This window comes from Lagopus muta, chromosome 7, assembly GCF_023343835.1.
Source record: "Lagopus muta isolate bLagMut1 chromosome 7, bLagMut1 primary, whole genome shotgun sequence".
Taxonomy (NCBI): Eukaryota; Metazoa; Chordata; class Aves; order Galliformes; family Phasianidae; genus Lagopus; species Lagopus muta.
Genome location: NC_064439.1, coordinates 2,717,639 through 2,789,727, shown reverse-complemented (window position 1 = coordinate 2,789,727; position 72,089 = coordinate 2,717,639). Strand labels below are relative to the sequence as shown.

The following is a 72,089-nucleotide window of genomic DNA, read 5'->3' as shown; positions in this document are numbered from 1 at the left end:
AGTTTTGCTAGTAGATTGTCAGCATAAATGCTATGGGAAAACAGATTTTGATGAGAAAGCACAACAGACCTGAATGACATCCAGTACCACGTGCACTCAATGCACTCAGTCCTCAGCAAGTTTGCAGGCTAAGCTGAGTGGTGCAGTTGATACAACGGAAGGAAGGGATGTCATCCAGAAGGACCCTGACAAAGACAGAAGGTTGGCCCATATGTTGAACCCTAATGAGGCCAAGTGCAAGGTGCTGGCAATCCTAAGTATGCATACAGACTGGGAGAAGAACTCCTTGAGAGCAGCCCTGGAGACAAGGAGTTGGGGGTCCTGGTGGACAAATCTGAACATGAGCAGTGTGCACTTGCAGCCCTTAAGGCCAACTGTACCCTGGGCTGCATTAACAGAGGGGTGGCAGTGGGGAGAGGGAGAGATTGTCCTCCTCTGCTCAGCTCTTATGAGGCCCCATATGGAGTACTGCATCCAGGCCTGGTCCCCCAGCACAGGAGGGATGTTGAGCTGTTGGAGTAGGTTCAGAGGAGGGCCACGAAGATGATTAGAGAGCTGGAGAACCTCTGCCGTGAAAGCAGGTTGAGGTTGCTGGACTTGTTCAGTATGGAAGACAGAAGGCTCCAAAGAGAGCTCAATGTGTCCTTCCATCCTCCCTCCAACAGATGATGCCTGTGGAGCTCTACTTCATTTTGGGTATGGGAGGGATGTGCTCAGGTTTCTGTATGTCCTCAGCCTGTCTTGAAGTCATCTGTTCTTGTGCAGTTATGTCATGGACCTTCATTTCACTGTTACTTCATGGCAAATTCTCAGAGGAGGCTCAGGTTTGTCTTCATGCAGAGTAAGAATAAACATGCAAGCTCAAAAAACAGCAGCATACTTATGGCACTTGAAAGAAAACCAGTTTCCTGATCGTGCTATTTATATTTGCACCCTGTTTCCACTTAAGGCAGAGGCTCACACAGCCACGCAGGCCAAGTCTTGGTGGCACAGAGCTGGAAGAAAGGTTGTGATTGTGGGCCCCAGTTCTGCTGAGCATTCTGGGCACAGATCAGAGCTCAGTCTGTATCACAGTAGTTTGTTTCTTAATTTGTTTGTTTGTTTTAATGTCAAGAATGGGTCAGAAGACAAATACACACATTCTCTTTTCAAGTCTTTAAATTCAAGAGAAGATGGGACTATGTTTCCACAAAACTAAAAGAGAAGATTTTGCACTCTGGCAACAACTATTTACCTATGGTTGAATCTTCAGTAAAAGATGATTTCCCCCATCAGAAAATATTTTGTTTGGGTCAAAAAGTTCATTTGTATTCAAAACAAATAGCAGCATTTAAACACAACAAGTCCTGAACACAGTGAATAGGTGCAGAAGAGGGGGCCATACAGCAACACTACATCACTATGTCCCAAGGCCTGGTTTCCATACTGAATCCAGTCCTGACACCTCCATGCAGCAGTGTGGGGGGCTTTGCAATGACACCCAGCAAAGCCCCCATACTGCTGCACCTCGACTGTGGCAGGGGGTGATGAATTAAAGGGGGAAAGTGGAAAGTATAAATCAATAAATGAATTTACATGAAACTCACAAAAAACCCTCCCCTGAAACACACTCTGGTCCCAGGCATCTGGCTGAGACTTCTTCCTCACTAAAGTCATCCTGATTCTCTGCCCTTCATTTCCATCTGTCTTTGGGAATGGAAGAGACCAAGCTCATCCCACCTTGAAATGAGCACAGGAAAGCATCCAACTCCTCTGTTTTCAAGAGAAATTTCAGGTCCCTGAGCTCCAATAATGTTTCAAATGATTGGACACCTTCTGGGACTCTGTACTGATGGGTAGAATACTTGTAGGCTGAGGACTTCCATGTACAACAGCACAAAACCTTGTGAGCTGGTACTAAAGCCACACGTGGACATGAGGCTCTTTGGAGATGAAGCATAACTTGCAGTGTCCATTGACTAACCTGGGAAAGAGGTCTCCTTCCCTGAGGATTTTCCCAGAAAGGCTACAACTGCTCTAAAGGCCCTGTGTGTTACCCTGGCACTAAACCACCCACAAACTGAGCCCCAGAGGATATGGAATTAACTGCTCGTTTCCCAGAACCCTCAGGCAGTTTGTCACAGGTTAATAAAAAGACTAACTGATCATGGGGGGAAAACCATAATTAGGCTTACAAAATGTACCTTAGCCTTCTTGTTTTGTTTCAAATATCAGTCCCACCAAAGAAGGAGTATTTTGTGTTTCTATGATTTCCTGAGTGAAATTGAGAGGAAATGATAAAATGTGAAAGAAAGAAAGAAAGAGAGAAAGAAAGAGGAGAAAGAGAGAAAGACAGAGAGAGAGAGAGAGAGAGAGAGAAGAGAGAAAGAGAGAAAAGAGAGAGAGAGAGAGAAAGAGAGAAAGAGAGGGAAGAAAGAAAGGAAGAAAGAAAGGAAAGAAAGGAAAGGAAAGAAAGGAAGAAAGGAAGAAAGGAAGAAAGGAAGGAAGAAAGGAAGAAAGGAAGAAAGGAAGAAAGGAAGAAAGGAAGAAAGAAGAAAGGAAGAAGAAGAAAGAAAGAAAGAAAGAAAGAAAGAAAGAAAGAAAGAAAGAAAGAAAGAAAGAAAGAAAGAAAGAAAGAAAGAAAGAGGAAGAAAGAAAGGAAAGGAGGAAAGAAAGAAAGGAGGAAAGAAAGAAAGGAGGAAGAAAGAAAGGAGGGAAGGAAAGGAAGGCAGGAAGGAAGGAAGGAAGGAAGGAAGGAAGGAAGGAAGGAAGGAAGGAAGGAAGGAAGGAAGGAAGGAAGGAAGGGAAGGAATGGAAGGAAGGAAGAGGAAGGAGGAAGGAAGGAAGGAAGGAAGGAAGGAAGAGAGAAAGAAAGAAAGAAAGAAAGAAAGAAAGAAAGAAAGAAAGAAAGAAAGAAAGAAAGAAAGAAAGAAAGAAAGAAGAAAGAGAGAACTTTACAAATGAGAAGTCCTTATCTCAACATGAAAATATTATTCTGAATCTCTGTGGATTGTTTTGCTAATTTCCAAAATGGATGATCAAATACAGACTGATCCTTCTTTGACTGCCAATATTTTTAATAGGCATCTTAGTCAATGTTAGTACAGCTGTCCCTTCAAATCAACTCTTCTGATGACTCACACTTGGATTCAGAGATTTCCCGAGGTTTTATCTGCTCTCTTAATGCTCTTGGTGGACCCGTCCTTGAATCCCGTCACATGAGAGCAGGAGGTGCCTCCACATCCAAAACATACAACCCACTGGGCAATGAAAAGGACGCATACAATTAAAAGAGTCAGGAAAGGAAGTTAAAAAAAAAGAAGAAAAAAAAAAAAAGAGGAGGAAGAAAAATATAGTGCAACAGGGTCATTTCATGTTCCAACAGATCCACATTTATACATAAAGCACTTGGAATGCCATCTTTCTGCAGCCACCCTTCAGCCTTACTCATGGCGAGTTCACATCACCTGTTTCCCCTTTGAGTCGACGTTTCCAAGAACTTTGGCTTCTTGACATGCAGTTGGAAAATTAAAAGGCAAGAAAGTCTTCACATACTGAAAATACTTGACTGCTGCCTGCAAAGCCCCAGGGAAATGTCAACTACCAATGGAAATGAAGAAGAGGAAGCCGAGACACTATCCCTACTGCAGAAAACAACAAACAAATTAACGACCATTTGAGAAATTCAGTTCCTCCCCAATTAAACTTGTTTTATTAATGTAGGTTCTGCTGAAGATTGGAGGTGATTCGATAGCGAGCTTGCAGAAGGGAAAAAACCACCATCTTACAAATGCTCAGTCACCTGGTGGAAAAGTGCTTTCTGCTCAAAAGTCAACGTGTAACGTGAGAAAGGTTTTGTGTAGATAAGTGCAGGTTTGTTACTGCTTGGATTGGTCTTGGTCCCCAGGAAAATAAATAAATAAATAAATAGAAATAAATACAGAAGTCTCCGGGCTGAATAGTTTGATTTTGAAGCCTCCAGTAGCTTGAAATATCTCCAAACCTATTAAACCCTGAAACCAAAATAAACATTTTGTCCTCCCTTCATGGAAGCATAAAGAATGTCTTAAGTCAACTCGTCCACTTGCCTGCCAATACCAAATTGCCCTCAAGAACATATTCTCCAGGGCTTTGTCAAATCAGCTTCAGCATTCCTCAAGCAACGGGGGGTTCTACTGTGTTCCTGGAAAGTCTATTCCATACTCTGCTCCCCTGTCCTTTTTAAAAGGCACCACAGAGTGTCTGTTACCTGCTAGCACCGTAGCTGGAGAAGACTTGGATTTTCCATTCTGTGGCAAATCCCTTGTTCTCAAATACCTTTCCCATCTGAATGCAAAGGAAAGCAAAACATTTTCATTATTTCCTGCTAAACACAATTTTGAGAAAAGAATTTTCTCACATTTTGAGAAAAGAAGGACACGTGCAGCTGATGAAAATGTTCATCTCAAGGAAGAAAATTTTCATACCAACTGCAGTTTTCCTTGCTTGTATGCAGCTGAGTCACTACAGCACCTAAAATAAAAAAATAAAATGAAGAAAATAGGGTCTGAAATTCCAACTTTTTTAAATGGAAGACTATCAGAAATAACATTTGCAAACCATTTCATTTTATCAAATTGGCTTTTTCCAACAGGACATCATTCCTTCAGAACATTTCCCATCAGCTCTCCGACAGGTCTGTGCAACACCAAGATCAGGAACGGTGCTTTTGGTTTGTGCTCTCCAAGAATTTGAACCGCTCAACTATTCCTTTCTTGGGAGATGAATTTCATAGAAGGTGATCATAATGTATCTGAAGGATTCTTTTTAAACTGAAGGAATTTCAGTTATTTCCATCAGTGTAACAGGAGGCAGTTCAGGACCTAAGGCAAAATTTAGAAAGTTGGTTCTTTTTCTTTTCTCAGAACTTTAATTCTTGTATCTTTGGATTCTCCAAACTTTTTTATACACTTAAGAATCTAAATGTTCCTTAAATTTAAGGAAGTTTCAATGCACAGCTCAAGTTACTCTTGAACTTAAATGCTTGCGGTGAATTCACAAACACAGGGAAAAAAAAAATCAAAAGAAATATTTCAGGTTGGATATTAGGAACAATTTCTTCTATGAAAGAGTGGTCAGGTGCTGGAATGGGCTGCCCAGGGAGGTGGTGGAGTTACCGACCCTGGAGGTGTTGAAGAAACATTTAGATGTTGTACTGAGGGACGTGGTTTAGTGGGGAAATGGTGGTGGTAGGTGGATGGTTGGACTGGATGATCTTGGAGGTCTTTTCCAACCTTGGTGATTCTGTGATTCTATGATTTCCCATGGAGCACTGACAGAAATGGAATCAGATCCTGGATCCCATCCCTCTACTCTTGAGGTCACATGGGCATATACCATATACCCTATAGATATATATATACACTTCTCAACTAGACCCCAATCCACACCACTCCCAAATTAAAGGCTTACTGCACACCCCTCTCCACCAAAGCCACCAGCATTGATTAATAACTGTTTGCAGAGGGAAGCTGTCTGTACCATCAGCTGCTTGTAATTGATTCAGATGGACTCTAACAGGTAAGGTGAGGTGTCTCTAGCTCTGGAAAATGCCACTGAAAGTAAGGCAACATGAGCAGTCTTCAGTGTCTTTGCTGGGGCCAAGAAAAAGGCAGTGAGAGACTGCTCACCAGGATGTCAATCGCTGCCTGTTACCTAACAACAATAATAAGCAGTGGATAAATAGGTGGGATACTCATGAGGGCAACCAAGAGAGGGAAATAAAAATGAGTGAAAGAAGAGGGAGGGGGAGGTAGGAGTTAGACTTTCCAGTGTTCTGAGAGAACAAGGTATTATCCTCAGCTGGGGGAAAAACAGATTTACTAAACACGGTGACCTCACTTGTTTGCATAGCATTCGGTAACGTGTGTTTTATAACCTATGCTACCTCCATGCTAGCTTGCAAAGCTTGCAAAGCCTTTCCAGCAGCAACGTGAAGGATGCCGACTGTATGGAAAAGAAATAAACCAGGCTGAGGAAGGAATGGCGCAGCTGGGTGAAACAAAAAATTGGGGTGAGTCCATTGCACCATTCTGAACACGTGAGGCAGAGGTCTTGCTGCCAGCTCACATAAAATCACGCTGGTTATTTTTGGTGAAGGCAGCACCACCTTCTGTGCAACCAGAGGAGACAGTCCCCCCAAAAAAAGTTTAGTTGGAATCAAAGGTGAGCTCTTTTATTATGGCAAAATTGGTATCCTTGATTGTGGTCATGAGATAAGACCATGACGCATGAAACAGGAAAACTGTTTGCAGCCCAGAGACAAAGCCCTCAGAGCCCCCAAAACCATTCCTTAGTGCCCATCTCTGTCCCAGAGGTTCCTTTTTCCAGCTCTTAGCACTGTGACCTGGAAGGAAGCAAATGAGCCTGTGAACTGAGCACAAAAGTTCAACAGGACTCAAAAACATCAGAAAAAGGAAAGTAAATCCTGCTGGAATAAAAATCACAATTGAAGACGGAGGGAAACATTCTCTCTAGGGTGAAGGCAAGAGTACTTACAATCAGTCCAGTTTAAAAAATAAAAATAAAAATGAGCCACCAAGTCACTCTGTCTCGTCCCACGTGTTACAAAAGCAGAGTCTGCCTGCTGGGGGAGCAGACATCACACAGGAACCAGCTCAGCCAAGAAATCACCTACACTGTTATCCCATACTGTGCCCAAAGTAAACAACAGAGAAGCAAATGCATAGCAGGTGGGCTGCTGGACCCTGCTGGAAGACACAGATGGTGTTTGGCCAGAGTGAGGTAACCCCTGCCTGAAAACAGGCCACTGCATGACCCAGGACCTGCATAGCTCGCACCCAAGCAATTGATTGTGCGTCATTTCTCCATCAGCTGATGAACACACAGCTTTACCCAGATGGGATTGGAGGTCTGGCTGAGCAGAATGTGGATACCAAGAGTGGATCCACGTACATTCTCCAATATCTGACCTTGCGTCAGCAATGCTTGCTTTGTTCCCCTTTTTCAACCCCAACTAATATATTTCCTGGCCTCTGCTCCATACCAGGACCACACTTTTTCTTTGTTTTTCCATTTGCTATCTCTTTCCCCTCGTTTATTGAATTTTAGTTTAAAAAGACAGACATCTTCCTGCCCTGAACTCTTGTTAGGTTTCAGCCTAAGCTTTTCCAACTCCTGGCCATGAAGAACCTTGACCTAAGGTTGATGGTTCTTCTATCATGTTCCTGAATGCAAACAGTACTCCAGCCTTGTCTTCACCCACCCAGTGAACCCCGAAAGGGACACACAAAGCAGTGGACACACTCTGACCTGCTTCAGGCAAATCAGATCCTTTCTCAGCTGCAAACTGCCATGCTACAGCAGAAATGACTCATCTGATGAGCCTTGTTCAGGGCAGTAGATACTCACTTAGATTCATTTCTGTGTTCACCCAGCCACGGAGCTTTGAGCTCACAGCCTGTTACCATTTGATCTCCCCTGTGTGTTGCTGGGGCAGACAGATGTGAGCTGGCTTCATCCAGAGACCTGGCAAACCTGGTGAAGCAGATCTCCTCTGCTGATAATTAACACAAGACTCATTAAGGTTCCTCAACACCAGGGCACAAGGCACAAAGCAGCAGTTTAATACAGTGAATGAGGGAATGAGGTACTGAGGATATCCACAGCTGCAAATTGGGTCTGTGTTTGACCACCACTCTGAACTCAGATCCAAGCACTGTGGCAGGGAGAGGAGAGACTGAAGAAGAGAGAGGCACAGCAGGGAGCTTTGAGTGGCTCCTGTAAGCTGGTAAGTGGGAGAAACCGTCTCAGTGTCTACTGCACTTAAGAGCCTCTTGTAGATGGGAGAAATGCGTCAGCAGAGCGCTTCCATGCATTGCAGCTCAGGGCAGAAATAACAGAACCAGCCAGCATCGCTGCAGCCATCACCCGAGTAGCTACAAGTGAAGCAGGTAGACACTTCATAAGGCCAACCTGGACCCAGCCTTGCTCCCAGCAAATCTGACCGAGCCATCTTAACCAGCAAGGTGACCACGAGGAGAAGCACAGAGCTGAATTAGCGGTTGTGCTCAATATAAACAGCAAGAACTGCATTGCATCAACCATTCCTTCCAGCCGATGGTCAGCCATCACGAGGTCTGGCCAGATTTCCCATCGCAGCGGGAGCTCATTTTTTGAAAATGAAATGCCAGCCCATCCCTCCTTTTTTTTTGATTTTCAGGAGGAAATTTCAAGAGACATGAATTTCCGGGGCTGGGAGTAGAATAACATGCAAACAACCAAACAAAAAAATCCACTTTTTTGGTTAGCCACAAGGATTGAGCAATCATCGTAGGGTGTTGTCAGCTGGCTGTTCCAAGGAGCTCTCTCCCAGCTCCACCTGGTGGCAAAAAAACACTTGGGCTGTGGGCACCTGGCTGGATTTATGGGACTCTGTGGGGCTGACAGTTTGCATGAGTGCCCCCCGTTTTGCACGGCATTGGCTTGCCTCCTCTTGCCAAGTCAGAAGCATCTGGTAGATACCTTCTTATAGAAAGACGAGATACTGATAGAGGCATCCTCAGGTAGCATGAATAGTTTAAGATCCTTCAAAGCCATTAAATGAGTCAAATGCCAATCTCAATCAAGATTGCTCCAGGATTTGGTCACCTTATGGTCCAAAATACAGTTCATGTCCACAGATTTCATAGAAAAATAGGATGGCTTGGGTTGGAAAGGACCACAAGGATCAACACCCGTGCCATGGGCAGGGTTGCCAACCACTAGATCGGGTACCAGATCATTCTGCCCAGAGCCCCATCCAACCCAGCCTTGAACACTTCCAGGGATGGGGAGTTTTTCTGGGCAGTCTGTGCCAATACCTCAGCATGCTCTCAGTGCATCTAATCTAAATCTCTCCTTTTTTGACTGTAAAAGTCAGTTTCCCTCCTGCTTATAAGCTCCCTTTAAGTCTACAATGAGATCTCTTTTGAGCCTTCTCTTTTTCAGCTACAACAGTCATAACAGCAATTGCCATATCACTGGGTTGATATTTAGCTATGTTATCTTCTGAGAGAAGGATAGAAAAAGAAATGAGAAAGAGAAGGAGTGGGAGAAGAAAGAAGAGAAAATCTCAGTAGCACAAGATCAAGTGCACAGCATTAGTCATCTTGGTGCAGGAATTAATTACAGCTCTTCTTCAAATGCTGGAATCTTCATCTTTTAAGATGTCCAAAAAAAAAAAAAAAAAAAAGGCATTTGATTTTTCAAAATGTTAAATATTTGATTTCTAAACATCAAAAAATTGTCAACTGGCAAGAAGCTCAGAGACTGGCTGACAGATAATTAAGAGGCAGAAGTCCCAGGCAGGTAATATGATTTTTAACATAAAGCTGATTACAAATATTGTTGGATATACTTTCTGAAAACACTCTGTGGAAGGCTCCTTGTGTCCTTCAGGGATCTTTCTCTAGCTTACAAGTACCAGGCCTGGCTTAGACATGCCAGGAGCTGAGATCACTGGTATGAGAAACATGAGGGTGTGAGAAGCTAAGTCTTCATAGGAAATTATAGAAGCTATAGAGTGCTAACGCTGACTTCAGAAACACTTTCATGAAAGCATTGAGAGAAAACACAGTGCAAAGAAGGGAGAAAAAATGGAGGAGGCAAAGTCATGCTGCTGATCCTTCTGAAAAAGGCAGTGTCCAACTGGTATCCCACTTATTCTATAAACTGCCAAAATATATATTAAGCTAAAGGTGGATGAAGGCCAGCAAAGCAGATGTCCTAATCTAACCTCCACCCAACAGGATCCCCAGGCATTTCACTGTGGCTTGGTGTCCTCCACCCACTTGATCACTTTGGGAAGGGAGAGGAGCAATATGAGCAGCAAAAAGGTCCCAAAGATGCAACACAAAATGCACTTCTCACCCTCTCGGAGGGCAGAGGACAGCATAGATGGCATTTCCAACCAAAAGCATCAGAGCAAGAGCCACGCTCTTTCCCTTAACTCAGGAATCAGTCAGTATGTTTGGAAATGAGTGAAGATGCATTGGCACAGGGAGGAGGTGGGGTCATTGTCCCTGAAGGTGTTCAAGAAGAGAACTCTGTTGAACACGGAAAGCCTCATAGAAGACCAGCCTAAGGCTGGGTTACTTTGCCAGTCAGCCAAGATACCCCACCACGTAAAGACCTCCCACCAGTGTTTCAGATGTCTTCTTTATGCATTTTTTTCCCATATGTTTCCCTGTTAGAAGTAACTAAGTTCATTTTTTTCATCTTTAATCCTTAAAAAAGAGAAAGAAATATCAGAGGAGTAAAGTCTTCTGGCCTTCCAAGTCAATCAAGTAGGGTTAGTGGCCAGATTTTCCTAACAGATGCTGGAGGATTCCCCAGGGTTAGAGCTCCCTCATATTTACAACTTAGTGCCCAAGCACCTCTGTTTTCTTTTTATTCCCCCTCCCAGCAGGCTGCCCAGTCATGCTGGGGCATTGCTCGCATAGAATTTGGTCCCGCTTTAATGAGCATAATCCCTTGAGGGATACTTCCATACAAGTGAGGGGGAGAAATGGGCGATAATTTATGATGAGTGCCCTTGCAATTAGCACCTTGTATCCAGTGTGCCTGGGGAAGATGAGAAGGCCATAAATAAGAGCATTGCTGGGGCAGGCTCTTCATTCAGGAGCCGCTCCGCATAGAGGCTTCCATCTGAGATTCTCTATCAGTGGTTCATTATCAAAGAAAAGACTGAAAATGATCCAAACTACAGATTCCAGACTGCAGTTCTGATATTGCCTACCCCACCAAGATGTCAGTTATGTGGGTGAGGGATTTCAAACTCTGATCAGAGCTCATTGCAGTTTTCCTATTAACTCAGGAAAGTTTTATATCAGTCCCTGGGTTTGGCATTTTTATAGTCACTGCTGACAGCCACGAAATGTAGAGGGTATATGAATATGCACACATATACAGATAACACAAGATGTGAACAGTCAGTGGAGAAAGGGAACGGTAAAAAACATTCCTGGGTGCTGGAACTTGGTTGGGTATATTGTTAAAATATGAGACATTCCCCAGCCTGCTTTTAGTTAAGTTAAAAGCACACACCCAAGCAATTTATGGGCATGGATCAAATGTTAGTGTAGTCCAAGGACTGTTCCCAAGAGGCATTTTGAACAGAGCCACCTTGTTCTGGAAGGCCAGATCATTTAATAGGTTAGATGGGGACTGTTTTATGCCAGGTGGCATCAGCTTCAGGGCTAAGTTGAATTAACTCATGAAGGAGCAGCAGCATAGATGACCTGGGAGAGCACATAGAAAGTGAAATGGCTCCTCTGCTTTTCTGAGTGCCTTTATAAACCAGGTCATAAGGGAAATGCATTATTTTGCATCTGACAGCTACCCCTCTATTACCCTGGCTGCAGCACATCAGTACTATAGCCAGCAGCACACGAGGGAGTCATATGTTTAACATCATCTCCAGCAAGCCTTGATTTCTCCTGCAAGACTGGCAATTAGAAGGAGTGGAGGATACGGCTTCAGTACAAGCCAGGCTTGAAGTGAATCAATGAAGAAACACAAAATGATGGAATCATTTGAGTTGGAAGGGACCATTAAAGTCATCTAGTCCAACTACCCTGCAATGAACAGGGACATCTACAGCTTGATGAAACATGCTGTTGTCCCCTGCCTGCTTCCCATTACTTAAAGGCTACCCAGGGAGGTGGTGGAGTCACACCATCTGTGGAGATGTTCCAGAACTATGGAGATGTGGCGTTGAGGGATGCAGTTGTTGGGCATGGTGGCGGTGGGCTGATGCTGGGCTTGATGATTTTAGTTGTCTTTTCCAGCCTTAATGATTCTGTCATTCCATTATTCTAAATAACTCTATTAGGACTGCTAGGATTCAAAAGTCCCTGTGGACCTTGAATTACATCACTGATAGTGGTGAGTCAACACATAAGACCTGACTATGCCATCTCTTCTCTTGGTGATTAGATTCATTTCCTTATTGTCCATGTAAGATAGATTTTTATCATACATGCCTGTTTTATGGGAAGCTCTGTATAAAATTTGACTCCTCATTTTTATTTTTTTCTCTTTCTCCCCATGCTGGGTTGTTTTTTTTTTTGTTTTTTTTTTTTTTTTTTTCTCATAAATACAAATGCTCTCCTCTATTCATCTCTGTTCAGCACATCAGTTTCCTAACTTGGCAGCACATAGAATTCCATAGAAAGCACATCCCTCTGTGCACATCCCTCACATGTGCACCTAGAATTGCAGAATCATCATAGAATCACATAATACTTTGAGTTGGAAGGGACACCTTCCACCAGAGCAGCTTGCCCAATCCCCATCCAACTTGGCCTTGAGCACTACCAGCACTTCCAGCTTCCCTGGGCAGTCTGCACCCTTGCCTCACCACCCTCATCGAGAAGAATTTCAGTCTAAGCTGAAGACATTTTTGCTCTATGCAGGATTTTCCTTAGTTCTCATGCTTCCTTGCTTCTCAGTGCATCCACAAATGCTGAAACCACCTTCTTGTGAAGACCTAGCAATGGCCTTAAGGAAAGTAATGGGAGAGAAGAGGAAAGGAAACCCATTTTATTTTTCTGGAGGTGTAGTTTCTCATTTGATACTTTTTTTTTTATTATTATTTTTAATCCCATATTCTTACAATATGCATTCTAGCTTCACCCACTTCCTCTGTGGGAACAGCTGTCAAAACGCTGCTACATCCTAGGCTACTGCGGCTTTACGACTCACATTAGCAGCTCTTTAAGGGTCTGGCGGAGGCTGGCTGTGAGGTTTCAAGCCTGAGATTTCTCACTACCCAACTGGCAGGAAGTGTAATGCAAGATCAAACAGGAAGACCAAGGAGCCAGGGAGGTCTACTGCAGGGTTTGATGGGCAGTAGACCATGTAGTAGTTTCATGGATCCAGTAGTTTCATGGATCTCCCATCTCCAGTCCTATTACTTCCAATCACCCACTCTTCTTGCTTACAATGGCCAAACATCAGGCCAAATATCTGCCAGGTTGCTCAGGCCTTGGTGGTGGTCATTCTCATCCTGATTTGGTCTGGGGCCAGCACCCACAACGCCACATTTTGTAACACCAGCAAAAAGCGAGCCCTAGCACCTACTCTTCCTTTTGTTTCTGTCTGTGACCAAATGATTTCATTCATGCAAGCATACCCAGAGTAAATTCACCCCTCCTTCCCTTATGTCACGTAGCCTATCCTTTGCCTACATCAGCTGATTCTTCATGGATATCGCCCCGTTCAGTTCTGCCACCATACAATAGAACTCACCTGTACCAGATTAGCTCAGATGATCTCAGGTATCTGTGAGCTCCTGAGAATGGAATTCCTTGTGATGGATGGAAGTGCTGTAGAGGCATTCCTCCTGAGAGTGTGTGAGAGTTGATGTTTGAGCTCTCTATCGATGAGATAGAGTTGGATCAATGTAAGGTGGCCAGTGGTGTCTGAGAAAAGAGGAATTGTGCTCCCAGCTCCACTGGCTGCAAAGGTACACTGTTCACTGAGTAAAAGAGACACAAAGGTGACCAGCCCATATTCCTCCAGATATACTGTAAATATCTGCATTTAGGCAGATCAATCTTCTTATTAGGCGTCAAGTTTAAAGCAGAAAGCATTGTTCAGGTCTCTGCAGTCCATCCTATGGGATGTCAGCTGCTCTAGGATGGTGGTGCATGCAAAAACACTCAGATTTCACAGTGCCTTTTTCAACAAGGGGAACATCACATTTCATAGAATCATAGAATGATTGGCTTGGAAGCAACCTAAAAGCCCACCCAGTTCCAACACCCTGCCATGGGCTGGTTACCTCCACCAAATCAGGATGCCCAAGGCCTCATCCAACCTGTCCTTGAGCACCTGCAGGGATGGGACACCCACAGCTCTCTGGGCAACCTGCAGGATTTGGTTATTACAAATGCTGCTGCATTGAAAGCTTTCAGCTGAAGCTTTAAACAGGCAAAGCAATGCAGAACAAAAAAATGGAAGGCCCATTGGTTACAGAGGGTTATCTCACTGATTTAATTAACCTCTCCTTCAGTGGATGCTGTAGCTAGTAAGCTGTGAGAAAGAGCGCAATAAAGTGCATTGTATGCCAACACAAGTGAAGTACTAGATTGAAGAAATCATCATCTCTGAGGACAGACAACACTGAGTGTAAAAGTATTGAGGAGCCATTTTGTAGGGTTAAAGGCCTGTATGTGAGTGCTGCACCACCGTGGAAAATGAGATTGGTATAAGGTAGGTAAAATAAATGCAAGAATTTGTGTGCACATAGGACGAACAACAGAACCGGGTAACTCAGACTTTGTCAAGCACTTTGGAGACACAATCTAGAGTTTTCAAGGTCTTCCAGTGCACCTTCAGTAGCACCATAGCCCTTTTATAGGCCATTTTAGCACATGAGTTTGATTGGAGGCTTTGATTGGAGGTCAAGATCAAAGACCCAAGATGGACAGACCTCAGAGCTCGCTTGACAAGGTTGATCATCCCCAAGGCTGGGCTTGGAAATGACCTGTTTTCCTTACAGAAAAGGAGAACACTTCCTCCTATAAAGACTATCAGCACTCCTTCCCCTGAAAGCCCTAAGGCTTTTGAGGAGGGGCAGACCACAATGAGCTCACATCAATGAGGATGTTCACTATTCAACCAATTAACAGAGACCATTTAATTTTTTTCCAGAGCATACTTGGACCTCATGCTGGAAGTACACCATCCTACTCTCTAGGGCATCACTCTTGACTCTCTGCTAGGCTTTCCAGAATTTCAGGGCTTGCATTAGCCACATATATGGGTTGGTTCCAAGACAAGAGGTTAGGTGTAATGCTGAAAGAGGCACAAGTGCTCTAACAACCACAGAAATTAGACTGTTTTCAACAAGTGTGAAGAAAGAGGAGCACGCTTCAAGTATAATTTAAAATACATTTATTGTTTCATTTGTTCTGGCTTTTTTGTTATACAAAGATGTTAAATAACTTAAATACATTCTTAACAGTCACTCAGAATCAGATTTATACCTACAAGCTGTACATATGAGGTAGAGAAAAATAACTTAGGCTCCCATAAGACAATGGAAAAAAAAAAAAAGAAAAAAGAAAAATACTAATCCTTCATGTTAGTATTCCCACCTCCCTTTAAAAGGAAATTCCATCCCAAGCGTGCAAAACAAATCCTAGACTTTACATTCAAGTCTCAATGGCCTGGAGACTGGGGAAGGGTGGAACAAGGCAAAATTCCCATCTGATTTGGCAATTGCTCCTTCAATGGGTTCATGCCTAAGGGGAGCTTAGCAGGGTTTTCCAAGCATGACCTTGCTTAGTCCTGAGTTCACCTCCACATCTCTACATTTTATCCCTGTTTATCCTGTTGTCAGCTGGGAGAAACTGGCACCTTCACATTGGCCAAAACACCTTCTTGAGTTGCCTTCACTGACTGCAGACAGAGCCAGGGCAAGATTTCAACAACTTCCTTCAGTAAAGGGGGATGATTGTTGCAAACATCCTACTACACCAAGCATGTCAGCACCTCTCCTGACTGTCCTGAGCAAGCCCAAGATGAATGGGAAAATTTGGTGAGGATGTTCCATCAGGTCCCCTTGTCACATGCTGATGAGCGTGTGATGAGGGGTTTGTCCATTTCTGAAAACACCCAACAGCAAATGACAAGATGTCTTGTTCAGATATATCCCCTGCTAGCCTGCTGAATTTTCATGTGTCTGAATCGTTTATGGTCTTCACTTTCACTCTCTTCACTCACTGACTGTAAAGAAACAGTTACAGGAAACCCACCATGATGCCAGAGCTAAAAGATGTTTGCAATATCCATTTTCTTTTCCTTCCCTCCCACAAACTTTAGAGACTCACTGCTTTTTGTTTAGACACATTCTCTTTCCTGGAATCTGTAAAAAGCTTGGTCAAATCCAGCCTTCCTTAGTAGCAATGCAATTGAAAAGGTTATCATTAATATTTACAGAACTAAGCTAGACTGCTTTAGCAATGACCAGACTTTTACAGCCCTGATCCTGTGCCCTATTGAGCCTCCTCTGAGTTACACAGACAGCAATGGTCATAAAATGCATTATTCATTTTGCAGGAAAATACTGCTCTCCAAAAGTCATCACCTAGTTAGCATGCTTAAAAACAATGGCTGGAACAAGCTGACCCTGGAAGCCAGACTCTGCCTACCAGATGTGCATGCAGCAGCAAGAAGATGGGAACGCAGAGCTTCACTGCACCTGTTTTAGCAAGTACAGTATAGATCTAATTTTACTGCAACAGCAACCAAGGAATTTTTCACAGGCACTATAATCTGCCAGAAAATTACCTTAAGAAGCATCTACACCATGAAAGTACCCTTGAGAAATCTGTCCCTTCATCTGGATTCTCACCCAACTCTACTATGGCCAAACCGACCTAATTTCTTCTCATACATTGGCTAAAGTAGGGCAGCTGAAAAATGATTAACAAAGAAATTCAAGACCTGGGATGAAGGAAGGCAGAAGTGGATGAGCTGGACAACCATGAATAATCCTCAGAAATTGTTTCTCCACTCCCTGGATCTCCAAACCATCTCTGGAAAACAGATGCTCCATAGCTCAGAACAACGGGCTTCCTGAACTGCTCCAGCTCCCTAGTTTTACATTCAAATTGATGCAAATCACTTCTGTTAGATCAAGCCTTGAATTTGGTCCTCTCCTTTTGAACTTCCCACTCACTCAGGTGCTTTCTCTCCAGCTACCCTTGCAGAATGCATTCTTCCCAGACCAACTGAGATCAATGGCAAATATTTAGTTACTGCAAATAGGATTTCCTCCCTCCAAAGCTATGCCAAGACCAATAAGCACAACTAAAAATCAAAAGCTTGAGGTTTCAGGGTAGGGTTTTTTGTTGTTTTTTTTTTTCATTTTAATTGCAAGCATCAATTCTGTTCATCTCCATTATTCATTTTCAGTGTCCATAAAAAAATCCCCTTTAAACATGTCTCATTTCACCAAATGGAGTCTTTTGGGAGCTGGAAGACAATGAGAATGTAACGTTGAGGATTCGTTTTGCACATCTCCACATCCAATATATATGAGTCAGTCAAAAGAACAAAAGCTTGTTAAAAAACAGATGACGGGTGCAACAATTATTTGTGTGGGGTTTTTTTTTTTTATTTCTTTTAATAGAAAATTCTAATATAAAACAGCAAACATTTTCAGTTTGCCTTGTTTACAAAAATATTATATATATATATATTTATATTTCTGACATAACTAAATGCACTATTCAATAAAAATATTCTTCCATCAGCTAACTTCTCTTTAAAAAAAAAAAAATAATAAAAAAGTTATATAAATAATGGTTGCACCCCCCCCTCCCCTCCCCCACCCCAAAACTGATCTTGCAAGTCTTGCTGGATCAGCTCAGGAGAACCAACACTTTGACACTTTTGGGGGATAGGAGGTGAAAGGAGATCAGAAGCCACAGACCTCCCCTACACCCATCTATCCTTCTCCAGTTACATTTACTGCAAAAATCTGTTTCTCGGGGGCAGAGAGGGGGGAAGAAGAGAAAAAGTTGCTTTGCACTCGTTTGTGGTTTTGTTTCGTTTTTATGAAGTGATATCATGAAAGATTCCCAAATCGACTCCTATAGTAGTTTTGCAAATATGAGCAATTTCATTGAATTGCACTGGAGATCCAATGGTGTGGGGGGTAGAATTAGCCTCTCTGGAAAAATCCAATTTGAAACAGCTGTAGCCCAAAGGAAGCAGTCAGTGTCTGACAGAGGCCTTCAGGGTTTCCTGCAGAAAACCCAGACTAAGATCTCAAAAGAGTTTTGAGCAGGTTTACCAATATTCCTTCTACCTGCTCATGCCTCAATGCCACTCGAGCTCCATGGGATTCTTCCAAAACAAGCTTTTTTCCCCAAATTCTTTCTTCAAAGATAAGGCAAACATAGGAAAATGCTGGAGTTAAACATCCCCCCGTGCCACCCAAGGAACACACACAACAAGGTGAGGGGAGAAGAGGAATAACCCACGTATGTTTTACCACCCTAGGTCAAAAGGCCAAGAAGACAAGTTCTCCTGATTTCAGAGTGTTAGTACATTTTATACACTGCCTATACATTTAACACATGTGCCTCGCTACTATTTAGTCATTTATAATTATTTCTTTTTAACCACAGGAGAATAAACCTTGCTATTTACAATATACAACAGGCAAGTAATATATCCACATTAACATAAATACAATTTGTTTGTTTTTGTGTGTTTGTTTTTTTTTTTTTTATGCTTTTTTTTTTTTCATTTGTTTGTTTGTTTTTAGGATGTTTTTGTTTTTTTTTGTTTTTGTTTTTAAATACTTACAGAAAGCATCCAGGCTTCAGTGCGTGAATTATAATACACAGAAGAGCTCTTTCACTCAGTAGTTCATTCACTCTATGCCTCGTTCTTCTAGTCTAGCTTTGGCAGCCTGCTCATTGCCCACCCATCTCTCTCCCCCCTAACACACCATGCTACCCTACCCCACAGACACAGGTATTTTCTCTACAATGATATCCATGCCAGCTCTGCCCTCTCTTCTGCATCTAGGGACTCATTCTCCTCTCACACCAGTGCAATGTGGAGTTACTCCAGCGAGGTCAACGGAGACAGAGACACCAGTGAAAAGAAGGAAAATGAGGCCCACGGTTTAAATACAACAATAATAATAATAATAATTAATAATAATAATAATGCACATAAGTTGTGGCCCAATATTTAACAAAGAACAAATATCTAAAAAAAAGAACTGGGCCAGAAATAGTAATTCAGATCCACAAACCCTCATGTTTTGGGCAGGTTTGGATCCAGCCTTACTTTGGAGGGGAAGAGCTATCCTAGCACACACATACACACACACACAAAAACGAAACGAAACGAAGAGTTTGCACATATGCACATGTGTGTGTGTGCGTGCGAGAGAGAGGGAGAAAGAATTTAACATAATACCACATTGAAACCATAAGAAGGTCCTTCTGAAGGGCTTTAAAATAAATAAATGTTCGTTCAATCTTTATATATTTATTTATGTGTCTGCATGAGCGTAGATACATACTCGCATGCAGACACTGAGTAATAGATTTCTAGTCAGTTTGTTTTTTAAACCATTAGATAAACTGCTTGCGAGTGACTTTCAAAGAGGTGCATCTCCCAGAAGCCGTGAGACCTTCCTCGGATGCTCCACCAGGCATCTGTCGTGGTGGAAGGGACAAATACTGTGTGTGCACCACTCCTCGTGTGGATTACTCCTTCTACAGCACTACCACAATCTCCAGATTTGTACAGCAAATAAACAAATATCAAAAAAAGAGCCAGTATGCTTTACTTTGCAGGACCACAGCACTACTAAAAGTAACCTCCTGTCCCTCCCGAGTTCCCTACCTCTAGATTTGATGCCAATAAGTCAGGTTGGGCTGCAGTTATCTGTTACCAAGAAAAAAAAATAACCTTTTTTCCTCCCAGTAGATGCACATAAACAGCTTAAATATTAGTGGCTATTGTTTGGGGAAAGAAAAAAAAAAAAAAAAAGAAAAAAGAAAGTTTTTTTTTTTAAAAAAAAAAGAAAACAACACAATGCCTTGAAAATTAATGGTCCATCTTGAAAAACTGCTCTCTTTTTGCTTGGCCAACCTCTACTACTACTTGAAAAACTCCACCAGCTTTCCTCTTTTGAGAACCAGATCAATGGTCAGCATAAAATGGGTGGAAATTGCTACTACTGGACAATCAAAAGCTGATATAAAAATACAATACAATGCCCTCCGCTCTCCAGTGTTTCCTCAGAAAGCTTTGTTGAGGCATTCATCAGCCACTTCCAATCCCAGAAGCACTTTTATATGACTAACAGATATTATTGCATCAAGACCTGGATTGAAAATATCCTCTTCCAAGGGAAAAAGAACTGCTGAAGATTGTCATCTATTTCACAGCATCAGAGCAATCTACCTCTGCAGTTGACTTCTGGCTTCTCTGGCCACTTGCTGGGTTGTCTTTGCGTTGATAAGATGTTCCAAATCCAACAGTTGGTTACCATTTAGCAACTGTATTTTTAAAATACAGTTCTTAATCTAGTGGTTAAAACAAATCTTAAGGTCATAGGGTTATACAGCTTGTGTCATGTACCACTTGCTGTAGTTAAGAGTAAATGGAATGATGACCTAGTAAAAGAAAAGTCAAATCCTCCAAAGGTCCGATCCAGTCCAAAACAGCTGCTATACAATGCAAGACATTGCTGCGTTCCAAGATGCACTGGAATTTCTCTTGTCCTCCTCAAAAATATATGTCCAAATTCAGCTGACATAAGACTAAAAAGTTCCAGTTTAGATGTCTGAAGCAATTTCCACAGGGTGAATTCAATCATTAAGAGGTGGGAAGAGGAGAGAAAAATGCCATGCACAAAGGGAAAATAAAATTATCTAGTGGTTTGTTTGTTTGTTTTTTAAATAAAAATTAAGACAGTGATAGTGCTGAAGGAACTGCATTTGAAGAAACTGTATGAAAAAAAAAAATAAGACGACTGAAGGACTGAAGGGGACAGGCACATCTGGTATCATAATGTCTTCCCAACCTCTTTCTTGGATATATTGCCAACTGCAACATGGTGGACCCGATTGTATTTAGTGATTAAAGCACGTGGATATGGAGCTGTCATTAAAAAGCTTACCATCCAAGTGGGCCTCTTTGTCAGAGCCTTGTTTGCTGGATGTGCAGAAGTGTCATTAGAGGAACAACCTCTACAAGGGCTGTTTTTGCTTACTGCACCCTTCCTTCTCCTCAGCTTCAGAAGAGGGAAAAAATGACCACTTCTCATGTCTTCATATCTTTGCATTCAAAGCAGAAAGATCTTTTTTTTTTTTTTTTTTTTTAATCTGTCCAGCTCTCTAAGCCGCTGGGTAAGCTTCAGGAATAAAGCAATATAGGTTAATTATTCCAGAAAGAATTAATCAGCTCAGAAGTTTATGGAGGACTGATGAAACAATCATGATGTTCCAAGGAGAAATGATCCATCCAACTGCATGGACGACGAAGGTAAAGGTCAACTGGTGTCTAGCCCCAGTGTGACAGGCACTTATTTCCACATGGTTGGACCTCATTAGAATTCAGTCTACAGGAAAAAAAAAAAACAAAACAAAAGAAAAACAAAACAGCAACACAGCTGGGTCACCTGTACCCTACAAAGTGCTTATGTCTCAACATAGCTTTCAGATCCCAGAAGGTCAATCAAACCCTGTTTGTCTCCATATGTAGTTCTCATAGATCGTGATCGCCCGCCTCCGAGGGTCGCCATCGGGCAGAAGATGTGTCAGTCTTTACAGGTGTAAACCTCCTCTCTCTGGGTGCATTGCTTGCATTCCACGTAGCAGCACCAACGGACCTGGCACTGGCACGGCCGAGTGACCACCCGGCTCTGCGTATTGTGCCCTCGCCCACAGCAGATGCTGTCACAGTTCTTGTCTTTGTAACATTTCCTTCCCGAAGTCCCGGGCGAGTATCTGCTCATCAGACAAAAGCTTGGGGAATCGTCAATGTACACAAGATCCGTAGTCCTTGGGATTTGATCACTGTGACCGGGGATGGATTTCTTGGGTGGGGAAATGTCTCCTTCCCCCGTGGCCTCGTTGGTAGTGCTGCCCACTTTGAGCGACGTCTCATACTTCTGCTTCAGCTGCTTCCCTATTTCGTGGAATGGAGAGAGCTGCCTCCAGCACGTTCGGACAGTGCAGGACCCAGACACACCGTGGCACTTACAGGTTGTCTCCACACCAGCTTTGATGACCTGCAGACACACACATCCCCAAAAGAAAATCAGTTAAGGGGGAGAGAAATCAAAGCATAGAGCAAAAAAAACAAACAGAGAAAAAAAACACGTTTGTTAGAAGAAGACTTCTGGAACATAGGAAGGATGACAACACAAAAACCATCTGCTGGAAGGAGACAGAAAACACTCTACACTCTTGAGAAGGGTCTCAGTTTCCAGTAATGACGCCTGCCAGAATACTGCTTTACATGGCTAGTTAATGATAGTTAATACTAAAGCATTCAAAGACTGTTCAGTACTGACATTTATCTTACACAGTCAGGGATTAATACGTATTTTAATGCCTATTTAGACATTTTAATAGGAACAAGGAGTTAAGACCAGGAGTTAAACTGTAGCAAAGGTGAGTTGCTTTCACCAAGAAAATGATGAGAGTGCTGCTGGAATCCCCACAGAGAGGCAATGGCACTCCAGAATGTGTGTGTGTTGTGTGCACAACACACATCACCACCTTAAACCCATGTAGCTCTGAATTAGCTATCACAGGCTCAGTGGAAATGCACTTAAGCTGTTACGAGCAACAGCAAGGCATAGCATCCCACCCAGTTCACTTCATCAGCAAGGAAAATCTTCACATAGCTGCTAGGAAGAGGAATTTGGCTTCTCACACAGCCAGTTTCAAGGGCAACACATAAGACCTAGGTTGCAGTGAGGCGTCCCCATCATATAGTCCCAGCAGGGATTATGACAGGGCTGGTGGCCTCAGGGAGGGCTGGGGGAGCAGAGCCTCCAATTCTGCACAATTTCTGCAAAGAGTATGGGGCACACCCAGTAGAGAGGTAAGGGGATGTTAAAACTTTCAGTCCTGGCTATGAGAACAGACCTCATGCACTAAAGGTTGTACTACCTACCTGATCCTGTATACACAGAAGCTGCCCCACAGCAAGCATTAAAAAAAAAAAAAAAAAAAAAAAAAAAAAAAAGTAATAATAAAATAAAATAAAATAATTAAAGCACTTAGTGCTGAGGTCTTCAAACTCACAGTGGAGAAAAGAAAAGGAAAGCATTAAATCTCTGGAAAATGAAGTGGACCCTCCACATCAGTACTGCTACGTTGAATTCTGTCTGCTCATACCTCTTGTCTGCAACTATTAAAGGCATGGTTTAGTTTCAAATTCTTTCTTAATATATTTGTACGTTTTTTTTAAAAAAAAAAAACAAAAACTTATATATATATACAAATAAGAATTATCTCACAGATCTCTATAGGAGGAAAATAATTTGTTCAAGATATCACAAACTAAACTTCCTTGCTTCCAAAACATAAGTCATTCTACATATAGGAAGATGCCCAGACCTTGCATGGGGACATCTTGCACAGAGCTAGCACAAAGCATAAATACAAAAGGAAGTACCTGTGGAACTATGGTATGTGGAGGGGAGAGGAGGGAAATAGGTCATTTTCAACAGAAGCAGCAGCATGGGAAGTAAGCGCAGTATCAGGAAGGGAAGAGATGAATGCAGGGAGTTATTCATTCGTTACTCAGCTCAAAAAGAGATGGTACCAGCTTCCTAGATGCCACAGAAGACCATATGTCCATATGCCAAATGATGCTAAAGAAGTACCCTTTTCAAATTAGGCTGCAATAAAGATACTTGTTGGCAATAAACAGCATATCCATCTTCTTCTAAATGGCATCTGGATGGTGTTGGACTCAACAATTCTTATGGGTCCCTTCCAATTTGGGTTATTCCATGAATGCTTTCCCTGACCTTCCCCAGAGAAGGGTTTACTCCTAGGACTAGCCCATGGGCAACATGAGAGCAGGTATGTTAGGACTGTCACAGATAACCTGTATTTTGCCCACAGATTATAAACAGATATTTATAGATCTCCCTCCCACCAAAATCATTCACATTTTGACTTTAAATGGCTGAAGGATAACCACCCCTTAAAATAGCCATCTAGAACAGAGTCTGTTTAATAGAGCTGCCTCCTGTCGAGGTACTGCTGAGAAATGCCCTACACTGGGGCATCTATGGTTTCTAAAGAAGAAAAAAATCTCCCCCTCAGCCCATTATGGCATCTGCCTACATTAAGGCCTCATGACAGAAGAGGACTGGCTCCAATCCATTTCCTGACCATGCGATTCTTAATTATTTGGCTACATGAGTCCTGCTGAGCACCATGTACAAATGTGCAATAGGTCATGGACTCAGAGCTGGGGTCTGGCCCAATCCTGATATTACAGAGACATTTTTAGAAAGACACTATGCATAATACGTCCTTCAGCAAAGCCTGGCCAATGGTCACACTTCATTCCTGTGACAGCCAAGACCTTTTCAAATGCAATCCAATAATACACAGTAGCATTCAAACAAGTGATGGGTTACAGAGAGAGATGTGTTACTGCTTATAGTACTCAGCTGGGCCAGCTTGGTTAGGGGCTTGTCACGCTTTGCGTGCCAAAGCGTCTAGCCAACTCTGCAAGAAATCCCACAATGTTAGACAAGACCGTACAGAACACATTTCAACACCAAGAAAAGAAAGAAAGAAAAAAAACACCACAACAAAACAGCACTCCTCACCCATGTTTTCCCTCACATAAAGTCACATTGCACTGGTTGTCCAGAAGTGAGAGCTGAGCTCATGTGAAACAAAGCTCCTATACCTGATTTCACGCCCAAGCCATCAGCAAAATGGGCAACATTGCTGAGATACTTGCAGAAGGGCTACACACTGCACTCATTCTTCTGTTCAGGCTGTTCTCAACCCTCTCGCCACCCCCAGCACCCATGTTGCATCTGCTCCACCTGGAAAAAGAGATGAATGCCATTGTGTAGAGATGGGAAAGCAAGCAACCAAGAAGACTTGGCTCAGTGGGTACCCGCAGCCCTTGGCTGGATTTAGAGCTGGGTGAACAAGGCGCAGACATGAAATGAAGGGTGGGAACTCAAACATGGGGTTATTCTTGTCAAGAGACACCTCTCAAAGCTTAGTGAGAGAGCTGGCGCTCAAGGCACGAATACCAACAGGTACCCAAGGCAGCACATGGGGCTGGCAAGTGTGGCACGATACGTGCTGGAAATCCACATTCCAATGGAGCAGCAGCTAGCAGGTGGCCTGAGACCTTCAAGTAGCAATAGGCATGTCGGTTTAGGCACGTTGGTTTAGACATCTAAATCACAACATCCAACCAGGGTTGACCACACCAAGGCAGATATCCGGCCTACATTTGAGAAACATCTCTCAACTCCCAGCCGATCCACTGGAGCCAAGGCAGGCAGGGCAGCCTAAAGGGCAGCAGACGCCTTCACGGGCTCAGCTGAACATCTCTTCAGGTTCCCACGGCTGTGCTGATCACATTTCTGCTCTGGAACTCTGCTCTCAGGGAAGCACATAAACTTAGATATGAGAACGTGTGAGCAGAATCTCATCCTCAGAGTACAATTCAGGTGTCTAAAAATTTGTATCTAATGTTACTTTAGGCACTGTAAAACATTGTACTTTGCCACCAGCTGCCTCTCCAGACATATCTGCCAGGGCATCTCAAATTTTACTAGGTGCATATATTTAGGAAAGTCTTTGGACTTAAATAGCAATGAACAAATCCCCTAATGAATAAGTCCATTCTTTTATTTTTCCTGGCCCACTCCTAGCTCTTCATCGACTTGTGGCTGGAAGAACGTGGGTGTCATGCACTGATGGACCCAAGTATAAAAAGTTTTCATTGTCTCTATTCTCATGAATGCACTAGCTCACAAAATCCAGCATGTGGATTTTCACATGGCCACTGTGCAAGTGTGGTGCATCTCAACCATCCCATAAAGCTTCTCTGTGAAGGGCAGGGAAGGGCTCAAGAATGTTACGAGGCAGTTATAGTGAAAATCCTAGAAAAATATCTTCCCCAGACTGCCTCCTCTGGTGCTGTCAGTCACAATCCAGCTCCTCAAGGCGACGTGTGATGGAGAACTGCTGCCTACAAGCACCTTGCCACCCACCAGCCAAAATGAATCTTGGCAAAGCCTTTCTATTTCCTATCTCATTCCCCAGCTTCCAAAGACTCTCCACCTCTTGTTGAATGGTCCTATAAGAAACACTTAAATCCAGCTCCTACTTACAGGACACTTTGACCTTGTGAAATGCCATCACTTTGCTCACAGCAACATTGGAGCACCAGGACAGGTGGGTGAATGTCTACACCATGCTTTCAAACCTGGAGGGATTTCCAGGCTAGAATAATTTCACAGAATCATAGAATGGCCTGAGTTGCAAAAGACCACAATGCTCATCTAGGTTCAACCCCCTCCTATGTGCAGGGTCACCGACCAGCAGACCAGGCTCATCCAGCCTGGCCTTGAATGCCTCCATGGATGGAGCATCCACAGCCTCCTTGGGCAATCTGTTCCAGTGCCTCACCACTCTCTGTGTGAAAAAACTTCCTCCTAATATCCAGCCTAAACCTCACCTGTCTCAGTTAATTCACCCTTGCCACCAAAAAAGTCTAGGATGCAGAAGGCAGAAAAAGACTAACACAAGCTTAGTGACATGGCTGAGTGGGCATGGTGGTGATGGGTTGACGGTTGGATGAGATGATCACAGTTGTCTTTTCCAACCATAATGATGCTATGAATCAAGGTAGCTCCTCTTCTCTGTTTGAGGCAGCCACACAGTTCAGAGCCCATCTGCCTCCATCCTACAGAGACATGAGCCTCTCCTACAACACACACGACATCACCACTTATTGAACAACCATGTTTCATCTATACAATGCTGAGCAGCCGTGTGCATGCTTGTCACATGTATGTATCAACTTAAATCCAAAGTGCCAAATATGTCATGCCATGTCTTAAACACCACGGCAACCGCACATCAGCAGAGTCACAGCAGCTCAGAAAGGAGGAACAACACCCTGGGACATTTAAATCCTTATCGTTTTATATGCTCTAGAAATACTCCACTATGAAAATGAACTTGAATAAATGCAACCAGTGGGACAGGACAGCATCACACATTGAAATTATGTCCTCCCACTCTGAGCAAGCACCTGCTCTGGTAGTCTCACAAATAGGATGGCAGTTTGGGAGGAAAATAAAGCTCTGTAAGCAAATCAGTTTGTTTGACTTGGGAACAAAAACCCCCATTGATCTCGTCGTGAGAATAGCAAATACCGACAAAAGCACAATGAGGAAAACAATTATGATACAGCAAGACTGGACTGTCTTTATTGGTGCTTGTTGCTCTGAGGAAATTAGATAGCACCGCAGGACCGCCTGCCCAAATGCCTTTATAAGAGCCATAGGGAAAAGGGATCACAGCAGAGCATTGCTATGCAACATGTAATCCTTCCTCACAACAATGGTTTGCTACGAAGGTCAGACTAAGTGCCCCTGTAATGATCAGTCTCAGACATGCTGCAACACACAATTTCTCAGTGTTTTAGCTGAAACGCCGAGGACAGATTGCCATTCATTCCCAGCTGGGTCACGGGGCTCAGGCAGTGGTTTTCAGACAACTCTCGTCTGGGCAGCAGCAGTGCGAAGCCGGGACGCGGCCGTGGGAATTCCTGGGTTAGAGCCGCGTCATGGCTGGGCTGCGGCTGCGGGGCTCCAACCCATTCGCCATGGTTTGGGGGAGAGGAGGGAGCTGATGAACCTCCGCAGGGTTACAGTGTGCCCAGGGAAAAAGCCTGCCCTCCGACAGCGCTTTGAGGTGCCTCCATCCTCGACATACGTATCCTCCTTCAATTTAAATAGGATTAGTTATTGTCTCGGCTCAAATATTGGTGTTTGTTTTGGACCACAGCCACCATCCCCATTTCTTCTCAGTGCCCTTGTCGCTTTCCAATGATCTTACCATTGGGTGAAGTACAAGAGTTTCACAGATTGCTAGCATACTTTTTTTTTTTTCTTTTCCTTTCCTTTTTTTCCTTCCTTCCTCTTCTTTCACCTTTTATCTTGTTTCAAAAAAAGCCCTTTTTCTGAGCCTGTCCTCAAACTGCTTTTTCAGAATTTGTGTCCCTTGCCACCATTCTTCTCACTCCAGTGTTAGTGAAATACCAGTTAAAACACAAACGTATAAGAAACATACAATAACATAACTCTTCTTCAACTTGAGCACGTTAATTCTTTCCCCAGCTGCATTCTTATTTTACCTGCTGAGAAAATTCTGCATAAACAACCAACTGCCATTGCTTATGGAACACAGCAAATGCTTTCCTCCAGAGTGTTGATCCCAAAGCCTTAGAATGACTTTGGCTGAGCCAATCTCTACCTGAAAGAATCACAGAATCATAGAAAGGTCTGGGTTGAAAAGGACCACAATGCTCATCCAGTTTCAACACCCCTGCTGTGTTAGTAAGTTCAGATGGATTTGCCTCATCAAAAGGAACAATTATAACACTATTTCTGAGGGTACTGGAAAACTGTGAGATTACAATTGAAAGTACCTGTTCAACAAACTCCAGAGGTTGACTGGAATCATGCTTTCCAGTGGGAACCATACAAGATAGGGTTGGAGGTGCTTGCAAACACTGTCTCTGCAACAGGAGACCAGGGTGCCAAGCTACACTTGTGTGTGACCTTTAGTGAGTCACTTAATCTTTCTGGGTCTCAGTTTCCCCTCTGTAAAATGGAGATACAGCAATGAAGAGGGTGGTGCTCTCTGATAACACGTTATGTGATACTTCATGAAGTTCCTCAGACAGATGATAGCAGGGCAAACATCCACCTGATATAGAGAGTCTATCTCCAGAGCAGGAGGCACGCTCAACCCTTGAGATCTCTGCCAACACTGTCTTAGGAGAAAAGCCATTCCTTGCATGGACTTCCAAACAAGCAAGCCAAAAGCAAAACAAAGTCCATGCACTCCCCACCAGCCTCTGCAAAACATCCCACATGGTTTCAGAGATGCAGGTGTAACAAGCCTCAGGACAGGTCTGGAGCCCTGCAGCAAAAAGGGCGACAAAGATGCTTCCAAAACAGTTTCCAAGACTGAAACATGCAGGTCAGTATTGTGTGAAAACAATAAAGGAAGCTTCATGAAGGGAAACAATTTTAAAGGGAGATATTGCCCAAAGTGAGACTTTTAAGGGAAGAATTTTCTCGTTCCCCTTTTCCATCCTCACATAGTTTTGCACTGAACACCCGCAGATCCCAAGAAGCCTTTGGTTAAACCCCTGACTTTAGGGTCCTGAGGGCAAAGGCTTGCTTGTGTCCCTCCTTCTGAAAGTATAAAGGAAAAAGGGAATGAGAACATGACATTTTTTTTTTTTCCCTTGGATAATAGCAGCCGTCTTTAATAGTGCCCCTTGGATCTGCAAGACATGCTTGACCAGACATACCTCTGGAAGAGGTCAGCACTCCTGGGATTAAGAAACTTAGCAACGCTCCAGAGAGGGAGTTGGAAAGTCATGTTTAATGATACTTTGCTGAGAAACTGGGCAAATTTAATTAAAACATCACTTACTCGAACCCAGTGGAACTAATTGAGTGCTCTAATATTCCAACTTTTCATTAATGGGTTACAAAAGAGGGCTGCACTTGTGTGTACAAGGGGGGAGGGGGGGGAGGATATAGAGAAGAAGAGAGCCTCAGCAAGGCTTCCTGTGCTTCGTTTAATATAACCAAGAAACTTCACTGCTGGCAGCGGAGCTTTAATGCAGTTGACTTCTCTCCCCTCCATCACCCCCATCCCCTTGACACACACACTCCACTCCCGCCCAGCACACATCCTCTCCACCCAAGACCTCTCGGAAAGAATAGCTGAATGAGCGAGAGTAGATTTTGCAAAGGAAGGGAAATTGCTTTTTTAATAAGTAGTCTATTCAGAGCTCCTACTTTTCAATAAAGAGAAGGCTGGAGAAGTCTTGGTCTAATTACCTCATCCTTGCGCTAGACAAGCTCGCCCTTTCATTAGCACTTGAGGTCATATCATATAACTTTGTAAGCCATCATGGGCACAACATGTTCAGTGATTATTTCATTGGTGGTGGCAAAATTACGGCTGGCCCATCAAGGTTGTTAAAAACAGAAGTAAAATAATAATTAAATGAGAACTTCTACCAAGAGACACTAAAACTAGGCGGGATAGGATAATGTCACCCTTCCAGAAAGATGCAAATTGTTTGCTAGTGTGACACCATGGAGAAACTGCCGTCTCGACCAGGAGGGAATAGTGTTTGTTGCCAAATAAGTCTATTAAGCACAAGTCTCTTTTTTTTTTGCTGGGTCTCAAGGGACTATTTATACAATTTGTCATGGTTGGGAGTAATTAGATGGGAAGGGTTATATGTTGCTACGAATCACTGAGAGACCACCAAGCTTGTGCTATATCTTTGATAGATATTCCTCTACCACCATCAAACACACATACCCCCATGTATACACTGTACCTACACCAGCGTGGGCAGGCACAGCTGCAAGCCCTGTAGAAAAGTACTGGAAAAGAAAGTCTCCTTGTCCAATGCCCAGCACAAGCCCAAACAGTTTGTAGCACAGCCAAGGTTTCAGTTCACGCCTGTATGGTTTCACGAGACATGAAATCTGAGGTTTGGTTTGAGGAAAAACAGTGGGTGCTGAGCAGAAACTCACGAGTGCTTGTCTCTACCTCCTGCTCCATCATCAGCTTCCTAAATAACCTGGGAAAAGGCACTCTGTGCCTCAGGCTCCTGCCTGAAATCATCCTTCCATTTCTCGTGGGGACAGTGAAGACATTAGAGGCTGGAAGGCTATCTTTCTCATTTAATTGGCACTCTGTTCCAAAACAGCACAAAGCAAAGATATTTACCCTTCTTCTGTGTGGCTTTGGATTCACATCAAATCAAAAGAATATGATCTATTACCCAAATAAACAAACTAGATTGCTTCAAAGTAGTTTAGATCCTCGTAGTCACTAGGTTAGTATCTCCAGATATGCAAGAGTTGGAAAGTCTGTAAGAATGCAGTCAGCTGATGGGCAGCTTCATCGGAGAAAAAAAGAGTTAAGGACAGATGTTGAGTTTCATATTTAACTCAGTGTCTTTATCAAGGAAAATGACAGTAATTCAGCCTAGTACTGCATGCTGGGCAACTCTCAACTCCCATCCCAACTCCAAACATCTCTGATTGTCATCTCAATGACACCACGTTGTGCCAATGCTTTAGATCCACGTATCTTGACTACACAGACATATGTTCTCCTGATCATTAACCAACACCCTGATAAAAGCTTCTTCTTCCTGAAAGCAAAATTCCCTTGTTTTCTGCCTGGCTTCTCAGTGCAGCTGTGAGCCTGGTGAGCTGCTTGGCTTGCCTCTCAACCACACTAAGGTACAACTACCCTAGAAACGTAAGCAGAAATCATTTCAACTGCCACTGCAAATAGGCAAGGCAAAGCCGTCAGGCAGCAATACCAGCTTGACAGCACGGCGTGGGTGGACAAAAATAGGAATGCTGGATCACTGACCTGCAGCAAAGGTCTTTGACTTGGATCGCCATGAGGGCTCTCAGTGTCTGGACAACCGTCACAACTGTTACTCAGCTGTTTAGCTGCAGATATTACATTAGTGCTTAGAAACCACTGCCAAAGAGCAGGGCCTGACTGTGCCAAGTAAAGTGGAGGCAGAGGATGCAAGAGACTCCCTGACATCTCCCATTGCCCTGGGATCTAAATCCCAGTGGGATCAGGAAGAAACTCAGGCATCATGAAGAGATTCCCCCTCTTCAGTTCATGCTTGGAGTTCCTTTAGCTTAAAACCACATGGAGAGTGGAGAGCGGAGCTGACAACCAGGTATGCCTAACCAAAATCCAAGACTGGGTCTCGGCTCCATGTGGGCATCCTCCCTGCAGTAGTGGGATGGAGAACACTGGGAGTTAGATCAAATCCCTTGGGAAAGTTCATCAGTCCCAGCAGTGCTGGAGGGGAGATGTATATGGATTTACAAAAGCATTCCCATGGCACCTAAACTTTCATTCGTGTGGTTTCTGATGAGACTCTATTATGTGAATCTGGAAAAGGAGTAGAGCAGAGACATCTCATAGCTCTCTACAGCGTGAAATCACAGCCCTCACGGACCACCTTCCCCATATTCTGTTCCAGTTGCTGCACAGCCAAGCCCAAAGAGTCTTTCCTACAGGATATGCCCTCAGAAACAATCAAACACAAGGATTAAAACAGATTTCATCACTCCGCAGAGCCTGTTTCACACGCCAAAGAGCTGCAACAGGAGTTCAGAGGCACTGAGCCTCTTAATCCAGAGGCAGAAAAGCTGTCAGCCAAAGCCAGACACCAAGTAAATCCAGGATATTTCTAACCCTGATCTCAGCGCTGTCTGGGAGCATCTGGTGGTGGGGACAGGGGGAGACTTTTTGCTGGCCAGCACGCACTAGTGGCATTCTTGGGGCATTCAGTGCCCCAACTCCATTGCAATGAATGGCATTTAATGCATATGCACAGGAACAACTGAGCTGGGGTGGTGATTCCTAGAATGCACAACTGGCTGGGCAGCGTTTGCCTGGGAAACTGGAGACCCAGGTCCCCATCTCAGCCTCAACCCTCCATCCAATCACACGGACAATAACAAGGCTTGAAGGCTATTTATAGCCTTACAGTATGTTCCTCTATGAGGTCGGTGCAATGGAACACTGATCCTAAGCACCTGTGCTGGCCAATCTGAGCGATTTTCATGTGCAAGCAGCTCTAGGTTAGGTACCTCCAAGTAATTGATGGGAGAAGGTGGAAAGCCCCTTTCTTTCCCATCTCTTGTTGGGATGAGCCAGCACACATTTTCTCCTTTACAACACTCAGGGCAAAGCCTCATGGGGATGAGCATGGGTTAAAAGAGCAGGAAACCCTCCAGCATAAGGATAGGAGGAAAGAAACAAAACAAAACAGACTGCACACCTGAGTTCTCTCAGCTGCAAACACAGCATCTCTGGGTGGAAGGTAAAAGGGATTTTTAGGACTGGAATCAGTCAGAGAGGAATAGCTCTGCCCTGGTTTCCCACCAAATATTTGTCCACCAAGTTTTAAAGAAACTTGCCTATGGAGATGCTATGCTATCCATGATCTGCAGCACTGCTTCAAGGAAAGCATCTCTCAATCTCCACCTGCAGTATTGCGGAGTAAATCCTTTCCTGCCCATCATAACTTGGTACAAATTTAGATGACCTGTCTTGCCATCCCCTTGTAAGACCCACTTCTTCCTATGCAAAACCAGCAATCTTTCTCCTCGTCTCATTTTCCAGATCTGGAAAGTTCCTTTTCTTTCCTTCTGGTCCCTCACCAGTCATTTGAAGCACAGTGATCAAAACAGGGCATAGACCTAATCGGACTTCACACCTCCTGCAGAAGGAAGGCACCACGCATTTTGCATCCAACGACTCACCTTCATGCCCACGAGGTTATTGTGGAAATCCACCCTGGCTCTCAGGTCCTTGTTGGGCTTCCTCCCCAAGAACTCCTTGACAAACTTGTTGCTGTATTTCAGGTTGTCACCGCAGCCACCCCACTGCCAAGCCTCGCGGTTCTCCAGGTCAGGAGCCTCGTCGCAGGTGCAGCGCTCCATCCGGCCCGCGCTGCACGCTTTGGCCATAGCATGTGTCAGCCCTGCAGAGGAGATGGCGTAGAGGAAGGCTGTCTCCTTGAAACCTGGAAGGAAAAAAGAGGCCGCTATAATTGTGGCTGGAGCAAGGATTTTATTTCAAAGAAAGGAACCAAGGAACTACGGCAACTGAAGTGAAAATCATGACAAGGTTTGAGCAATGCCATGCTCTGCACGTATCACTGATAGTAGAGATGACAACGTGATTCTCTACATGGTAGAGAACAGGGAATGATGGATCATAGAATGGCTAAGGTTGGAAGGGACCTGAAAGTTCACCCAGGCACAAACCCCCCTCCAGCACCCCACTGCCATGGGCTGGTTGCCCCCCACCAGGTCAGGCTGCCCAAGGCCCCATCCCACCTGGACCTGAACGTCTCAAGGGATGGTGCATCCACACCCTCTCTCAGCAGCAGTGCCAGGGCCTCACCATCCTCTGAAGAATTTCTTCCTAGCATCTAACCTAAATTTCCCCTCTTTAAGTTCATTCCCCCTTGTTCTATCACTATTAAACCATGTAAAATTTCAGTTCCCCTCCTGCTAATAAGCTCTCCTCGAGTTCAAGAAGGCTGCACTGAAGTCTCCCCAGAGTCTTCTTGTCTTCAAACTAAATAAGCCCAACTCCCTCAATCTTTCCCCTTAGCAAAGATGCTCCAGCCCTCTGAGCATCTTCCTGGCCCTCCTCTGGACCTGCTCCAACAGCTATGTTTTTCCTTCCTGGACTGGGAGCCCTGTGCCCAGACACAGTACTCCAGCTATACCTCATAAGGGCAGAGAAGAGGGTGACAAATGAGGTGGCACAAACCAGTATTATAAACAAAACCACACATTTGTCGTTATGTGGTTGTCGCTCTGTAGTCTCTGCTTGAAAATAGGAGTAGGTAAGCAAGATCTGGACAGTCCATGATGGTGTCATCATCATGGTATGGCAGTACTGCTACTAAGGGGCCACCAAACGGAAGGAACCTAGCACAGATTTCCAGTTTGATGACTGGAGTGGAAATCATGAAGGCTTTCCTCTCCTCCCAGAAAAACAAATCACCAAGATTTAATCAGGTCCAACAAAATTGTTAACAAAAGGCACACAAGGGCTGGAAAGCAATGAGTAATCAGCCTGTCACCCAAGGCAGTACCTCACAGACCTGAAGAAGCATTTGGACCTCAAACTTTTCATGTACAACCATTTTCTTATACCTCCATGCTCACTTGCAACAGCATCTGCCTCCCCCCAGTGGGTAAACTGAGGCCAAAAGAGACCCATGATTTCAATACAAATGATAAAAGACAGAAATAAAAAAGCAAACATGTCAGTATTTATAGCTCCTCATTCTCCGTCTATGGAAGCAGTAAACGACTGCATATTTGAGATGCAATTCCAGAACAGCTTTGGATCTAACTCAAGAAATCCCCCACTCAAAAATAACACAAGTGGATGGTGACAGTAGTGGATATATCTGTAAACTAGTGTGTCAACCAAGGACATGCAGAGACACTGCCAGGTCATTTTTGGAACTGGTCCTTGGGAGGAATCATGATAGTCCAAGTGGGCTCATGGGGCACTAACCTGGCCCACCCCCAGAGCCTGCCTTCCCATAGAACAATTGGATGCACAGGGTAGAACTTCAGCAGCAGAAAAATGAAAGTCCAGTCCTGGAGAAAGAGGTCCTGTTTTGGCTCAAAACACATTGCGTTAGAAATTGTCCAGCACTCCTACTGTTCACCTGGAAAAGAGCAGAAACCCTTTCCCTCTCAGGGAGGAAGACTGAAATAAAACAGGATTGACTCCACACTTGCTGGGGACACAGAAAAGAGTGATTAGCTTTGAGAAAGCAAATTTTTTTTTTCTCCCATTCGTTTTCCCCCCTGAAGTTACACCATGTCCTCCAGCACACCAGAAACATCTTCAGCATCACAAACTGTCTCAGTGAGAGCAGTGAAGGAATTCTTTATTTAATTCAAACCACAAAAACCTGTGGATTTGAGGACCATCAAACTCTGGGCAGAAAACACCAACAATGCAGCTCCCATCTTTTATTGGCTAGATTCAACTTTTTCTCAGCTACGTGCTAGGAATGCCTAAGAGTGATGCTACCAAGCTTCTGTGCTTGCAAGTTGTAGAACTGCTCTCCTTCCACTACTACTACTGCTCATGCTGCAAAATGGAGAGGTAGCTGCATGCTAACAGAAAGTCCCTGATGGAGCAGTGCAAAGAGCCAGGCGTTGTGAGCCTGAGCTGCTGTAATTAGCAGCAAAGAGCCAGGCGTCAGCCTGAGTTAGCAGCTAACACAGATCCACAATCTGCACCAAGGCCTCCCAGTTGGGAGCGCTGACCGTGCAACCTGCCACCACACTGCATACTGGGTTTGACACGGAGCCAGGCTTCCCTCTGCCAATCCCCTCATCAGCCTCAGCTCTCCTCCTCCCCTTCTCCATCACCGAAAGCCCACAGATGCCCAGTGCCCATCAGCGCGGGTATCATCTCGCCCACAGGCAGCTCAGGCAGCTCCCAAGCAAGTCCATGTGACATTTGGCTCTGGCCAGATTTAAAGCCATCTCCGCCGTGCACTATTTGATTGCACCGAGATATGCTGTAACAAGATAATGAGCTTTAAATCAATGCAGGCATTCTGGTGCATCGACAGCCTGCCATCCGCAGCTATCCCCTTTCAGCCCTTTCCAAAACCGTTCGCGAGAATCCGAACAGGATAACGAGTCCCTTGAACAATCTCCTGTTATTTTAAGAAACGGGCCGCATCAGCCCAAACTGCAAACCAGCAGCTGGGCTGTGCTGAGGACCGAGAGGAACAATGGAGGGAGAAAGTTTTCTTAAGTAAAACATTTGTGGTTATGTTGTTGTTGTTGTTGTTCTTTATTTTCCTCTCTATGAAGTTCTGGAGGAAAAAAGAAAAACATTCCCCCACTGATATATTGGAATAGCTGTGTCATAGTGGGTTATAGCCATACCCCTTTGCCCTGGGGGTATCGCTTGTTGCAATGCCGAACCAGGAACCAGCAGCTCCTGGAGAGGAGGAGAAAGATTTACAGGGCTGTGAGCCGTGCTCTGGGAACAACACCTGAAGGATTTACAGCATCGGTGGCGGGCTGAGATGCTGCAGGGGCATAAAGCATGGAAGAATGAGACAGCAGGCCGAGCTCTGCAACCCTCAGTGCTACCATTTATTAAATGGTGTCCTGACAAGGAGCTGGGATGGTTTGCAGCAGTGTTTTCCAGCAGCAAAATTCCAGGCTGCTCTGGAATACCCCTTCCCCTCGCTGAGGGCACATCTGAAGGAGCAAGCTGTGGCCTCCAGGTGTCAGCATGAGAAAGTGCTTGGGTTTCCCAAGGCGCCACTAATCCAGGGACTCCTCTGGCATGCAGAGATATTTTTAAACGTCTTGCAGCTCTGGCTGCACCTCTTGGGTTTCATAAGGACGCTCCTTGTTTCCATCGCAGTCGGTGACAGTGCATTAGTTGAGCCCTAGAGCTTCTGGATGGCTCCTTCCCATTTCTTAGGGAACGAGGGAGCACTGCAGAGCTCCAAATTCATCTTTGAGCATGTCAGACTCTGGGTCTCTAGGTCCAGTTACTGAAGGCGAGACTTTCTGGGAGTCACTGAAGCCCTCAAGTTCCAGGGAAGCCACCTGTGAAGTGGGCCTACTGCATGGTTAGCTTCAGTCCAGCAATAAGAACTGGACTTTGGCAGAAGAATTGGAACTCGATGATTTTTGAGGTTCCTTCCAATCCAAGCTATTCTGATTCCACTGTATGATTTCATTGAGAGGCTGCAAGAGAGCTGGGCTACACAAGGCAGTGCAAAGGAAACAGACAGAACGCACCACCTGCTCCTCTAATACTCTCCATCAGATTCTGGTCATCTCCACCTGGAAGCAGTGTGGGCATCACTCACTGCTCACAGCCAGGGAGCTTTTGCACAGGTAGAGCAGAGCAGGGCATGGAAGCATTGAGTTTGTGCCTTGCATCGTGACCTTCCCCCCCACCATTTTGTCTTTATTCCTTTACCAAAGCATTTTCCCACTTTCTTTCTTGAATAGGAGAAATAAAATAGTTTTTAAAACATAATTAAAAAAAAGACAACACAGCTTTGGGACCTTAAATCTCTTTTCCTACAGCAATGGCTCAACTTCCAGCAGAAGCAAGGAGCACACAGAGCTTCTGGCTGCAGACGTATGAACAAACATCTCCAGCCTCCATACAGAGGAGCTGTGGTCAGTGATGGGAGGCAGGCAGAGGTTCCTTTGATACGAGCACATCCATCACAGCCACAGACTGAACAGATGAGCTATGCCTGGCTTTGTCTTTACCTTCCACAAAGCTTAGGCTTATTTAGTTTGGAGAAGAGAAGGCTCCAGGGAGATCTCTTTGCAGCCTTCCCGAACCCAAAGGGAGCTTATTAGCAGGAGGGGAACTGAAATTTTACATGGTTTAATAGTGATAGAACAAGGGGGAATGAATTTAAACTAAAAGAGGGGAAATTTAGGTTAGATGCTAGGAAGAAATTCTTTATTTAGAGGGCGGTGAGGCCCTGGCACTGCTGCTGAGAGAGGGTGTGGATGCCTCATCCCTGGAGGTGCTCAAGGCCAGGTTGGATGGGGCCCTGGGCAGCCTGATCAGGTGGGAGGGAACCTGTTCCATGGCAGAGGGGTTGGAACAGGATGATCTTTCAGGTCCCTTCCAACTCAAACCATCATATGACTCTATGAAGCTCTTTTTAGAGCCCTGAGGAGAGAACTCTCCAATGACATGAGGATGACTGCTGTGCAAAATGGCAGGAAAGCCCACCAGCGCAGGAGGTACCAGCAGCCCCAAGCAAACCCCCATCCCACTCACCTCTCTTTAGCAAGCTGGCCCGGTAGCGGCCCTCCAGGGTGCAATTCCAACGCTCAAAGCGAAACTGGTACTGGCACTCCAGTGCACTCATGCTGATGGCCTCCATCAGGGTCTCTGCCACGCCGGGGTCCCGCCGGCACATCCTGCGCTGCTTCTTCTCCAGCTTCAGGCGGTCACAGACTTTGTAGTGGGCTTTGACGGCGGCTTCCTCCATTTCTGAGGTCAGAGGGAGGATGGTCAGGGGTTCGTTGCCCGTCAGCCTGCAGAGGAACAGAGGGGTAAAGGGTGAGAATGAGCTGAGCACCCACTGGGATGCAGTGGGAGAGAAGAGATTTTACAGCAAGGCTCTCTGCAGTCTATGCATGACAGGGAGGTAAGAAGCAATACATGGATTTATTTTCTCCACGGAGCTCGTCTGGATGAAAGACCTTGGCAATCGCCACGTCTGTCAAACTCAAAATTGCCAAAGGACAGTTCATTTAAAACTGAAATAGGGAAAAAATTACAGAAGGTACATAAGTGCATGAATTCAGGAAACTAGCAAGAAGGCAAGAACACTGCAGCTACTCTCTTGTGCACTAAAAAAGAAAATAGTCATTTCAGGGCATCAAGCAGAGCCAGAACCAGCTTGGGAAGGTGACTTGTGCCACCAGACCCCAGGAGACACACCAAGAGAGCACGTACAGCCACTCCACCCTAAGCAGAAGAACAGGAGAGATCCCTACACAAAATTCAGTCACGGATCGAGGCTTGCAAGCAGGATACACTTTGAGAGACGACGATGCCAAAAGGTTTTAACAAGGAAGAATGAGCTCAACGCCTACAAAATGACCTGAAGAAATTCAGAAAGACGTGTCCTTCTCTTCTCCCCTGCACAAGGTTTCCAAATGTGCAACAAAAGAAGCCAGCGTACTGTTCCCGGTGTCAAGTGACGAGCTGCTGGAAAAGGACCAGGCTGGCATCGGCCCCGGGGAGCAGGAAGGCTGCAGGAACATCTGCTGGGCTCAGCAGTGGGTTGCTGGCTGGGCTGTCTGCACCCCACTCTCCTGGCTCTGCCCTATTCCGGCCAGGTGCCAGTGCATGCAGTCAATGGGGATAACTAAAAAAGGTTTCTGAAGAACCTGAAGACACATTTCCCCAGCCAAAATGGAAGGAAGAAGTGCTTAAAGCCAAAATTAAAACATGTTGTATGCAATGCAGCCCTGTGCAGATGGGCATGTGCAGCGAGCATAGACCAAGACCCATCAGGAGAAACAAGGTGGCAGGCATGGGAGCAGAGCACACACTCATCACCTTCACCAAACACTGAGTGACCACGGAAATGCTTAAAAACTCTCAAGAACAGCAGCTTGATGTTCCTTTTCCAATGAGGAATCCACTGTAATTAACAGGATGCATCCTGCCAGGAAGGCAATCCCACGAGCCATGCACCTATGGTGCCTTGATTCCCAAACCTCCCATAAACAGCTGGCACTGACCTGAGCCACGTGTGGTACAGCTGACAATTATTCCTGATCATTTAATGAGGTGATTTAACATAAAATCAAGATAGAAACCAAAAAAATGAAGAGTCAAAGTGATTTGTGGGAAAGGCGATAAAGGAGTGTGACTTATGCAAATTTTCCCCCAAAAAGGTTTTTTTCCCCCCAAAAAATCTGTTCCTAGAAAGATAAAGACACTGACAAATCTTAACCCTCACATTTTCGCTCTGCACTGTGTGGACTCAGGCTTGAGTGCTGCCCAAGGACTTGGGACATCACCTGGCCCTGGTGGCCTCATTAACCACTTATGCTTATGAGAGAGGTGGCTCGATCCAAGCTTTGCAGTAGTAAATGCCTGTAACAAAATCTCCAAGATATTCATTCCTGGCCCTCGTCAATTCTTTTCCCCCAAAGGTTCAATCCTACAAGCTTTCCTAGTTGGTGTAAGGGATATATATCCTCTGCTGGCAGAGAAGACATAACCCATTTTCTACCTCTCTTTCACCTTTCCAACTGAGCTGGTACTGGTGAGCAAAATGTCCTGGAAAGCACAAGCTCCATGTATCATGTAGAAGTCAGGGGGAGTGATACAGGAGCTGATCCTACAGGCAAGGTTTTGCACAGCAACCAGCAGTTTGGAGCCCCTTTACATTCCTCCCATTTTATGTTTGCCTTTGAGATACTGCAAGTCATGGATTTCTTAAAGGCAATCACATGATGGCTGTGAATTGGAAGAGACCTGAGAGATCATCCAGTTCCAACTCCCCTGCCATGGGCAGGGTTGTCTGCCATCAGATCATGCTGCCAACCTGGCTTTGGGCACCTCCAGGGATGGGGCAGCCACAGCTCTCTGAGCAGCACTGTCAGGGGTCCCAGTAAGAGTCAGCCAAAGAACAAAATGAAGAGTCTGGAACAAGGAGAAGGTAGAAAACAGGATACATTGTGCTGCACAAAGCCAGAGGACAAGGCTCTGGCTCCTGCTTTTGATTTGCAGGTGGAAAGCCATGGAAAACAATAGGAAATGGAAACATTAAATGGGATGTTGCTGACAATATGCCATTTTCACTGTGCAGAAGCACAGTGCAGAGGCTTGGGTGAAAGTTCATCAGTTTTGATAACCAGGATAACGCAGGCAACACCATATAAACTGCAAACATTGGGCCAGCATCTCCACTTCCAAACTCCCTCTTCACCCTTGCCTGGGACAACACAGAGACACCACACCAACACGATGGATAGCAGAGCACTTCTCCCACCTGCTCAGCCTGCTTCCTGACCCAACTCTGCACTGAGGAGCATGCTACCTTCAGTCCTCATCCACCACAGAAAACAGACATCAAAAACCAAATGGGTGAGAAAGAAGCCACACATCAGTAGTAAACAAGCACAGGCAGAGCTGGTGGCCCCACCTGAAACACTGCCTCGGAGCTGCCACTGCATGGAACCTTTGTAATCCCATAAAGCCCTTTTATGCAACCTAGGCTGAGTGAGGTCCTGTAAGGCAACGGTGTCAGAGTTGGATGCTTTCTCAGTTCCTCACACAGGCTGAGCTGTTCCTTCCAAGAAAATCATTCAGGATGGGGGGAAAAGGGGCTATTTGTTTATTTAATATATTTTTTATTGCTCACCCAGTCTACAACTTCTGTTGTTAGAAAGATAGCCAGCACTCTGCTCTATTGCATTGGATTGAGAAGGCTGAGCATCAGATGAAGGTACGTTTGTCCACCAGGAACCTGGAGAGAGACCAAACAGCCAATTGCTCACAACCCAGGAAGCTTTAACTCTGTGTAAGTTAACTTTGGTCTCCGTGAGGGCTGCAGGGTAAGATTGAGATTTTGTCCTCTTTTTCTGTGCACCTCACCTGCCTTCTGCTCTGAGCATGCCTGCACCATCCATCCACATCTCAGGAAGGACCTCGCTGCCCAGTCCCACATCACTCAGCTCAGGGGAACCTTGCCAACATCATTCTCCTTCCAAACTCCTTCCAGTTCAATCCCTCACTGCTTTGAAGTCCAGAAACCAGAAGTTTATTATCCCAGCTGTAAACGGCAAGAACTACTGGGTTTGCACTAATACTGCTGGTGGCATTCATCTGCTTTGGTCATGCACTCTATTAGGACTCACTGCCCTTCTCCAAAGATCCTATTTTCAGTTCATTTTGGAAGGCTCTTCATTGCACCAGCTCATTCTTTTATACGTTTCCCAGTATTTTCTCTTATGTTACGGGGTCTTCCCTGGTGGGAATTTGAGGGAGACAAGTCAGAGACACGGAGCCTGCACAGATCTGTGAGAGCACTCTTATTTTTGACACACTCAAGAGTTTCCTCTGCAATTGCCGCCAGCAACATGAGCCAAGGTGAGCTGCGAGGAAACGCCTCTGCTATACCCGCCTGGAATGACAGCCCTGCTGAAATATTGCATTCCTACCCTGCAGCTTCCTTCTCTGCCAGGAGATTTATCTTCGGTACATCTGTACAAGGCCCCAGTTGATTTTATTTTCAGTTCTTCCTTGAATGTTTTTCCTGCGGTATTGCACCTCTTCCGATCCTTGTTCTACTCTATCATCTCTTTCTTTTCTTCTAACAATACGGGAGTAGGTTTTGAGAAGCTGAGAAGCAGCATGCATTAACGCTCTTCACTGCAATTCCAAAATTGATGACTCTACAACTCAAGGAGCCAGACTGAGTTATGCAGGACTCCAGGCACGTATTGCTGCTTCTTCTACCCACCAACCTACAAACCCCCATTCTCTCTCCCACTGCCATTATTCCACACTACAACAAAGCTTTCCTGAGTTGGCCTACCATGCTCCCTCTCCATCCCACAAAGGCCAATGGCTGCTTGAAGAGCAAGAGGTCAGAAGTCCAGGCAAACTAAGAATGGTTGATCATCGAAGAATCAACTCTTCAGTCAAATATCTCATTCTAGCCTGTGTGGGTCTGTTTGATTTTGTTGTTTGTTTGTTTTTACAGTTCCACAATGCCTGCACCATAACTCAACATTTTCCCTATGCACCAAAGTCAGAGCTAAGCATTTTTGCTGCAACATACAGTGCTTACCTGTGTTCATACATTCACATCCACTGCCACCTCATCTTTAGATTACAGAATCAAAACCCATACATACTAGTTTCAAAATCCACTGCAATTCTCCAAGCTACAGTGCAGGTTTCCTACACTGGTTGAAGTACACACACACACAGAAATCCCATATCCCATGGAACACCTTCAAAACAACCAAAAACCAAAAAACAAAAAACCACTCAAGGTATTCTCCTTGGATCCAAGGATTTTATACTACTTTTCTGAAAGAGTGGTCAGGCACTGGAATGGGCTGCCCAAGGAGGTGGTGGAGTGACTGACCCTGGAGGTGTTCAACGAACATTTGGATGTTGTGTTTTAGAGAAGACTATTGGTGATGGATGGATGGTTGGATTGGATGATCTTGTAGATCTTTTCCAACCTTGGTGTTTCTGTGATTTTTCAGCTGCTACACCTCAGAATGAATTATATTCCACCACAAAGATCGACTGATCATAGAAGTATTTGCTTCTTTTAGCTCAGCCTGATCATCAGCTTCCCTAATCCGGACACTTTTCAAGATTTCTTCTCATCATCCACAGATCGAATCCCTTTATGCACATGCTAATCCTCTTCCTTCCAAGCCATTTCCAACCTCCTCACCACTCTGTGTGTGTGCACCTCTCCTTTTATCCTCTCCATGCCATTCTCCACCAACAATGGTGCCTTGCTGTTGGAGACCATTGAAGAAACAACAAACAAACATTCGGAAACCCAGGTTGTGAACACAGCTATTCTCATGGCAAGCATGCCTCAATTGCTATTCTGATCCTTATCTTCTTCTCAATACCACAGCACACATGGCAACCTCTCAAACATTGTTTTCCTCCTTTAGAAATAGTACATATCCCACCACACAATTACCAACATCACACACTTCCAGCAACACGTGCCATCAGCAGCAGACCTCTGCAACCTCACTGTATGGAGATGGAAGCAGCCATCTCCTATGATTGAGATCCTGACAGAAGAAAACACCTCCAGGTGCCTGGTTCTCCTTCTGAACATAGGAGTTGAGACAATAAGGAGGAGACAAAATACAGAACAAAGAATTTCCCAACCAGTAGATCCTACTTTCCAGGAAAGGAGGTGTGAGTCTGCATTACTCATGAAGTGTGCTCAGATTGCCTCAACATATCCACACAGTGAGAACGTTCTCTCTGAGCCCTCTTGCCATCCTGGATAAGGGGACAGAGGAGCAGTCCTGTAAGCATCCTGCTACACACACCTGCCAGGCTCTCAGGGCCTATGGAGTCATTCCCAGCATCCAGGGAAAAGACTAAACAACTGCTTCTCCAAGAAAGCATCTGCTGCTGCAGACCTCTAGCTTTTCTTGTCCAGCATAGCCCTCCTGAATGCTTCTAAGATTTGCAGCAACCACTCTTTGATCCCAAAAATCATTAAGCACTTTTCAGACCCAGGTGTTACCACAGATATTGTTTACATCTGAGTTTCTCATTTTTGCTTCAGCTGAAGTTCACACAGAAGTCAGAGGACTTCACCCAGGCTGCTGAACGCAGCAGACCAAGCAAGAGGAAACCTCAACAGGGTAGATGTCCCAGCTGAGGAAAGAGCTGGACCCTAACTTTAAGTTCTCTTTGGGATTCTTCTGTGAATGGGGCAAGATATGGGGTGGTTGCTTCCCAAGCACAGAATGCTTGCTATGCATATAAATAATCTTTCATATAACTTCATGCTAAATCATGCCTGCAGTTTCTCCTGCACAAATTACCCCCCCTCCTTCCCCACTTCCCCCCAAAAACGAAAAAAAAAAATTGATGCATGGCATATGAAGGTCTAGCTAATGAAAGCAAAAAAAATTTCAATGAATGTGCAGGGAATACGTGACTCCATTCAGATACGGAGCTGTGGAGGGCTGGGGATGCTATGGCACATTCCTTCACCAGGCCCACAGGACCAAGGTGCTGTGAGGAATAGCTATTTTTGCACTGTGGCAACCAGAAACACCACAAGCAAATACTGCAGCTGCAGCATTCCCCACTCATGCGAAGCAGAAAGGCCGTACAAGTTCTGAATGACAGCATTCCCCTGGAGGAAGGAAGAGATGCCTTCCCTTCTCCCTCCCAGCAAGGAGGGCATAAGCAATCACAGAGAAGCCCAAGAGCAGAGGAAGGAACTGAGCTTTGCTCTTCCAACCCACAGTGGTGTGCCTGAACCACAAAGCCGCAATACCCCAACCCTTCTTCCCCCTCCCTACAACAAACCTCATTCAGGAAGTTTCCAGTCCTTGCACTTTTATTTTTGGCAAATATCAGAGCTGAGATTCACCAGGACAGAGATGACAGGGACAAGGCTCGGACCAGGACCAGCCCTAGGAGCCTCTGCAATATTACTGATGCTCAGGATGAGGAGAATTGAGTGCACCCTCAGTTAGTTTGCAGATGACACCAAGCTGGGAAGAAGCGTTGATCTGCCTGAGCAAGGATGGCCCTTCAGAGGGATTTGGACAGACTGAGGTTGTATGAGCTTTAACATGACCAAGTGTCAGGTCCTGCACTTTGGTCCCAATAGCCTCGTGCAATGCTGCAGGCTTAGGGCAGAGCGGCTGGAAAGCTGCACAGAGAAAAAGGATCTGGGGGTGTTGGCTGACAGCTGGCTGAACATGAGCCAGCAGCGTGCCCAGGTGGCCAAGAAGGCCAGCAGCATCCTGGCTTGTGTCAGCAATAGCACAGCCAGCAGGAGCAGGTGATCACCCCCTGTTCTGGCACTGGTGAGGCTGCATCTCAAGTGCTGTGTTCAGTGTTGGGCCATTCACTGCAAGACACTGAAGCCCTGGAGTGTGTCCATAGAAGGGCAACGGATCTGCGAGGGTCTGGAGCGTAAGTTTGATGGGGAGCAGCTTCTCAGCTCTCTCTGAGCTGAAAAGAGGAAGCTCAAGGGAGACCTTATTGCTCCCTGCAATCACATGAAAGGAAGGTATAACAAGATGGGGGTTGGTGCTGTATCACTGTTAGCTGGGAAAAGGCAAGAGGTGATGGCCTGAAATTGCATGAGTGAGGTTCAGGTTGGGCATCGAGAATAATTCCTTCTCAGAAAGAGCAGTAAGGCAGAGTGGTAGAGCCACCATCCCTGGAGGTGTTCCGGAGTCATGGAGATGTGGCACTAAGGAACACAGTCAGTGGGCATGGCGGGACTTTGGAATCTTAGAGGTCTTTTCCAATCTTTATAATTCTATGATTCCTTTGTAATACATACAGCTCATGCCGTGAAGGACCCAATAGTTCCCAAATGACCTCCAGAAAACCCTGCTGTTGTTTTTTTTTGTTTTGTTTTGTTGTTTTTTTTTTTTTTGTGGAAGGGGGAATAACTTGTTTTTTCATAATTCAGTACTAGCTGGGAGCTCCCAGGTAGTTTAATACCAAGAGCTGCCTGTAACCAAATTCCATTGCAAACAACCTATTTTGCCTGCAAGCGGGCAGAGGCAGGGAGAGAAGAGGAAGGGAAGGTTGTTTCCTCTCCCCTTCATCCTCTGAAGAATGAAACAGCAATCAGCCAGATTTATGGAGGATTTTTAACCCAACTTAAAACCAGCCGGTGAACTGCGGTGCCAGTGGAATGCATGGGCCAGGCAGCAGCAGGGGCTTTCGCTGCCGATTTAAGACGGCATTAAGCTTCACCCTTCCCAGCTGGTGCCAGGAATTACTCACCCGCTGTCCCCGGCTGCTCACTATTCTGGCTACTGATGGCTTTTTATTTTGTCTTTACGCTTTGTTTCTTGCTTAATGTTTTTGTATTTATTGACATGCTTCCTATCAGATCTTGCACAGCCTGTAGCTGGGAGTTTCAGCGCAGAGAAACAGTGAATGCGGAGCAATGCGATGGAAGAAAATGAAGTAATGAGGCTGGAGAAGAAAATAAAAACCTTGTTTTATTTACCCTATTAGGATCTCAGGTCCTTGCTGCAGTATAAAAGCAACTCCACTCCCTCCCTGAATTAGAGCGGTTCATTTGAGTCCAAAATTGGGCCTAACACCTCTCCATAACTTAAAACATAGATCACATTCACAAGAACATAAACAAGCATGCCTGCCCTTGCCTTGCTTTTGAATCAGTTCTGGTAGGGTTGAGGACCAGAAAGCCACATAATAGATCACACAATGCAATACAGCATTTGTACAATATTCTTGCAACAAAGAGTTAAACTACAAGCAAACCCTGTTTCATCTGCTCCTACCATAGAGATCAAATTCCAAGACGCAGAAATTCATCTGTGATATAAAACTGAAGCAGCAGTTCTGCTCTCATTCTGAGCAAAGAAATCCAAAGTTCATGGATTTCTTGGTATCTTCCTTTGTCTGGAGAGAGTTGCCCTTAGCAAACGATATATAGAATTCAAAATGTGAAGAGTGAAGACCAGAAAGAAAACCTTACTAACATTTTCCAATCATGCTTTTTGCACTGGTGCTCCTTTATGTTCATTCCAGCAGCTTTACAAAGACAACTTCAAAAAGCACCACACGCAGGGTAAGGGCACTTCTTCACGCAGGCAGTTCCAGTGCCTGGAACAACTCCTGTCCGTACTTCTGGCTGTCCAGCACTCAATCTTCTGCATGAAGCCTACTGACACCCTGCAGACCTGTCCAGGGCTGGGGAACACTCACTTATAGGAATCCAACATGCTGACTCAGGCCAGAACAGCATTAAAAATAAATGCAGGATGTTCAGACCCTAATATCCCCCTTCCTTCCTATCCCCCTAACACTATATTATTAAACTTCAAGACTCTCTATCACCAGCTACTGTGAAACCCCAAAATTTAAATGTATAGATTCCAAAAGGGATTAATCACCCAGGTGGGTGATTAAACATGAGGACTCAAATGCAGCCTCCTGCTTCAGGAAGCCTTTACATCACTGACTGTCCAAACCACACAGGCTATACCATTTGTCCCGTTTCTCCTTAGCTTCTCTAGATGTCCACATTTTGATGAAGAAATCTTCATTTCAGCCCACAGCATCAGAGAGCACTTTGGGTTGCAAAGGAATATAAAGCCCATCCAGTTCCAACACCCCCACCAGCTTATGCTGCCAAGGGTCCCATCCAGCCCTGCCTTCAGCTCCTCCAATGATGGGGTACCCATAGCTCTCTGGGCAGCATTGCCAGTGCCTCACCATCCTCTGAGTAAAGAATGTCCTACTCATATCCAAACTAAAGAGAGATTTAGATTAAAACCATTCCCCCCTTGTCCTATCGCTATTGGTCTGAGTAAGAAGTTGCTCTCCCCTTGCTTATAAGCTTCCCTTGGGTACTGGAAGGCCACAATCAGGTCTTCTCCGAGTCCACTTCTCTCCAGGCTCAACAAGCCCAACTCCCTCAGCCTGCCTTCATAAAAACAGGTGTTCCAGCCCTCTGAGCAACCTCACGGCCCTCCTCTGGACTCTCTCCAACAACTCAGCATCTTCCTCATGCTGAGAGCCCCAAGAGGGCACAGCAGAGGGAGACAACCACCTCCCTCACTTCTGCTCGTGCTGCCATGCTCACTTTGCCCACCTCACCTCCTCAGCCCCACGCAGCCCTCCACCCACGGGCACCCCCAGCACTCCAGGACATGGGCATGCCTCGCACGGCCCCAGCGCCAGCACGGCCAGCATGTGTTAGTGTCAGTCTCTTCCACCCACTCCTGCCAGGGAACGCATCTGACTTTGTAATGAATTGCCCATTTGTCTCTCTAACACCTCAGCCAGCCTTTTGTTAAGCCTTATCTCCCAAATTTAACAGCTCCCTGGTGCAAATCACGCAACAGGACTTGGCTTCTTCATTCCCCCTCCCCATCTCCTCCTCCTCACTGGTCCGTCTGTCATATAAATCGTGCTGTCCATCCCAAACACTGCCCTCTCTGTTCTCAACAGATGCCTCAGTTATGGAGCTGTCCTTGCCCAGACCACAGAGATTGGCAGCAGAGGAAGAAGCTCCTCATAGCTAACACAGCAGCTTCCCTTGCTGCCTGAGGATAGCCCTACGTGCACACACACCCAGCAGCACAGCAATGAAATACAGATTATTCACCAAACACCAAAATCTCAAAAGCTGGCGGGCTGAAAGGCTAAAGAAGATTTTGATGAAAGCACAGTGAGCACAGAGCTCCTCAGCACAGCTCACACTCCTGTTGTCTTACTTCCTCCTCCTTCCTCAAGCCCTGTTTTCATGCTTAAGACCTGGAAGTCTCAGCTGCTGCCTTGACATTTTCCTAAACAACTTCTGAATAAATGGCAACTTCCAGCAACAAGTGCAGGTTAAGGCTGAAGGGGTTTGCATCTCTCCCTCCCCTCAAAACATTTCACCCAGCCCCTATTTTATGTCGCATGGAGGTCAGCTCGTGGAGCATTTAGATGGTTGGGCGGTTTGACACATCATCTGCTCTATTTTGGGAGCAGTTTATGGCTCTGCAATTCCTCCCCTGCACAGCAGTGATAGCTTTTCCACTCTAATGTCACATTATCCTCGTGGAAGGTTTAAAAACTAAACAGGTGAAAAAACAAACTTTCTGGGCACTGGAGAGGGCAGGATGCATGAGAGCCCCGTTGTGCTGATGAGACAGTACGCTCTGAGCCTCAGCAGGGATTGTGGGGATGAACTGGGAGCACAGAGCATAGATAGGAAGATACTCGAAGGCTCTCACATGAAGGTCATTCCAAGACAAAAGTTGTCTCATGATTGTTTTCCTGAAGAAGCTTTGCAGCCCTGAGGTTTTACAAGCTCCAGATGAGACTTTGAGGGTCAGGTCTCCAGCTAAACAAACTGGCTCTGGCCAAAGTGTCAAACTACTCCAACAGGAATAAATCACTAGCACAGAAGACAGTGTTCTTGCTGAGGTAACCCACATGTGGGATGAGTTTCAATGAAGCCAACTGATGTCACAACCTTTGTTTGTCTCACATGCCACCTGCAAGGGCACTGCTAATCACATATGATGTATACATATGATGATACAGACAGACAAGATATCTTTAACAGACTCATGCTATTGGAGAATCTTCGCTTGCTTTGTTATAGAATCATGAAGGTTGGAGAAGACCTCTAAGATTCCCATATCCAATCCCAACCCATCCCACCACGTCCACTGGCAATGTCCCTCAGTGCCACATCTCCACAGTTCTTGAACATCTCCAGGGACAGAGACCCAACCTGAGAATAAATTTCTCCTAATTTCCAGGAGTTAATAGAACTACAGAACATCAGCATGAACCTCACTCAGACCCACCTCAGCCTACACTTCAAGAAAAGCCATCACAATACTTACTGCAGAATTAGGCTATAACGGGTCTTTGAGATCATCTAGTTCCAACCTCCAAACTTTATGACTACAGCATATACATCCTTTTATTATACTACAGTTTATACGAATAAAGAGTCAAATTAACCAAAATACTAAAACCCAGGGTGGCCCACAGTTTTCTTTCTGCTGTTTTGTAGATGAGATAGCACACCATCCATCTTCAGAGCAATGCATTTGTGCTCGTGAATGGGGAAAAAAAAATCCTTTATGCATTGTATTAGAAAAGGTATGTGGGTCACACTCAATGAACCAGTATTATGGAAAGCATTTCCTTCCTGTATTGATCATCCATCCACCCAACTAAGTTGTATTAAAAAGGCAGGGGAGAGGACAACAAGCCAAGTGTTATACATAGCAAATTCTGATTAGATTATGAAACTTTAAGAAGATCTTAACAAGTGGACAGTGTACATTTTACATAATTAGCTTGTTACTTATAAATGCCTTACATAGTGCCAATGGCAGATTTTCACCACCTAAAATAGACCAAAGCTGTTGGATTCAGGAACTGCTGCCATCCCAATTTAGATCAACCCAAATACAGAAACCACGAGGTGGTTTTGTTACACCAAGATTAAGAATTGAATCAGCTCTTGTGTTCCTGGATATTATGTCACCTCGCGAGCCCAATCCTCACTAAATGTAAAAGCTGTTCTTCACAGCCTTTTGATAGATTTCAAGCTCCTTTTTGGAGGAACAGAACTCACCAAGCCTGGATGTAAAGACACAGCACTGTGGGATGCCAAAGTTGCATCCATATTTATTTTGCAGGGAACTGTTCCCCATGAGATGTATGCTTCATGAAACTTGGAGAGGAGTCCAGCAGGCCTTGAAGTACAAGCACTGCTTGTGAAGCAGGACCTCAGAAATAGCAAGCCGAAAAAGTAAGTACTTTAATTTGCAAGTTGACCATGCTTGACATCAACGTCCTACCAAACGCAGAGCTACACAATGTTATTCCTACTCAACTCCCTCCTATTGCCTGCAGACATCTGAAGGGAGAAACACTATGACTGACATGAGAAACCGTGCCTAGTTCAGCAGCCCTGAGAGATGTCCCATGGATCTACACATACGAAAGTTAACTACCAGGAAAAAAAACAAAACCAAAAGCAGTGTACCTCTTCCAGTCATCTCTACAAAATGATCCAGGTTGATAGTCCATCAGTGAATTGTTTGTGTAGCCTGAAAATACAAGATAGACCTCTCAGCCCAGAACTAGACGACCAGTTTTGCCCAGATTCACAAACACGTTTAGATAACATCTCATTTAAAGTAATTACAATCCATAACCTTAAATGCCTCTTGAGTGCAGAATGCTTTTGTGTGCACCAGTGGAACAGAGATGGAGATCTGAAAGTCCTGGATTTAAATTATTCCTTGGAAACTATCTTGAGAGCTGGAAGTAAAACTGATAAAAGTCTTCATATGGAAGTGACTTCCAATTCAGCCACTCAAGGACCAGGAAATATCACCATAATTGCATGCATGCATTATAAATCAGTTTTTATCTCAAAACACCATGTGACCACATACTGCAAAGCAGCCCAGTGTTAGATATCTTCTTCCAAACTACCACCTTACTTCATTCCTTCCAGAAAGGATGATTCCCTCCAGAAAGAAGGCAGGAGACCACGAGAAGAACCAACTGTGATGAGTATTATCTAGGAAAATTAAAACTCATTCAAGCAAGGCACTATACAAGGCAAATTCAGTCAGCTTTTACAGCCTTTCACAAATCATTAGCACACCTCACTTTCCAGTTTGAGTCTGTGGTTTCAGTAATGACAGTTAAACCTGGAATGAGCCATAATACTTCTAAGTACTCATAAACAATGGAAACAAAGCTGACTTCAGCATCAGACAGGATGCTCAAGGTAAGTGTTCTCTCAATTGCTTGCAAGCTTTGTCTCAGCACCTTTAAGCACTCACAAGGAACCAAATATGTTTTCAGCTGAGCACAGAATCTGGACAACATGTTTTCAATAAGCCTTGTGGCTACATGGTTAATGGGAACAGTAATGAAATACTTAGTAATTGCCAGATCATTACAGAATAATACTAGCACGCAATCACAAAAAAAGCTCTGTTGCAGTCTGCGTGCACAAAGGCTATGACCAAGATTACTCAGCTTCCACATGCACTTGTCAGCACTGCAAGGGACAAGCAAAGCCAGAGATTCCTGCCAGTACCTTTGGGAGACGTGTGACATGTACACAAAACCAATTTTGAGGCATTTGTGATAACATTTTAGTGCCAGTGGAATTTGTCTAATATGGAAACACTACAAACAGGCAAAGACAAATTAAGAAGCCTTAAGTAACATAGTTTTGCTCCAAGGCTTCATGAACTGCCCGTATCTTCCTTTTCAGATTAGCCCTTCATGTCCCAACATGACTGTAGCACCAAACAGTGAGATTCCCCTCTGTAGTCTGTTCTACCAACAGATGCTCATTAGAGCTACTCTCAACCAGAGCAGCAGCTCCAGTCCGAAATGGAGCTCCCATCTGTCTTTGAAATGCATGTGGGTTCACTTCACGACTCCCACAGCCCATCTCTTACAGCAGCTTTAGAGATTGACTCATCCTCCCCCAGATGATATAGGACTTAAGTAAACAAAACCTACCAGAATTGGAGTCAATGGGTTCAAAAAAGAAAGATTGGTAGAATCTGGTTTTGAAGTGTTGTGAAGACATTTAGATACACCTCCAAATCCCATAAATTTAGTAGTGATGTTGAAGTAAGAGCAAAGACTCGTATTCCAAGCAAAGAAGCAATTTGCTTATGAAGAAGTCTCCCCACCAGACTTTCATAAAGCACAAGGAAGTGGGACATGAGCTGTCTGCTCAGCACTACAAAGCATGTACAGCACAAAATTCCAAAGCAAGCTGAACCACCAACTCCACTTTTCGTGCACTCCAATTTAGTAAGAGTTATGTTTGAAGGGAAATAATTAGGAGATTTTATATTGAAAGTTAAAAAAGTTGCACGCACTGAGATAATATACTCTTGTTTCTTTTCTACAAATGTAAGACTTCCCAGCAAATTAAAGCAAATCACTGAAAAACAGCGTTGCTATTTAAATTGCAAGCTGAAACCCAATAGCACTGCGATGAAACTTGGCTGTGTTCTTCTCTCAGATTGTCCTTCTCTGGGAGACAGTATCAGGTTCCCTTCCCCCTTTCTTCATCTGCACTTGAGACTTTCCAATTGGCCTGGGGTCAAGAAAACCATCCTTCTCCCAGCTATCATCCCTGCAAGAGCACATCTCCTGCCAAGCCCTCCGCCAGGTTATGGGGACATCCAGCATTCCCATCCGGCTTCCCAAGGGATGCAAACCCAAATGTCTCACACCTCGCTTCTTGAAAACCAGCAAATGTGGCCACTTGCAGTCCTGCAGGCTGGATCACAGGAGCAAAAGGAGCAGGATCTCATTGGCTTCGCCAGCTCTCTCTACACCACAATCCCCAGAGTGACACTGATGTTCTCAGTGGTAGAGAAGGAAATCCCTCTAGCTTACTCCTCTCCAGCCCTGAAATAGCAGCGGTTGCAATGCCCTGACAGCATGTAACTTGGGTAAGCACTCAGCAGAAATAACCTGTCACAGCAAAAGACTCACTACCACATCCTCAAGAAGACTTTTTATTTTGTGAAGCTTACGCCTATTCATGTAATCTCTGAGAGTTCAAGCAATTGACAGTTTCCAACACTCATGATTTCCAACACAGCTTTTAGGAAGAGGCATTTGGAGCATATAAACAGGAGAGAGAACGGCTGTTTATGAGGATGGATAGTGACAGGACAAGGGGGAATGGTTTTAAATTAAGACAGGGGAGGATTAGGTTAGATATTAGGAGGAAGTTTTTCAGCCAGAGGGTGGTGAGGCACTGGAACAGGTTGCCCAAGGAGGCTGTGGATGCCCCATCCCTACAGGCATTCAAGGCCAGGCTGGATGTGGCTCTGGGCAGCCTGGGCTGCTGGTTGGCGACCTGCACACAGCAGGGGGTTGGAGCTGGATGAGCACTGTGGTCTTTTGCAACCCAGGCCATTCTGTGATTCTACATCAGTAACAAACTCTGAACTACTTCAGAGCTGGCAAGAAGCAAAGTCAACTTCATCAATGGAAATGGCGCCTTAGGAAGGAAAGTTAATCCCAAATAACACAAAGATGAGAGGAAGCCTTTCTACCTGAGCTCTGCAACATAATTTCTTTGTGAATCAAAAGCATTCTTCACACTGGAATTTTCCTCCAAGTTACAGCGGGTTTGTAACTAATTAAAAAACCCCTCCAAGTTTCCAAAGTATTTCAAGCAATAAAACCCAGGTTACAGCCTGAAAATAAATCATAACAGTAATATGCGCACACTTGGGGGGGGGGGGGGGGGGGGGAAGGAGGGGGAGAGGGTAAGATATAAACCAACGCTGGAAAAATCTTACACGTAGTGCAGCCAAAATGCCAGTTGATACATGTCACATTTGGGCGCTCCAGGCAACGCTATCACAATGGCTAATAGAGGCAGGCAGAGCTCCAAGAGGAATGCCCAAAGCCTAAGGACGCACAGATGCTCCCTGGAGCCTCAGATAATGGCAATGGCATCCCAGGCCTTTGCTGAATCTTTCACACACGTTCAGCTCCTCGAGCAGCACAGCAAGCAGAAGGAAGACTGCGACCTTTCAGACGTTGTTAACGGCTAATCCTCCTGGAAGGAGGGCCTCAGAAAACATTTAGATTGAAGCATCCGTGAGATTAAGATGTTTATCCGTCTTGTATTTTGCACATTTAGGATGTCAGTGTCTCCTGGCTGCAAGAGCCCAGGAGGACCAGGGGCCAAGAAAGAACGAACGACTCAGGCAAAGGGAAAGGATAGCAACGCTAACAAGTGCTTTGTGTTTGCTAGAAACCTGTCATCGGTCTGCAAATAACAGAGTAAAACAGAATTAGGGGAGATTTTTCCCCAGATGGAAATACCTTTAGCAGCTGAGTTGACAGATCTATGGGGCGTAACAAGAACCAAGCATAACGTGAGGGTTGCTCCCCGCTAAAGCTTTCCAGGTGTTTACATCTGGCTGCAGCCAAAAGTGCCGTGAACCCCGTGAGATCACTCCAGCCTAGCAAAAGCTCAAAGCCACCTCAGCACAAACGGTAGGAAGGAGGTCAAACAGCCCCTGCTGTGGTGGGAGATACTGTGTTAGCGACCACACAGAGAAGAGGTCTCCTCTCAACCCCAGACTGGAAGGGAATCTGGCACTAGAATCACAGAATTATTTGGGTTGGAAGGGACCAGAAAAGTCATCCAGTCCAACTCCTCTGCAACGAACAGGGACAGCCACAGCTCCATCAGCTGCTCAGAGCCCCATCTCCTGACCTTGAACATCTCCAGGAATGGACATCCACTACCTGTCTGGGAAATCTGTGCCACTGCCTCACCACTCTTACCATAAAATACTTTTTCCTTCTATCTAATCTCAATCTCCCCATTTTCCCTTATCATTTGCAGCTTGGAAACTCCACGCACCAGATATCACAGATGAGAGATTGCTTTGCTCCACCCCAGCATAGCCACAACAACCTAAAACTACATCCAATCTCACAGTTCTGAGCATGATGCTGCATGGCAGGATAGCAGGGAACAAGCTAGTCAGTGCTTTCGGTGCTGGTACAGTTTGCACGGCTCAATTACAATGTTGGAGAGCTAGTCCCAGAACAAGGATGGTCCCTATAAGTTCCTACAGATGTCTGGTCACATCAAATGGGCAAATGGATGGATGGAGGGAGAGAATTTCAGGACATCATTGGACATGCCCCAGCAGGGTTTTGCAGCCTCCCCAAAATAGTCCTCATTGGTTTCACACTGAAGGCCCCAGAGCTTGCAAGGCAGGTTTAATTTTAGAGCGCACTCATCGGATTTGCTTACATAATTTTCTTGATTTGGAAGGCTTTCTATTTTCCTTAGTAAGAAAAGCTGTCCAAGTTTATCACGTTAAGCCGGGGGCCGCTCACCCATAAGAATATTAAAATATATCGGCCGCAATTCTTTTGAAATTTTGCGTATCACGATTAGGACTTTGAACAGCTTTAAAGGGTGAGGTGGGAAAGAAGCCATTAGAATGGACAAATCCTTACCAAATTACACAGGCATCTAAGCGCGGGGGCCCACAGGGTGCCCAGAAGCAGCTTAAAACAGGGCAGGAAGGGCTCAGGAATGTGCCAGCCTGGATCCATTAAGCAGGACATATAAAGAGAACACCATCTTTCTGTGAAGCAGGTGTTTCTGAGTACCTGAGAAGACTGCAGATGCCACCAAGCTGTGTGGTGCAGACAACAAGACCTAGGGATGAGATGCCACTCAGAGAAACCCAGACAAGCTGAGCAATGGATCCAGAACCTGGATGAGCGCCTTAATGAGCTGAGGGTGCCCCTGTTTACTGCAGGGAGTCAGACCAGATGACCCTGAAGGATCCCTTCCAACTCAAAGATTAGGTGCTGCCCCTGCTATCATTTAGCAGAAGAACTTAGCCTGTGAATAAGTCTGTTGGATAACCCAGGCATCGTAGGCAGAGATTTAGTCCTGTTCAGATCCTTCATTCACTCCTCCACCTCCTCAGCTGGTTTTATCAAGAATTCAACTTCTGAGGTTGAATCAACAACATGAAATCACAAAAAGCCACAAAATCCCCTCAGCAATAATTCACTGCTTGACTGTTGCTCCCTATTTTGATATTGTTAAGCTCATTTCTAAGGTTGAACATATCAGAAGCAAATATACTCCAGTCCTCCATTCAAGTCACTGGAGCAGAAAGACACTGTCAACACCCTCAGCCTGCAGCCAAACCAAGGGAACCCTACAGACCCCATGGGTACCACAGCACAGCATCTCTTAAAACACAGAATCACAGCAAAGAGACTACAGATATATTTCTCCCCCCCTACTGAAAACCCACTTGAAGAGCCAGCTCCTGCAGATCCTTTGCCATTCTGCCCAATGGCACAACAGAAGAAGTTGCAGTCTCAAGCACAATTGCTCAATTTATTAAATCACTTAATGCTGCTCCAGGAAGCAGTCGAGTCACTGCCCCAGAGACACTGAAGAAAAGAGCAGATACAGCTCTGACATACATGGGATGGGTTGGGGTTGGACTTGGTGATCTTAGAGGTCTCCTCCAACTTGAATGATTCTACAAAGGCAGCATCACCTCCAAGTGAAGACTGGCACCTTGGTGACACATCTCCTTTCAACAAGGCCTCGGTATTCTCTCAGAAATGGAGTCAGCAAGTTTGCTGCTTATGCCAAAAGGGACTTATAGTCAGTAGTTACATCTTTTTCAGTACCTCCCAGAGCAATAGACACCAGAAAAATCTTAAGAGATGCTAAAGGTGAGGTTAATGCACCTTAAAGCACAACTACAGCTCAATCGAGGTGCTCAGAGATGTCCTTGTACACTGCACTGGAGTTGGACTAGATGGCCCTTAAGTCCCCTTCCAACTCAAACAACTCCATGACTCAGCATCCCATAGTGCTGAATCCACTAGATATAACCACCAAAACAGACAGAGGACCACAGCTTCACATAGCTGCTGCAGGAAATCGAGTCAAAGAAACTGAACATAATGCAGGACTACATCAGCAAATACCCACGTTCTCATTGCATGCACCTCATAGCCAAGCTTGAAGACAGCTGGAGTCTGAAGAGCAGCACAGGGACACATTAGCACTGACAGCAAAGCAGCAACATCCAGAATGTTATGTGCTTCATTGGGGCAGCAGCATGCCTCCATCCTTCCCTTTGGGAATCAGAGCTAAGACATTTAGGGTCAGGATGATGGAAAAAAAAAAATGATGATGCTTCCCTCTGCTGTTCATGGATCTTAGCCCTAATCAGCACTGGCAGGATTGCCCTCTGCTTCCCTGCACAATGGGTAAAAGCCATGAGAAAACCCCCATCCTACTCAACTCTCTCCAAAGCAATAATTACCTCCCATAGTTATAAAGGCAATTTTTCTTTCAAGGTTTAAGGAAACAGAGATTGAGCACTTCTGCCACCACAGCTCATCTTCAAGAGGAAACGTGCTGCTGGTGAAGCACTGCCATTCTATCCAGCAGAGGAAAACCCATGCGACCCATTGCCCTGCATTTATGTGAAAAGGCAAAGAGGTCAGCTATTCAAATTTCAAAAAGCAAAGCCTGGAATGGGAAAAACACAAAGGAAAGGACAAACACCTCTACAGCACTCCATCCAGGCACTCTGAGACACTGACACAGCACAGGAGCTGGTTCACACATCAGCCTGGCAATGTGCATGCGGCTCTGACTCTGAGAGGCTGACTGTATTCACCATCTGTAAGGGGACACTCCAGAGAGGCTAATAGGAATGAATTCAGCACAGGAATGCAAAGTGGAGTGGTTAAACCACATCAGCTCTGAAGGACTGCCTCCGCACTGGGCTCTGAAGTGCTCTTAATTCAGTTTAGCCTGATTTGCACTGAAATCAAGTGTGTTAAAGTGAATTAAGGCTCCTTAATCCCCAAGGAGAGCGTTTCCACCGGGGCTAGTTAAGAGTAATTGAACTAATCCACTTTAAAAGTCAGTTCGGATTAGTTGTGCTAAGTGGCTGTGCAGATGAGGCCGGGGAGCACGGACTGTCTGGAGCATGCAATAACCACATCAATCTGCCTCTGGGAGGACAGCTAGAGCCACGCTATTTTGCTTTGCAAAGGCTGGGAGTGCTCCAAGACACTCAAACAAGGCTACTGTAATAGAAATGTCTACTTGTGCTTGACAGGTGCCATCTGGTTGCAAGCAGAGGCATTTTCCACATGTATTTTCTCTGCGTGCCACATACACAGGGTATGGCCAAAGGGATGCTGTTTTTACAGGCAGCTGAGGGAACTGGGCTAGTGCTCCAAGATGTTTTGGCACCTCTCATCCAGGCCATGCTCAGAGCTCACTAACGGTGGCCATCCCACCCCCTGACCCATCAGAAGGGACATGATGGGCTCAGGGGAGGATCAAAACCCATCTCCTCCCCATTACTAACAGCTACAGGTTACTGCCTTCCCATCATATCCAGCTCGCTCCCCTCAGGAGATGCTTCACACCCCCAGATTTTCAACGGCTTGGAGCAAAATGACTTCAGCCCCCCAACAGAACCAGAAAAGGTGAGAAGGGACAACTGTCCCACAGCACCTCTTTGCTGCTGCAGGCAGAAGAACCAGCCCAGTATCCATACAAATTCTGCCTTTCTAGGAAAGCAATGAGCCCCTGCTTGATCCCAACCCGTTCTTCCCCCAGCTAAGAATAATCCCCCCAGCTGCTGTTTGATTTACACATTGCCATGGACGCACAGTGTTTTTATCGGGTAGATACACAGGGGGAGAGGGAGCAAGCCTGCGTGTGTTCGTTCTAGTTAATGTTTCCTGTGTGGTTCAAGCTGTTATGCCTCCAGGTATGTTTATTTCACTACTTCAGCAAACCAGCAGACTTTTTAATGGAACTGTTGATATTTTTCCTGGCTGCTGCTCCTCCTGGAGAGGCGAGGCAGTGTACGAACAGAGTTCATTCCTCACCCCAGCCTGGAGCTGCTTCGCTCCTCCTGGGACTGCGGGGAATTGAAGGTTTCCATTGCACTGGTCAGATTTCTTTCTTTGCCAGCCTTCAAGTTTTAGATACACAAACAGAGGCGTTCAAGCAGCTGACAGTAGTAAGAGCAACGCGTTGCTGGTGCTCTATACAAGGGCTGCAGTTGCACAAAATCCAGCCATGCATCCCCCAGAGAAGACAGTGGGTGCAACTTCACTCCTAAAATGAAGCCTCAGCTACAAGGCTTGTTTCAGAGACAGATCTTTCAGGCTGAAGCTAGGGGTTTTCCTGCTTCTTAGAAATTCAGGTCACCAAGCAAACAGTGGATTCTCCATACATTTTTCATGGCACCTCCTTCAAAGCTGCAATAGGAGCATGCAATAACTGCTGCAAAGCTGCTGAGGAGTACCCTCAGCCTCATCAGAACGTTCTGCTTCATTAGGCACTCAAACACCAGTGTTCTTTATCACAGAATCATTAAGGTTGGAAAGCCCCTTAAGGTCATCTTGTCCAACCATCAAACCATGTTTGTGACTACTCTAGACCATCTCCCTCAGTGCTACATCTCCATGGTTCTTGAGCATCTCCAGGGATGGTGACCCCACCACCTCCCAGGGCAGCTGATCCAATGCCTGACCACTCTTTCTGAAAAGAATTTTTTCCTAATATCCAACCTGACCCACACCCCCCAGCCCAGAGCAACATAAGGCCATTACCTCATGTCCTACCAAAGGCATCGTCCATAGCCCAAGAGCCTTCAGCTGTCCTGAGAACAGCCCAGCTACCCAAGAGACACGCACCAAGTTGCTGACTCTGTTCAGAGACTCTTCCTTCAGTAAGTCCTGATATACAAGCTGAAATACCCTGAGCTTTAGACACATTCCCAAAACCATGCAGGTGATGGGAGCACAGACATCATCCATAGAGTAGTAAGTCGCCCAGTGTCTCTGAATAAGTCCAGATGGATCAGAGACCAGTTGGAAATGCTTAATTTGGGTTACCTGGAAGGTAACAGTGTAAGCAGACCCACAGAAGCACCAGTTTGGATAAGGCTACCATCTGTCCCATGCTGGGGTCTGTCCAGCAGCAGATGAAGCACAACATCATGCATAGCAGCCCAGCAAGCCTCACAGCACCCATCATTGGGGCAGGTGAGGTCAGCACCTGCCCCCCAAACTCATGCTAAGTCTCTGGATTTTCCTGAGTCAACATAGACAAGCCAGAAGATAGATACAGCCACCAGGGATGCAACACAGCCATGCTAATAAGCCATAGGAAGCGTTGGCTCTTTGGCTAGATCCTTTGGTTATTCAGCTCAAGCAGCTGCTTCATCTCTGGCCTGTCAGATGACAGGGAAATAGCTCCCTCCTAGCTCCCAGCAGAAGTTCTATCCTTGGCAGGGGCTGAGAACACCCCTGCCCCCCTCCCACTTTTGCTTACAGAAAGGCCCAAAGATGCAGAAAGAGCTGCGCTATTAGTTTGCCAGGTATTTCAAGATCTCACCTTACACTGGGAGAGGATTAGGGCAAGGAAAGAATTTTGTCAAGATTAAGCAAAACAAGTCAGTTCTGTTAAATAAAGTATCAGTTTTGGTCAACTGTCCCCAGAGGGGTTTGGGCTTCAGGATTGGATTTCTTGGAGGAGATGGGCAGCCCCCAAAGGCTGTGGGGCTGCAGGGCTTACAGCAGCCTGAAAGCTGAGCTTTGAGCTGTGCCACCCCACTGCCATCAATGGCTCTGGGAGAGGTCTGCATATCCAACACCACTAAGCTAGTGCAAAAAGGATCTGTCCACATTGGGGGCATTCTAAACGCAGCAACACTCAGCTGTTTCCCAGTTGGTCACATATGAGGGAGCAGCTCAGCATATTAGGCTGCTCCAAGATGCAGGGGCATACAGAGCTGCAGTGATGCAGACACCCATATATCTTAGGAGGGATGCTAGAAGTCACTGCTGAGGAAACAAAGAGGTACCTCAGCTTCCTCTTATCTGGTTGCTTGAGGTGCTTATATCTGAGAACTGAGCTAAGAATTGTCAACACAGAGGCCTCGAAGCTTAGCCAAGCTCATAAGTTAAGTGGAAGTACTTTTTTTTTTTTCCTTTTTTGCTTGCCAAGTACTTTGCTATGCCCTCACCCAAGCTTCCCATTGCTTAGGGTCATAGAATCATCATAGAATGGCCTGGGTTGAAAAGGACCACAATGTTCATCTAGTTTCAACCCACCTGCTATGTGCAGGGTCACCAACCAGCAGACCAGGCTGCCCAGAGCCACATCCAGCCTGGCCTTGAAACAGAGTCCATACAAAACATGACTTGTGCCCATGCAATCAGAAGACCATGAAACTCAAGCAAGATTTCACAGAACCATTAAGGTTTGAAAAGACCTCTGAGATCCCCAAGTCCATCCCCGACCTACCATGCCCACTCTGTCCCTCAGCACCACACCTCCACGGCTTTTAAACACCTCTAGGAACAGTAACTCCACCACCTCCCTGGGCAGCCTGTGCCAATGCTGCCTCTTTCTGAGAAGTTTTTCCTAATATCCAACTTGATATTTACAGAAGCAGAACCAGCTTCTCCAATTTGGAACAGAAGTGTCCCCCAGGACTGCCTGACTTCTATTGCAATACCAAGCCTAAGTGTACCAATTAAAAATATACATATAATCAACCTGCAGAGAGAGAAATTACAAGGAGGATATTTAAAGGTCTGAGCAGAACATAACAAAGCCACACAATGCACCCAGCTCAGCAGGGCTGAGTACAGAGCAAGATCTATGCTGGGAATTAGCTGGGAGCAGCCCATCAGCACCATTTCTCAGTCATGAATTGGGGAGCCTACCAAAGATGGCAGCAAACAAGTCATGAGCAACATGCCAGGCCATACACATCACTTTGGAGCAGGCACTCCTGTAACACTAACCAAAGCCATGGCTACAGGAGGGGTCAGCCAGCGAGCACCAGTGCACTCCCACACACCCATAGCAGCGTGCCCCCAGTGTGCAGGGATGGAGAAGCTGTCACCTACAGCTGACTGATGGCAGCAGGGAGCCTAGAACACTTGGAGGTGCAATTTAAAGGGTAACCACTTACTTTGAGAGGAGAATGAGGCAGGTATGTTTTTGAAGATATGGAAGAATCCACAAAAGCCAAAGCTGATGCTTTCAGAGAAGAGCTGGAACCAGTTCATTGACAAGAGCTTGAGGTGCTCAAGAAACAGAAACTAGAAATCCAGTATCAACCACAGACACCAAGTGTAAAGGCAATTTAATTCATCTGGGAAACCTATCTCACCTGATCACACATCACATGTAGAGGCCACTCAAGAAACACCATCACTTATCTCAGAATGTGTTTTTCCTCCATCCTAATAGTCCAGCAGAATTAAGCAGACAAAGAGGAGACAGTTCTTTAATTCATGAGCTGACCTTCCCCAAAAGGACACAGCCTTGGAAACAGAAGCTCTTCACCCTACCTGCTCTGGGTGCTCTACAGTTTGGTCTCAGAGGTTTCCCCAACAGCAGATCAAGGCCCTGGCTCAGCACCTGCCCATTTCTCCCAGCACCAAGAGGGCCATTTGACATGGTTTTAAGCTAAGCTCAGAGATTCCCGTGTGCATCTCAGTACATCATGCATTTCTAGAGGAAATCACATGTTGCCATACAGCAACACAAGAAGCTACCTCCTGCTGTGCACATCATATGGCCCACTATGCTGCTTCAGTCCCTGGAGCACTCTGAGCAGGTTTTCCAAGAAAGGAAACTTTTACTGCCATTGTGAAAATTGTCTGGCTATTCAATTAATGCTATTATAATGAGCTAGGCCACATGAGTCTGCTCATAAAATTCATACCAGCTCCCATGCTTCATGGCATCTCATCAACATGAGCTGCACACTCCATGCCAGCACAGACTCACATTAATGTGGGATACTGTTGAGTCTGCATGTTCTACAGAGGGTGCATCAAAGTGCTGCTTTGCTCTATTTTCTTCCCAAAGGAAGAGTCTAAGGTGGTTTTGTTTTTGTTTTTTAAACCCATCACCCACCTTCAGCAGCTCAACCAGCAAATACTCCCCCCATCCTACAGAAGAAGGATTTAAGGTCACAGACAGACTGAAGACCACGCAGCACATTTAGGAGCTGTTTGATCCATTAGAAACAGAAAAGAGGAAAAAAGAAAACCTACTCTGATATTTTGTTCTGTTGCAAAGAACTCTATCAGCTAAAGCAAATCCCCTACCTGCTGTGTTTGACCATGTAGTCACAAAATACTCCCTGTTCCACTTAGCACACTGCAAACACACATTACAATAAAATGTAAAGCTTACCGAGCTGATAAACTTCATGAGTGTATTTTATGACAGTATCTTAAGAGATAAGGCTCATTAGCACTTTACAGCCACGATGTGAAGGAACCTTAAAATCCACGTTAAACTGGGAGAAAGAAGGGGAAAACTTGAAACCAAGTATCAAAAAAAAAGAAAGGTCCCAAAGGGTTTTAACCCTTTCCACCCAGCACCATCATTTGTAGCCCCTCCCCAGCTCAGCCAGCATTGGTCCAGGTCCTACAGCAGTCCTCCATCAGCATTTCCCAGCTCAAGCTGCTGCTCTCTTCTGCTTAAGAGCTGCTCAGATGGAGAAACCAATGGAATTAATATGCCACAAGCCCCTGGACAGCTTTTCTGGCTGCACAGTGAAGGCTGTTTCTTATACTGGGGAGCCAGAGGCCTGGCACAGTGCACCCAGAAGCCAGGAACATCAGAGCTCTTGGATTGCTTCTATACCACACATCCTTGGGAAGACCCTGGGAGTCTGACAAGTTGCTGCCTTTCAGGGGCTGGGAATATTGGTTAATAATAAGGGTTAACATGAACTCCCCAAGTGCCATCGTACCCATAGTGCTGGCTTCAGGAGATAGCTGCAGCTGTATGGCTGGGCATGAAGAGCCTTCACATTGAGCAGATGAAAGATGCTGCTGTGTTTCAAGTTCTCTCTCATCAAATACACCAAACATTGGGGTGGAGCAGTCCCATTAGTACTCTCAAGTGATCTGAGATCTAATCCACATGCTGAAGGTACCATGGTGCCCCATGTAATCCGAGCAAAGGATCCACATGGACCTTCTCACAGGAGAATTCCTCACACCTTTGGTAGTCTGACCTACTGATCAACACTCAAGATGCTTCTTCCATAAGGATACTCCAATGAGAACTCTTCAAGTGCTCCTCAAGCTACAAAGCTTCCCTCCAACCTAAAACTCCTCTTAAGAAGAGGAATTCACAGGGATGCAAGTGGGAGACAGCACAGTCAGAAGATGCTCACTTTGTGAGCTGAGCTTTCTGGGTCCCACCAGCCCCCTGCAGCTCTGCACCAGAAACCACCTTGTGCAGTGGGAGCACTGCAGTTCAGTACCACCTCTGGTGCTCAGACCTCTCCACACACAGATACCTTACTTCAGCATGTCTTCTGCTTTTGCTTCTCCAACATAAATAAAAATAATAATCAAGGAGCCATTAATTATCAGCATTTCAATTAGAAAAACACCATGAAAACATTACCATCATCTACTTGAATGGGAGGAGCATCCCTCAGATAGTCATCTTCTCTAAAAGAGAATTATATCAGTAAGCAGAGAGGATTAAACAGAGAAAAAAAAAAAGCAAAACCTGACAAAGCCCAGCCCAGAGAGATTCAAATCAAGAGTCTAGCCAAGGAGCATCCCATTGGATTCCCCATGCCATCTCCCACACCTTCACTTAACCTTCCCCCTTGCCAATGCCACAACTTAATTCAATTACCTGCCACTGAATAAGCCTTAAGGCAATTCTCATTACCCTGCGATAAAGCACGAGGCCTTTAATTATTAAACACTCATGGGATTTTCGTGTTGGGGTTGTGGGGCTGGACTCCCTTTTATTGTCGTTAGCGGCTTCAAGAACGCAAGTTAATCATTGACCAGGCTTTTCACCAAGCGACCAGAGTCCTATAGATCCCTGGTTTCCAGTTCTGCATCAGCAGGCATGCTAGGAGAAGGCAATGGCTGCCTCCTGCTCTGCCAATTGCACATTTAATCCTTAACGAGCCATCTTCTCCCCGAGGAGTCATCTGTAGCATTGGTGTCCCAGCCAAAATAGGCAGCACGTGGGCAGTGGGGCTATGTACAGCACTTACCCTATGCTCAGTTCAGAAAATGGCCTGGTACATCCTTCAAGAGAAGGGAAGCTAAGAATCACAGAATCACAGAATTGTAGGGGTTGGAAGGGACCTCCAGAGATCATCGAGTCCAACCCCCTGCCAAAGCAGGTTCCCTACAGGTTATCCTCTCATCTCAAACAGGATGAATCCAATGCATGAGACCAATACTACTAAACCTGTGTTCTGCTCCATTCTCTGCTTGCACTGCAGGGAGCTTCCAGGTTCCCTCCTATAATGTAGAACCATGCTGCACACTGCTGGGCTTGTTATCACCCTTATATCCCTTTCCAGTGGTCCCAGCACCACTTTCAAGTATCTACAATGCAAACCCTTCTTCTGGGCATGGGGATTCCATCCTCAAAGAAATAAGTTTCAGGTTGGGTAGTTGGAACAACTTCTTTTCTGAAAGAGCAGCAATGCATCAGCACAGGCTGCCCAGGGAGTGGTGGAATCACCACTGAGGGACACGGCCAGTGGGTATGGTAGGAGTGGGCTGAAGCTGGACTTGGAGATCTTAGAAGTCTCTCCCAACCTTCATGATTCTATGACAATTCACACGGCTCTAAAGGAGCAGGGAAAACAGCCAAGCCTACCCTCTCTACAAGCCAGAAATTCAAAACCAGAAAACCAACAAAACCAGAAATTCAGCACTTCAAATCCAACGCCACCATCTCAGAAAAACCAAACTAACTCCTTCCAATGGGGTGGGATGGCCCTCCAGCCTCCCCACGCTCCAGCTGTGTCTGACAGCTGCATTCCTCTCTCCCTGCCCCAGCCCAGGTTTTGTTGTTGAGCTGTGCTGTGAACCAGCTGCTCCGTCTCAGCCACGTCAGGGACAGCCAGCATGTCTGGAAAGCACAGCACAGCTGTCTGGCTCCGGGTGGCTTCCCAGGAATTCATAGCACTCAGAGCTGCAGGGTGGGTGCGTGGCCCCACACCACCATCAAGTGACAGGTAGGGAAATTCCTGGCATGCGACAGCCATGTGAGTACCTCCTTCTCTGGAGATATTCAAGGCCCATCTGGATGCTTTCCTGTGCAACCTACAGTAGTGAGCTGCTTTAACAGGGGATCAGACCGGTGATCTCCAGAGGTCCTTTCCAATGCCTATATTCTGTGTCAGCAGGCTGAAGCAGCACCCACAGGCTTCATTTAATTGGAGGTGGCATTCCAGCTGATGCCATGCACTTGCATGTGGGTCACGGCTCTAATAGCTTCTTAGTAGTGACCCTACTGAGAAGCTCATGCTAGCTCACACCCCCAAAAGCCATTCCATCAGGATAGTCACCAGCACATGGAAATCCATCCAGTTCATTATTCATGGGCTTTGGTTGTGAACTGAAGGCACGTCCTACTTCAAATCATTCAGGTTGGAAAAGGTCACTAAGTTCAACTGCCCACCCATGTTGTCTACTAACCACCTCCCCCCCCAGTGCCACATCTCCATGGTTCTCCAACACCTCCAAGGACAGTGACCACACCACCCTCCTGGGCAGCCTGTGCCAATGCATCACCATTCTAAGAAGTTTAACCTAACATTCAACCTCAACCTCCCCAGTGCAACTTAAGGCCATCACCTCTCATCCTGTTGCTGTTACCTGGGAGCAGAGGCCAACCCCCACCTCACTACAGCCACCTTTCAGGGAGCTGCAGAGAGCAATGAGGACCCTTTCCCCCTTTCCCCCTCCCCTTAGCCTCCTCTTTTCCAGACCAAACAATCCCAGCTCCCTTAAACACTCTCCAGAAGACACTCCCTGTCCCTAGCAGCACCCAGGCATCAGTCCTGCACCCACTATAGGCAGCAACAGCACTGCACACTTCCTGCACTAAAAACCCCACCGTGCAGCACAGAACCCACTCAGTAGCAATGCATTGGTAAATTAGGGCAAGCTATGCTCCCCTCCCTCCCTCTCCCCCACGCAAGCATTTCAGGGTTCCTGTTGCCTGCGTGCAGCATACGGATCAGTTACATTTATGAAGAACATTGCAATCTGTCAATATAAACACTATGTAAGCATGAGCCACTGGTAACATTACTACCGTCTTGACAAGTGTTTGCAGAGGGGGCAGAGCTGCCCAGCTCCTTCTGGGGCCAGAGGAAAGCAGAGCAAACTCCAAGCTGCAGAAAGCAACACTTCCAGCTAAAAAAGGAAAAAAAAGAAAAAAAAAAAAAGAAAAAAAAAAAGTATAACAAAATGGAGCCAGGCTGTAAATCAGAACACCCAGAAAGAAATAGAAGGGATTTGATTTATGGCCCCAACAGGTTGCAAGCTCAGAGCCACGGAGCAGACAGCTCAGGAAGGCAGCAAGCTCCTTTCCAGCTCTCCATCCTGCACACGCACCGGGATGAAGTCAATCAACCCTCCTGTCACCCCAGCACAGCTGATCTTGTCATCTGCCACCTCCAAAGCCCACCGCCCCCAGCCCATAAAGGGAGGGACCCACACCCAGCACAAGAGAAGCAGGAAGGGGAGGAAAGTGAAATGCAATGCTTTCCCAGGGATCCCAGCAGTCTGGGGCTGCTCCAAGCAATCCCCATCAGCCTGCTGTACTGTGGTGGAAATTAGCTTTAAGGCAGCCCAGCTGCAGAGGAGAAGGCTGAACACTGAAGCAGGCAATGCACTGAAACAAGCAGATCTCAGGTGGGCTCCTCTCCAGGCACTGCTTTCCCTACAGAGTCAGCATAGACAGCACATCCCACACATGCTCCTATCCTGAAATGCACCCCTACCATCAGGCATCTCAATGAACAACTTTAAACCTGCACAAGGCAGCTCCTGTGTAGTTTTCCAGACATGCTTTCTCCTCTGCAGGATCAGATAAGACTTCAGAGATGCTACATCACATGCCCAAAGCCAGTCCCTTCCTGCTGCTTTCCCAGAGTTTGGGCTAACGGGTCCCTACTGAACAGGCACCTACAGGGACTCACTCTGCTCTTTGAGCATCAACAGCACTATAGCTTTGCTGTACTCAAGCACACCCCAACCAGGCAGCCTCCAGCTACAGCACATCTGCCCCCCAGCATCGCAGACAGGCATAACTACACACTGACACAATCTCCTTATCATGTAGCCATGCCCAATTTCTGTCCCTGTGCGCTAATTCTCTAGCAGGCCACACATTTAGAGATACTGAATTCTTTCCCTGAAAGAAGACACTGAGGATGGGGAAGGGAAGAGATCACCTACAGCTCATCCCTGTGCCCTGTCAGACTGCAGAACCAAGCAGCCACAATGTGACATCTGCCCACTGCCAGGGATGCTGACACCTGGAGCAGGGAGTTGTGAGCATCATGGTGGCTCTGGTGACAGTCTGGATGGTGCATCTCTTCCCATGCCTGGAAAGGGGGCTGGGATCATTAAGCCCACTTCAGTATTCCAGTTCCTGCACAAACAAAGGGGCATGCAAGCCTCATATCGCTTTTTTAAGGAAGAAAGAAATATGGGAAGATTCACATTGGAATAAACACCTGGAGCAGATCTTCCATGCACACGGCCACTTCTCTAAGCAGCAGCAGCACAGCCAGAAGTTTGAATGCCAGTGACTACACGGCACCTGCAGAAGCACCAAACTCCACCAGGGGTATTCCCTTGCATCCTCAGCAAAGAGGATCTCTGGGGTGGACAAAGATCAGCAGCAGATGCTGCTTAGAGGCACAGCAGAGGAGCAGAGAGCAGCACGCTTTGCATAAGCAAACTTTCCTGCACCGCAGCAGCCTCAGAGCCCATCTGGCCAAGCACACATCTGGCAGCATCTCCTCTCCCCTCCTTATTGCCAGCAAGGGAGTCTCAAACCAGAAACAGCAGCTGTCCTGAGGCCCGGGGAATTACCCAGCACAGTCAGGGCATCAGACCCTGCAACACACTGCACTCAAGTTCAAACCTACACCAGCCCCACGAGGCCAAGAAGCAAAATCCTAGGAGCAAAGTGACTGCAAGGAGTTACCTGCTGCACTACAGCAGATACCAGCACTGCTTGGATTAATGGGAAAGTTACAGCCAAGCTCCTTACGAGCCCCATCAGTCCCTGAGGCACAGTACAACTGTGCTGTGCTGGTGGTCTCCGGCAGATACATGAGCTGTGGTGGGGGAAAGGGCTTTTCCCAAAAACCTGCACGCACAGAACAGGCGGTTTCCTTGCAAATGCAGCCCCAGTGGCAGGAAGTTAAGCAGTTCTCGAGTTGGAAAGAGAAGATGTGAAGTAGCACTGTTTGGAAAAGTCTGCCAGACCACAAGCAATGGACAAGCTTCGACACCGGGATTTGTTTTACTGGAAAGAAGTGGGGGGAAAACCTCAAGACATTCCCTGGGGCCGGTCCAGTGGCTCCTACCAGCGGTCACAACGCAACATCCTAAAGAAAAGCAAGTAGCACCGTTTTTCCAGGGAAAACAGGGTTAACAAACGGCTCACATCCCACACTCCAACCATTACGGAGTACCACCACCCAATTTGGGTAGGAACTTTAAGACACACCCTACAGGCACCCCAAAAAAGCAAAGAGGCGCAGACAGCAAGCTAAAAGCCAGCAGACCCTCTGCTAAGAGGGGGATGGGGAAGAGGTCAACCTTTGCAAAGCAGTAAAACGAAGGGATTAAGGAGTTTTTATAGGGTTTTATAAGGGTTTACGGACTCTCCCAACGCAGCCCGGGGCGCGGATCCACCTGCGCAGCGCGCAGCGGGCGCGGAGTTATGGCGCCCCCTGCCGGCCGCCGGGCCGCGCACAGGTGAGCGCTGCGGGCAGCGGCGGCTCCGCGCCCAACGCGGGGAGATCCTCCGGCTTTTAGGGGAGCAAACATCGGGGGCAGGATGGGGACAGCAGGCTGAAAACAACAGCGTGCGTCCCCCGGTAAATTAAAAAAAAATAAAAAGTTACGAGCCCCAAAGGAGCGACGGTGGGACCAACGGATCTGCCAGCACCTGTGCTCAAAGCGAAAGGAAGGAGAAGTTTAAAGCAAGGGGAAAAAAAAAAAATAATAAGTTTTTTGGAGGTTTTCTCTGTTCTAAGCAGAGTTCAGGAAGAGCCGCCTGCCCCGCTGCAGAGCGAGTGCTGCCTCCGTGCCGACCACGCAGGGGTCGGTTGGAACGAGGTGCGACCCGGGGGCAGCGAGAGGGGATGGGGGGATGAGGCGGTAGGGCTCAGAGCCCCTATGGGGAACGCTGTCAGCGCGGGTGGAAGGGATGCGCGGCACTCCCCGGCAGCAAGCAGCATCCTCGGGACGAGCAAGGTGCAAAACAGCCTTTTGCAAAAATAATAATCATTAAAAAAAAAAAAAAAAAAAAAAGAGCGAGGGGTGCAGACTTCGGCCGCCGGGCACCTACCCGAAGTAGGCGGCGGAGGGCCGCGGGGTGCAGGCTAGCAGCCCTAGAAGCGCGCAGGAGGAGAGCCATCCCAGCAGGACGTGTCCATCCAGCATCTTGCAGCGGCTCCGGCGCTGCTCATCTCGTTCCCCCGCCGCGCCCGCTGCAGCCCCGCCGCCCGCGCCGCCTCTTATAGCGCGGCCGGAGGAGCGCGGCCGGCCGGCGGCGGGGCGGGGAGGGGCGGGGCCAAGAGAGAGGGGCGTGGCCATGGGGACGGAGGGACCGGGCCAAGGGGGGGTGAGGGCGTGGCCTGAAGGCAGGGGGCGTGGCTTGGTTGTGTAGGGGCGTGGCTTGGGGCGGAGGGATCTATGAGGACACGCCCACTTTGCTTCTAGGGGCGGGAGGAAGGCGGGGAGGGGAAGGGTTGGGTGTCCCTGGGATGTGTGGGGTTGGGGGGGCTGCGAGTGGGGTGTTGTGCAAGGTTGTGGGTGTGCAAGGGCTGAGAGTGCCACGAGTGGGGTGTTGTTGCAAAGGGGTGGGTGTGCAAGGGCTGAGAGTGCCACATCTGGGCTGGTGTGCAAGGGGTGAGCAGTCGTGCAAGGGATGGGTGTGCTGTGAGTGGGGTGGGTGAGCGATGGGTGTGCAAGAGGCAAGCGTGCAAGAGGTGGGAGGTTGTGCAAGGGTTGGGTGTGCAAAGGGCAGAGCAGGTGAGCAAGTTCCAGTTGTGCGAGGGGTGGCCAGTTGGTAGGTGTGCAAGGAACAGATGTGCCAACACTGGGCTGCTCTGGCAGAGCCTTGTGCAAGGGCAGTGTGTGTCGCATCTGGGCAGTTGTGCAAGGCTTCAGTGTGAGAGAGCCAGACAGCCGTGCAAGAGCCAGGTGTGCAAGGGCTGAGCAGTAGTCCTGCAAAGGTCAGGCCAGGTGTAAGGGATCAGTACGCAAGGCTGGCCATCT

The 72,089-nt window shown here is 46.0% G+C and overlaps 1 protein-coding gene across 1 annotated transcript; it reads right to left on the bottom strand.

Annotated features, from left to right (window-relative positions):
* Positions 1-20,864: 20,864 nt before the first annotated feature.
* On the bottom strand, positions 20,865-71,287 carry WNT9A (Wnt family member 9A). The gene is made up of 4 exons (XM_048951642.1): positions 71,158-71,287; positions 38,211-38,470; positions 33,146-33,408; positions 20,865-21,796 (listed from the first exon to the last, which is right to left on the bottom strand). Exons 1-4 carry the CDS (start codon positions 71,250-71,252, stop codon positions 21,323-21,325), a joined length of 1,092 nt encoding a protein of 363 aa, XP_048807599.1. The 5' UTR covers positions 71,253-71,287; the 3' UTR covers positions 20,865-21,322.
* Between the last annotated feature and the right edge of the window lie 802 nt (positions 71,288-72,089).

Coding starts and splice junctions, on each gene's coding strand:
- WNT9A (XM_048951642.1), bottom strand. CDS start 71,252: ATGCTGGATGGACACGTCCTGCTGGGATGGCTCTCCTCCTGCGCGCTT. Junction 38,471..71,157: donor CCCTCCGCCGCCTACTTCGG/GTAGGTGCCCGG, acceptor GTTCCTCTGCAG/GCTGACGGGCAACGAACCCC. Junction 21,797..33,145: donor ATAACCTCGTGGGCATGAAG/GTGAGTCGTTGG, acceptor GTGTGTCTGCAG/GTCATCAAAGCTGGTGTGGA.